The 72,089-nt window shown below is 44.8% G+C and overlaps 2 protein-coding genes and 1 pseudogene across 3 annotated transcripts in view; all 3 read right to left on the bottom strand.

The window, feature by feature from the left end:
* LOC133229713 (vomeronasal type-1 receptor 4-like) overlaps positions 1-2,363 on the bottom strand; it is a 2,387-nt gene extending 24 nt beyond the window's left edge. The window contains exon 1 of the mRNA XM_061386439.1: positions 1-2,363. This exon is cut by the window's left edge and continues 24 nt beyond it. Within this exon, the coding sequence (XP_061242423.1) occupies positions 786-1,739 (954 nt within the window). The 5' untranslated portion in view covers positions 1,740-2,363 and the 3' untranslated portion in view covers positions 1-785.
* An 18,716-nt stretch (positions 2,364-21,079) lies between these two features.
* On the bottom strand, positions 21,080-27,810 carry LOC133229459 (vomeronasal type-1 receptor 4-like; annotated as a pseudogene).
* A 13,511-nt stretch (positions 27,811-41,321) lies between these two features.
* Positions 41,322-64,816, bottom strand: PPP2R1A (protein phosphatase 2 scaffold subunit Aalpha). Of its 2 annotated transcripts, none has more exons than XM_061386351.1 (15): positions 64,633-64,816; positions 55,277-55,367; positions 54,407-54,507; positions 51,338-51,570; positions 50,233-50,380; positions 49,959-50,114; positions 48,178-48,292; positions 47,982-48,052; positions 47,411-47,545; positions 45,736-45,909; positions 45,408-45,468; positions 44,581-44,735; positions 42,648-42,790; positions 41,887-41,978; positions 41,322-41,757 (listed from the first exon to the last, which is right to left on the bottom strand). In XM_061386351.1, the coding sequence occupies exons 1-15, from the start codon at positions 64,708-64,710 to the stop codon at positions 41,741-41,743; spliced, it is 1,770 nt and encodes a 589-aa protein (XP_061242335.1). In that variant the 5' UTR covers positions 64,711-64,816; the 3' UTR covers positions 41,322-41,740. The 2 variants fall into 2 exon arrangements, with proteins under 2 accessions (XP_061242335.1, XP_061242336.1); XM_061386352.1 differs by lacking the exon at positions 64,633-64,816 and adding an exon at positions 64,026-64,219.
* Between the last annotated feature and the right edge of the window lie 7,273 nt (positions 64,817-72,089).

Raw genomic sequence — 72,089 nt, 5'->3', positions numbered from 1 at the left:
ACTGTAAATCAACTATAATTCAAGGAAAAATTTGACGTAAAAGAAAAGTTATGCATTGTGATATGTGGTTGTAATGGCAGTCACATTACAATATTTATGTGTAACAAATTATCACATCTTACACTTAAAATTCACACAATGTTATATGTCAAATATATTTCAGTTTTTTATGTCTGCTGAAATATATTTTTCTTTCGGTGTGTTTTGTATTGTACTTCACTTCAAACTGCTCATTTCTACATGAAAATATTTAAATGCGCTAATCTCCCTGCAAGACTCTTTCTAATAAATACTGCCATCTCTCTTAACAATGTGAACTATAAACTTGTAACTGGCTCCCAAATTCTTACCTGATTTTACCTTCGCGTAGTAACCAGGGTATTCTTTACTCTGTGAGGACATTAATTTCTTCCATTTTATTTCTGACTACTGTACACACTGATCCGTTTTCATGTATACTTTTATCTATAATTCCACACCTACTTCATTTGTGGGAAATTCGTTCTGTTAGACTGAAAGTAACACATTTGAACACTTTATAATATGCATATCATTTCAAGACTTGTTTATTGCATAAATTTCTGAACTCCTTTTCTACAAGGAAACTTCAATGATATGATTTTTTATGAGGTATTCATATTTCATGACAATATATTTCAATTGGTCTTTATATTGAAGAAGACATTTGGCATGTCCTGTATATTATCTTGAAATTCAAATTTTAAATTAGGATTCTGAGGGTGAATAAATGAGCTGGCAGTGGCTCATTATAGAATAAATAAAATTCACACTTTTCTCATAATAGTAGAGGACTTTGCATTTCTTTCCCAGGCAAAGTAGAGCCTTTGTACACTGGAGTCACGGCTTATGAGCAGAAAGGGGCTGACACTTGGGAAGCATGCTGCTATGATTATAGTCATGTTCACAAACAACCAGCTGGGCTGAACAAAAAGAGCCAGAAGAACTTGAAAGATGGAGGAAAGAGTATAAAAGCAGACAAAGGTGCCCCCCAGGAGAAGGATGGTTTTAGTAGCCCTGGACTCAGGGGAGGACCTGGAGGAGGCATCAGTCCTACGAATGTGCTGGACCTGCTGCTTATGTCGGTAGAGAATGAGAACCATGGAGCCACCGGCCCAGAGCGTGAGCCCCAAACATAAAACATCAGGGGATGACAGCAATGCTGCATACAAGGCGTCTCTGGTTTTTATATTCTTCTGGTCAGTATGAGTACTAGAACAGCAGCCATAATCTCTTTCCTCTGTGATGTTATTGTGACTCCATTTGCCAGTTATATAGATGGGAAAAATGACATTTACCGGCATTTGGAGGATCCAACACAGGAAAATAGAGGGAACGGTGTACTTGGGAGCTATTACTTTCAGCGCTGCCCACCTGGAGTTCCAGGGACTGATTGTGATCATCTGAAAGACACTCAAGAGGCAGATGCTGCCAATGGACACTCCCCTCCCCATTCTGTGTAGAAAGAAGAGAAGTTTGCAGCCAAAATCACTGCGGATCTGCTTCCACCCAAAGATTGACATTGTCTCGGGGACCCCTTTACAGAGGAGGACCAAGGAGTTGGCCACAATCAGGTGCTTAAGGATCAAATCTGTGGACCTTAACCTGTAACCCATGATGTGAAGGACGATATAACTGCAAAGGAGTGAGAAATTCCCCAGGATTCCAACCACAGTCTGTGTTAAGATGATCATGCCTATTATGAAAAAGCTGCCAGCCATCCTCTCAGTTCACAGTCACTGGTACTTGTGAGTTAGAATGTCCTGCGTGGGAATATGAGGCATGGGCTACATGCATAGTGTCAACTGTAATCCAATATTCTCCACTTAACAATAGTTCCCACTTGGAAATATTTGCTTCTTGTGTTTTCTGTTCCCAGCAGCCTTTAAAGGGTTCCATGTATAACATTTAAAGAGAACTAATATGTAAAGTTAATCACTGGAGATACTCATGTGATCACTTCTTCTTCACAAATTTATTAGGCAGGAACTGAAGGGACCTTAGTTATACAGAGGAGTGTAACCTATACCCAGACAGGTTAAGTATTTGTCAAATCTGCTTCTTAATGCACAGTGAGGACTGAACCCCATTTGTCTACTCAAAACAGTGGTTCAAGGAACTTCCCAGGTGCTTAAATGATTAAGACTCTGCCTTCCACCACAGAGGGTCCAGGTTCAATCCCTGGTCCAGGATCGAAGATTCCACGAACTTTGATGCACGGACAAAGACAAAAAAAGAGTGCACTGATCACCAGCCATGCAAACAGCTAGTTAGTTGCAAGCATATAATAAACCAGATCTATATTTGATTTTGATTTCACAACTATTGTTTGTAGACCTGTGGTATTTTGTATATATTTGTATTTTCATATAACATGATTCCATTTATTTGTAAAGCTTTATTCTATGATACCATGTATTCTGAATAAAGTCTTAGCATCTTAATACATGAAAAACACTGCTGGCAATAGAATACAGCAGGAACCTGCCTCAGGACAAGGCAATGTCATGAAGACGAGAATGCTTCACTGTGAGGATAGCAACAGAAAGACTCTTGTTCCTATGACAGAAACAGAACTGAAATAACATATATTATAGAACTGTTTGAATAATCATATGTAGGCAATAAACCTTAGGGAATAAACACTAGCATGTGATAAAACAGTTTAAGACAAAAGAAAATTATTATTGTCCAATCATATACTGAACAGTGTGTTATTGTCGAGCCCAGTGAATAAATTAGCAATGAATTAATATTTGCAATTGACATTACATACAAAACACAGAGGCAAAATTTAGCACTTGTAAAGCATGTATTCTTGTGTCTTTCATAAACTGACATACTAGATTTGTTAGAATGTCAACAAATTGGTGTTGGTGTCTGTTTCTGATCTGATCACTTACCCAGAATCTTGATATGCCTTTCTCTCACAGACTCTGCTGCTCAGACGAAAGTACAACGAACATACCTTCCAGCTGGCAGGACAAGGGCTTGGTGGGATGGTCATTATACCCAGTATGTGTGTAGGATGGAGGCAGCCAGATCCTGATAAATGGGTTTGAGACGCTGTCCTCCCCTCCCCTCCTGTCAAAACTGCAATTATCCTTTCACCTGCAGCAGTGATGGGAGTGCAGGCCTGGGAGCTGAGAACATTTCTGGAAACTTTTCTGTCAATTGTTAATTACTGGAAACAATTACAAGTTTCTAGTTAGCACCCTTCAGAGACAACTGGCTCTACGTGAAAGGTATTTTCTTTTCCATGATCCCTGAAGGTGATGGTCTCACGAGGAAGAAATGCTGAAATCACACACATTAGGGACTGACACAAACCATTTGCGTCCTTCTGGATTCCTCACTTCCCTGAGCATCTCTGCCCTAATACTAGTACTTTCCTCACCTTCAACCATTGAATGGAACCATCAATGAAAGTATTGGTAAAGAAATGGGATGAGACAAAATACCTGGGAAGTATATTCAAAGAGACAAAAGGAAAAGGAGGAACATCATCAAGAACTCATGATAGGATAAATGCAAAAGAAACAAGAGACCATAGCAAAAATCAACAAAGCCAAAAGCTGGTTCTTTGAAAGGATAAATAAAATTGACAAACCATTAGCCAGACTTATCAAGAAACAAAGGGAGAAAAATCAAATCAATAAAATTAGAAATGGAAATGGAGAGATCACAACAGACAACACAGAAATACAAAGGATCATAAGAGACTACTATCAACAATTATATGCCAATAAAATTGACAACGTGGAACAAATGGACAAATTCTTAGAAAAGTACAACTTTCCAAAGCTGGACCAGGATAAAATAGAAAATCTTAACAGACCCATCACAAGCACGGAAATTGAAACTGTAATCAAAAATCTTTCAGCAAAAAAAAGCCCATGTCCAGACGGCTTCACAGCTGAATTCTACCAAAAATTTAGAGAAGAGCTAACGCCTATCCTACTCAAACTCTTCTAGAAAATTGCAGAGGAAGGTAAACTTCCAAACTCATTCTATGAGGCCACCATCACCCTAATACCAAAACCTGACAAAGATCCCACAAAAAAAGAAAACTACAGGCCAATATCACTGATGAACAGAGATGCAAAAATCCTTAACAAAATTTTAGCAATCAGAATCCAACAACACATTAAAAAGATCATACACCATGACCAAGTAGGCTTTATCCCAGGGATGCAAGGATTCTTCAATATCCGCAAATCAATCAATGTAATACACCACATTAACAAATTGAAAAATAAAAACCATATGATTATCTCAATAGATGCAGAGAAAGCCTTTGACAAAATTCAACATCCATTTATGATAAAAACTCTCCAGAAAGCAGGAATAGAAGGAACATATCTCAACATAATAAAAGCTATATATGACAACCCCACAGCAAACATTATCCTCAATGGTGAAAAATTGAAAGCATTTCCTCTAAAGTCAGGAACAAGACAAGGGTGCCCACTTTCACCATTACTATTCAACATAGTTTTGGAAGTTTTGGCCACAGCAATCAGAGCAGAAAAAGAAATAAAAAGAATCCAAATTGGAAAAGAAGAAGTAAAACTCTCACTGTTTGCAGATGACATGATCCTCTACATAGAAAACCCTAAAGACTCCACCAGAAAATTGCTAGAACTAATCAATGATTATAGTAAAGTTGCAGTATATAAAATCAACACACACAAATCCCTTGCATTCCTATACACAAATAATGAGAAAACAGAAAGAGAAATTAAGGAAACAATTCCATTCACCATTGCAATGGAAAGAATAAAATACTTAGGAATATATCTACCTAAAGAAACTAAAGACCTATATATAGAAAACTATAACACACTGGTGAAAGAAATCAAAGAGGACACTAATAGATGGAGAAATATACCATGTTCATGGGTTGGAAGAATCAATATAGTGGAAATGAGTATACTACCCAAAGCAATTTATAGATTCAATGCAATCCCTATCAAGCTACCAACGGTATTCTTCACAGAGCTAGAACAAATAATTTCACAATTTGTATGGAAATATAAAAAAACCTCGAATAGCCAAAGCGATCTTGAGAAATAAGAATGGAACTGGAGGAATCAACCTACCTGACTTCAGGCTCTGCTACAAAGCGACAGTCATCAAGACAGTATGGTACTGACACAAAGACAGAAATATCGATCAATGGAACAAAATAGAAAGCCCAGAGATAAATCCACGCACATATGGACACCTTATCTTTGACAAAGGAGGCAAGAATATACAATGGATTAAAGACAATCTCTTTAACAAGTGCTGCTGAGAGAACTGGTCAACCACTTGTAAAAGAATGAAACTAGACCACTTTCTAACACCATACACAAAAATAAACTCAAAATGGATTAAAGATCTAAACGTAAGACCAGAAACTATAAAAACTCCTAGAGGAGAACATAGGCAAAACACTCTCCGACATACATCACAGCAGGATCCTCTATGACCCACCTCCCAGAATACTGGAAATAAAAGCAAAAATAAACAAATGGGACCTAATTAAACTTAAAAGCTTCTGCACAACAAAGGAAACTATAAGCAAGGTGAAAAGACAGCCTTCAGAATGGGAGAAAATAATAGCAAATGAAGCAACTGACAAACAACTAATCTCAAAAATATACAAGCAACTCCTACAGCTCAATTTCAGAAAAATAAATGACCCAATCAAAAAATGGGCCAAAGAACTAAATAGACATTTCTCCAAAGAAGGCATACAGGTGGCTAACAAACACATGCAAAGATGCTCAACATCAATCATTATCAGAAATGCAAATCAAAACCACTATGAGGTACCATTTCACACCAGTCAGAATGGCTGTGATCCAAAAGTCTATAAGCAATAAATGCTGGAGAGGGTGTGTAGAAAAGGGAACCCTCTTACACTGTTGGTGGGAATGCAAACTAGTACAGCCACTATGGGGAACAGTGTGGAGATTCCTTAAAAAACTGGAAATAGAACTGCCTTATGATCCAGCAATCCCACTGCTGGGCATACATACTGAGGAAACCAGAATTGAAAGAGACACATGTACCCCAATGTTCATTGCAGCACTGTTTATAATAGCCAGGACATGGAAGCAACCTAGATGTCCATCGGCAGATGAATGGATAAGAAAGCTGTGGTACATATACACAATGGAGTATTACTCAGCCATTAAAATGAATACATTTGAATCAGTTCTAATGAGGTGGGTGAAACTGGAGCCTATTATACAGAGTGATATAAGCCAGAAAGAAAAACACCAATACAGTATACTAACACATATATATGGAATTTAGAAAGATGGTAACAATTATCCTGTATACGAGACAGCAAAAGAGACACTGATGTATAGAACAGTCTTTTGGACTCTGTGGGAGAGAGAGAAGGTGGGATGATTTGGGAGATTGGCATTGAAATACGTATAATATCATATATGGAACGAGTCATCAGTCCAGGTTCGATGCACGATACTGGATTCTTGGGGATGGCACTGGGACGACCCAGAGGGATGGTATGGGGAGGCAGGAGGGAGGAGGGCTCAGGATGGGGAACACATGTATACCTGTGATGGATTTATTTTGATATTTGGCAAAACCAATACAATATTGTAAAGTTTAAAAATAAATTAAAATTAGAATAAAAAAAAAAAAGAACTCATGATAGGAACCACTGGCACAACTTATATCAACCTAGACTCATTTTCATAATCCAAAGCTAATTATTATGGAAATTTTGTAGGAAAATATACTTTATTATTATTGAACCCTGTGATAAGAATTGGGTGCAGAAAAAATAAATAGAAAAAAGAGAGAGGATTTGAAAATAGTTACAAAATAAAAGCACCTAGATCTGACAGCTTGATGATTTTATCAAGTACTTAATTCAGGAGCATCCTTGGAGATGAAACAGTATGCCACTAAAAACCAGTGCATCCGTGCAAAATTAAAAGAAAATCTGAAATGCAAGTAGGAGGCTTCAAAAAAGCAAACACACTGACAACTTGATCATGTACTTCTAGCCTCCAGAACTGTGAAAAACTATCTATGTGAAAAACTGTGAAAACTATCTATGTTTAAACCTCCCAGGCTGTTGTATTTTATTAAGGCAGGCCTAAAATGTAATACAAACTGTAAGAGTCTGTCTTTTTGATCCTGGGACTTCCAAGGGTGATCCTGGAATTTATGCTGGAGAAAGTTTTGCCTATGTTCTCTTCTAGCAGCTTTATGGTGTCATGTTCTATTTAACTCTTGGAGCCTAGTTGAGTTTTGTGTGTGTGTGTGTATGGTGTGAGAGCGTGATTTGACTTCACTGATTTACATGAGGCTGTCCAGCTACTGGAGAGGAGTGGAGAAATAACTCTAGAAAGAACAAAGAGAAGGAGCCAAAGCAAAAACAAAGCCCAGTTGTGAATGTGACCAGTGATGGAAGTAAAGTCCGATGCTGCAAAGAACAATATTGCATAGGAACCTGGAATGTTGGATCCATGAATCAAGGTACATTGGAAGTGGTCAAATAGGAGATGGGAGAAGTGATCATCGACATTTTAGGAATCAGTGAACTAAAATGGGCTGGAATGGGTGAATTTAATTCAGATGACCATTATATGTACCACTATGTGCAAGAATCCCTTAGAAGAAATGGAGTAACCCTCATAGTTAACAAAAGAGTCCGAAATGCAGTATTTGGCTGTAATCTCACAAATGACAGAATGATCTCTGTTCGTTTCCAAAGCAAAGCATTCAATATCACAGTAATCCAGGTCGATGCCCCAACCAGCAATGCTGAAGAAGCTGAAGTTGAACGGTTCTATGAAGACCTACAAGACCTTCTAGCACTAACACCAAAAAAAGACGTCCTTTTTATCATAGGGGACTGGAATACAAAAGGAGGAAATCAAGAGATACCTGGAGTAACAGGCAACTTTGGCCTTGGAGTACAAAATGAAGCGGGGCAAAGGCTAACAGAATTTTGCCAAGACAACGCACTGGTCATAGCAAACACTCTATTTCAAGCCACAAGGGACAATGCTACACCAGATGGACATCACCAGATGGTCAACACCAAAATCAGATTGATTATATTCTTTGCAGCCAAAGATGGAGAGGCTCTATACAGTCAGCAAAAACAAGACCAGGAGCTGACTGTGGCTCATATCATGAACTCCTTATTGCCAAAGGCAGACTGAAATTGAAGAAAGTAGGGAAAACCACTAGACCATTCACGTATGATCTCAATCAAATCCCTTACAACTATACAGTGAAACTGACAAGCAGATTCAAGTGATTATATCTGATAGAAAGAGTGCCTGAAGAACTGTGGACAGAGGTTGCTGACATTGTACAGGAGGCAGTGTTCAAGACCACCCCCAAGAAAAAGAAATGCGAAAAGACAAAATGGTTGTCTGAGGACGCCTTACAATTAGCTGAGAAAAAAAGAGACGATAAAGGAAAAGGAGAAAAGGAAAGATACACCCATCTGAATACAGACTTCCAGGAATAGCAAGGAGAGATAAGAAAGCCTGCCTCAGTGATCATGCAAAGACATAGAGGAAACCAATGAAATGAGGAAGATGAGGTATCTCTTCAAGAAAATTGGCGATACCAAGGGAACATTTCATGCAGAGATGGGTACAATAAAGGACAGAAATGGTATGGACCGAACAGAAGCAGAAGATATTAAGAAGAGGTGGCAAGAAGACACAGAAGACTATTCAAAACAATCTCATGACCCAGATAACCACGATGGTGTGATCATTCACACTCACCTAGAGCCAGACATCCTGGAGTCTGAAGTCAAATACGCCTTAGGAGGCATCACGACGAACAAAGCTAGTGGAGGTGATGGAATTCCAGATGAGCTATTTCAAGTCCTAAAAGATGATGCTGTGAACGTGCTGCACTTAATAGGCCAGCAAATTTGGAAAACTCAGCAGTGGCCACAGAACTGGAAGAGATCCGTTTTCATTCCAATCCCAAAGAAAGGCAATGCCAAAGAATGCTCAAACTACCACACAATTGCACTCATCTCACACGCTAGCAAAGTAATGATCAAAATTCTCCAAGCCACGCTTCAACAGTATGTGAACCAAGAACTTCCAGATGTACAAGCTGGATTTAGAAAAGGCAGAGGAACCCGAGATCAAATTACCAACATCCGCTGGATCATCAAAAAAGCAAGAGAGTTCCAGAAAAACATCTACTTCTGCTTTATTGGATACAACAAAGCCTTTGACTGTGTGGATCACAATCAACTGTGGAAAATTCTTCAAGAGATGACAGTACCAGACCACTGGACCGGCCTCCTGTGAAATCTGCATGCAAGTTTAGAAGCAACTGTTAGAATGGACATGGAACCATGGACTGGCTCCAAATTGGGGAAGGAGTACGTCAAGGCTGTATATTCTCACCCTGCTTACTTAACTTATATGCAGAGTACATCATGCGAAATGCCAGGCTGGATGAAACAATTGCCAGGAGAAATGTCAATAACTTCAGATATGCAGATGACACCATCCTTATGGCAGAAAGTGAAGAACTCTAGAACTATACAACCTCTGGATGAATGTGAAAGAGGAGAGTGAAAAAACTGGCTTAAAACTCAAGATTCAAAACACAAAGATCATGGCATCTGGTCCCACTACTTCATGTCAATAGATGAGGAAACAATGGAAACAGTGACAGAATTTATTTCCTTGGGCTCCAAAATCACTGCAGATGGTCATGCAGCCATGAAATTAAAAGATGCTTGATCCTTTGAAGAAAAGTTATGATCAACAAGATAGCATATTAAAAAGCAGAGACATTACTTTGCTGACAAAGGTCCATCTAGTCAAAGCTATGGTTTTTCCTGTAGTGAGGTATGGATGTGAGAGTTGGACCATAAAGAAAGCAGAACACAGAAGAATTGATGCTTTTGAACTGTGGTGTTGGAGAAGACTCTTGAGAATTCCTTGAACTGCACAGAGATCAGAGCAGTCAGCCCTAATGGAAATCAGTCCTGAATATTCACTGGAAGGACTGATGCTGAAGCTGAAGCACCAATACTTTGGCCACCTGATGCGAAGACTGAACTCATTGGAAAAGACCCTGATGCTGTGAAGGATTGAAGGCAGGAGAAGGAGAGGACAAGATGAGATGCTTGGATGGCATCACCGACCTGATGGGCATGAGTTTGAGCAAGCTCTGGCAGTTGGTGCTGGACAGGGAAGCCCGGCATGCTGCAGTCGTGGGGTCACAAAGAGTTGGACGTGACTGAGCAACTGAACTGATCTAATTACATTGGGCCCACAGATAATTGGGGGAAATTCCCTATCTTGAATCAACTCTTTAGTAAACTTAATGGACCTGAAAAATCCACTTGCCATGTAATATAACATGACTACCCAGATGATGTCACATCCATGAGAGGAGAACTGTTTATTATTTATAAAATTACCAATATGTTCTCAACACTATGAGCAATCTTTACCTCTTGTGATGGTTTCTTACGAGGAAGAAGCTAGTATAAGGGGATATGCCCTCACAATTTTTAGTGGTCTTATCTTTTGTCTGACTCTTTGTGACCCCATGGATTGCACCATGGCAAGCTTCCCTGTCCATCACCAACTCTTGGAGCTTACTCAAACTCATGTCCATAGAGTCGGTGATGTCATCCAACCATCTCATCCTCTGTTGTCCCCTTCTCCTCCTGCTTTCAATCCTTCCCAGCATAATGGTCTTTTCAAGTGAGTCAGTTCTTCTCATCATGGGCCAAAATATTGGGGTTTCAGCCAGCATCAGTCCTTCCAATGAATATTCAGGACTTATTTCCTATAGGATGGACTGGTTGGATCTCCGTGAAATCTAAGGGAGTCTCAAGAGTCTTCTCCAACACCACAGCTCAAAAGCATCAATTCTGCAGTGCTCAGCTTTTTTTACAGTCCAACTCTCACATCCATACATGACTACTGGAAAAAACGTAGCCTTGACTAGACGGACCTTTGTTGGCAAATAATGTCTCTGCTTTTTAATATGCTGTCTAGGTTGGTCATAACTTTACTTCCAAGGAGCAAGCATCATTTAATTTCATGGCTGCAGTCACCATCTGCAGTGATTTTGGAGCCCCCCAAAATAAAGTCAGCCACTGTTTCCATTGTTTCCCCATCTATTTGCCCTGAAGTGATGAGACCAGAGGCCATGATCTTCGTTTTCTAAATGTTGAGCTTTAAGCCAACTTTTTCACTCTCCTCTTTCACTTTCATCAAGAGGCTCTTTAGTTCTCTTGCGCTTTCTGCCATAAGGGTGGTGTCATCTGCATATCTGAGGTTATTGATATTTCTCCCTGCAACCTTGATTCCAGCTTGTGCTTCATCCAGTCTGTAATTCTGCATGATGTACACTGCATTTAAGTTGAACAAGCAGGGTGACAATAAACAACCTTGACATACACCTTTCTCGATTTTGAACCAGTCTGTGGTTCCATGTCCAGTTCTCACTGTTTCTTCTTGACCTGCATACAGATTTCTCAGGAGGCAAGTCAGGTGGCCTGGTATTCCCATTCTATGGATTTCTCAGGAGGCAGATCAGGTGGTCTGGTATTCCCATTCTTTAAGAATTTCCACAGTTTGTTGTGATCCACACAGTCAAAGGTTTTGGCATAGTCAATAAACCAGAAGTAGATGTTTTTCTGGAACTCTCTTGCTTTCTCGATGATCCAATGGATGTTGGCAATTTGATCTCCGGTTCCTCGGCCTTTTCTAAATCCAGCTTGAATGTCTGGAAGTTCATGGTTCACATACTGTTGAATTGGTTACAGTAAAGCTTAAAGGGTTTAAAGACTCATATATCTGCATTTTAAATGGTATGTTTCAGAAATACCAGAACACATAAATGTGTTTTCATCATATCAGTAGAGAGCCATAGAATTTCTTTGAGGTATAGCAAATATTGAAAAACACAGTGGACTTTGAACATGATGAGCTGACATCACTCCCCCACCCCTGCATCACTGGACACCAGTAAACAGCCTCTCCTTCCTGAACCTGTGAGTTCACATCCTATGACTGATATTGTGAAGGAAGAGGTAGAATGCTGTTGAGTGTTGTTTCCTTAAAATTTTAGCTTTCCTCTTTTACTGTATCTGCATTTAAAACAGTTTTGAGGGTATTTTAAATAAGCAAGATATTTTCCCCCTGAGCTGAAATTAGAAAGTAACCCTGACTGATTAAATACTATGTGGTGTATGTATGCAATGAAATACAACTCAGCCATAAAAAGAATGAAATAATGCCATTTGCAGCAACATGGATAGAGTTAGAGATGATCATACTCAGGGGAGTAAGCCAGAAAGAGAGCAACAAATACCACGTGATATCATTTATGTATGGAAACTAAAATACTGGGGCCTCCCAGGTGGTGCTGGGGGTAAAGAACCCTCCTGCCAATGAAGGAGACATAAGAGATGTGGGTTCCATCCAAGTCTGATCCACTACTTGGGTCAGGAAGATTCCCTGAGTAGTGCATGGCAACCCACTCCAGTATTCTTCCCTGGAGAATCCTCATGGACAGAGAAATCTGCTAGGCTGCAGTCTGAAGGGTTGAACATGACTGAAGCAACTGAGCGAGAGAAAACATGACACAAATGAGCTTATCTATGAAGAACAACAGACTCACAGACATAGAAACAGAATTGTGGTTCCCAAGGGGGAAGGTGGGGGAAGGATGGATTGGGAGTTTGAGATTAGTAGATGAAAACTATTAAAGACAGAATGTATCAAGAACAATGTCCTACTGCACAGCACATGGAACTATAGTTAATATCTTGTGATAAGCCATGGTGGGAGAGAATATGAAAAAAAATATCACTAAATCACATTGCAGTACAGCAGACATTAACACCATACTGTAAATCAACATCATATATCAGAAAAATAAAATTTTAAAACCTGAATATGTCAGATATGAAGTGAAGTGAAAGTCACCCAGTCGTAGCCAACTCTTTGCAGCAGACATTAACACCATACTGTAAATCAACATCATATATCAGAAAAATAAATTTTTAAAAACTGAATATGTCAGATATGAAGTGAAGTGAATGTCACCCAGTCGTAGCCAACTCTTTGAGACCCCCATGGACCGTAGACTGCCGGGCTCCTCTCTCCATGGAATTCTCCAGGCAAGAATACTGGATTGGGTAGGCGTTCCCTTCTCCAGGGCATCTCCCCAACCCAGGGATCGAATCCAGGTCTCCTGCATTGCAGGCAGATTCTTTATCATCTGAGTCACCAGGGAAGCCCAAGAATACTGGAGTGGGTAGCCTCTCCCTTCTCCAGCTGATCTTCCTGACCCAGGAATTATACTGGGGTTTCCTGCATTGCAGGTGGATTCTTTACCAGCTGAGCTACCAGGGAAGGTATGATAACATGACAAACTGTGGAATTAATGAATGGATCCTCTGCCACGTCCTTCATTTCCAGCTCACCCTTCTTACAAGTAGATGTTACCAAGCTGAATGTGGGTCCATAGGAGTCTTTCAACGTATTGTTGCATGCAATTTTCTAATATTTTGTGGATGGTTTTTGCATCTATGTTTATGAGAGATTCTGGCCCGTAATTTTCTTTATATATATTGCCATTTTGTGCTTTTGGTATCAGAGTGATGTTGGTCTCATTAAATGAGGTAAAAAGCGTTCTCTTCAGTTTTTTTGGAAGTGCTTGGGAAGCATCGGTATTAACTCTTTGAATGTTTGGTAAAATTCACTTGGGAAGCCATTTGGTCCTGAATTTTTGTTTGGGGAAGTTTTCTATTACTATTTCAAGCACTGGACGAGTGATCAGTCTAGTCAGGTTTTTTATTTCATGATTCAGTCTTGGAAGGTTGTATGATTCTAAAAATGGACCTTATTCTTCTGGTCTGTCCAAGTTTGTTGGCATAGATAGATGTTCACAATATTGTCACAATTATTTGTATTCTTGTGTAATTATTGCTCTTTTTCTTCTTGTTTCATAATGTATTGATCAGAACCTTCTCTCTCTCTTTTTTAAAAGTGAGTCTAATTAAAGGTTTCTCAATTTTGTTTCCCTTTCCAAAGAACCAGTACTTAGTTTGATTGACCTTTTAAAAAATATTTATTTCTGTATCTGGGTGCACTCTGCCTTAGTTGTGGACTCGGTATCTTTAGTTGCGGCATGCAAAGTCTTAGTTGTCGCATGTACTATCGAGATCCTGGACCATGGATCAAACCCAGGCCTCCTGATTGGGAGCATGGAGTCCCAGTGGACTTAGCTACTGGATCACCAGGGAACTCCCTGATTGATCTTTTCTACTGTCTTTTTAGTCTCTGTTTTATTTATTTCCACACTAATTTTATCATTTCCTTCATTCTCCTGACTTTGGGCTTTGTTTGTTTCTCTTTTCTAGTTTCTTTAGGTGTATGGCTAGAATGTTATTTGAAATTTTCCTTCTTTCTTTAGGTGGGCCCATATTGCTGTAAACTCCTCTCTCACTTTTCTAGTTCTCTTCTCAAAGATGGCTTCTTCATTTCATACCATTGTGAGTGGAATATAGGATATATGTGATTTCTACTTAAATGTGTTGAAATTTGTTTTGGGTTCCAATATATGGTCTATCCTTGAGCAATCGAGCCAGGAGCAGTACCCATGGCTGACAACTCAGAGAAATGGATGCGTTGGTGAGTGAGTAGTCTGAGCCACAGATTGGGTACCCCAGTCCTAGGGTCCTGCGTGTTTGATACAAGCCACACTGTCTGGTGGGAGAAGCGCTGGGACGAGAAGAAGAGCTATAGGAAGATAGGACTATGCTCATGAGGAGCACACATTGACTAGTCCATGAGGCAGGGAAGACAGAGGTCTACTCAAGTAGCTGCTGTTTTACCACAACCAACTCACCACACACTCCAGCCCCAGTGGAATGAACACACCAGTCCTCCTCCCTACATGGCACTGGATCTGGAGCAGTCACTGTGAGGGAAGAGTTGACGGAGGGACACAGAGATAACCCACAGCCAGGGCAGAGCCTGGGTGGAGCAGTGGCAGCCACTGTTGGTGTTGATTCAAGCAACCCCTCAGAAGCAGCCCAGAGATCATATGACAGCTATTTCACTACAGCTCATTACACAGGGATAATTTGCAGGTAAATATGCAAAGAACTGCCTACCCTGAGGAGCAGTTTCACAACAGTGCAGGAGTGACAGAGGATGGGGAAACTTTAGAGACACAAGGGACTTTCCACCCAGACAAGACAGAGGGGTCTGCTCTAGTGGCTGCAGAGTTTCCCACGACCATCTACCACCTACTCATGTGCCCAGCCTGAACACAGCAAATGCTTCTGCCCAACTCAATCCATGTCATATCGCTGCATTGGATCTAGGGAGCCTACAACCAGAGAGAAGACTTCACCAAGGGACACAGAACAACCTGGTTCTGGGACAGAGCTGTTCCACAACAGCTCACTTACCAACCAATGCTTAGGGTCCCCGTGAGCTCCTGCAAGCTGTAAAGAGCAGCTCCATAACAGGGTGGGGGTTGCAAAGACAGGGAGCAGTCTTCAACTGTGAAGGACAATGGGAACTTGCACTTGAGGCTGCGACAGCACAGCCATTGGCACCTACATAGGCAGAGCATCAGACCCCTGTCTGCCCATGGTTCCCAATTGATTCAGAGGTCTTCTTACTCTGGGGAAATGGACCCACTGTGTGGAGAGGAACAACACACACTTAGAAGAACGAGATTCACCTTGGGCCTGACCCACAGGGTTTCTGTTCCAGCACCTAACTGGATTTTTAAAAAAATGAGTTCTTTCACTATGTTTCCTGCAAGAGACTTACCTCAGATATAAATCTGCAAAGAGACAAACACACAGAGACTAAACAACACACTACTAAAACATGATAGTGAAAGGTTGTTGTTGAACAATACAAAGACGCCAGGATTTTTGGCCTTCGGAGGATAAGATTTCAACATGGGGCCAGAGACGAGCCTTGATCACTCAGAGCTTTTGTGTAATAAAGTTTTATTAAAGTATAAAGGAGATACAGAAAGCTTCTGACATAGGCATCAGAAAGGGGCAGAAAGAGTACCCCCCTGCTAGTCTTCAGCTGGATGTTATATAGTCACTAACCGTCTGTTAATGAAAGAAAGGAATGTCTTAAAACTCAGAATGGCACAAGGCCCCTCATCCATAAGATGCATTTTGGGATAATCTTGACACTAGACGACTCATCCCAGGCCATAAAATGATTAACTTGAATCTTGTAGAAGGGCAGATTACCATACAAATAATTTTGTTTACATAGGTTAGGGGAACAATATCTGAGTATAATATTCTGCTTTGTCAAGTAGCTTCTGAGCCATTAGGAGGAACCGACTTGAAGACAGAGTCTGGGGTAAATGCACAGTATATTAAATAGCTTAAGACAAACATTTCCATAAGAAAAATGCATTGGTTATGTCAAGGTTTGAGAATAGTTAACTTCAGGTGAAACCAGGTGTCATTATGGCAACACAGTATGTTAAGAGAAACCTCCTTTTAAATTTGTATAGAGAAGAAAAAAATATTGCTAGTTTGTTTCCTCCTGCCACTTAAGAGAGACAAAAATGTCTGACACTTGCAGGCTATTTCCTCCACTTGGAGACTCCTGGCCTTCCTGCCTGTCACCCTCTCAATAGGTTCAAAAAACATATCAAGAGTAAATCAGAAATTACCAGAAGACAAATGAGAATAACAACACAACTTTCCAAAATTGATGGAACACAGTAAACACACTTCTAAGAGAAAACCTTATACCAATACAGGCCTATTTCAAATGTCTGAAAAAATCTAAAGAAAAAGCCCAAATCCACTTAACTGACCAAATTTCTAGAAACAGTCTTTGATGCTCGGGGCTGGTGCACTGGGATGACCCAGAGGGATGGTATGGGGAGGGACATGGGAGGGGGATTCAGGATGGGGAACACGTGTACACCCATGGTGGATTCATGTGGATGTATGGCAAAAGCAATACAATATTGTAATTAGCCTGCAATTAAAATAAATACATTTATATTAAAAAATAAGACTGAATTAGGAAGAAATAGACAATCTAGAAAGCAAAAAAGCAAAATGGCTGTCTGAGGAGGCCTTACAAATAGCTGTGAAAGGAAGAGACGTGAAAAGCAAGGGAGAAAAGGAAAGATATACTCATTTGAATGCAGAGTTCCAAAGAATAGCAAGGAGAGATAAGAAAGCCTTCTTCAGCGATCAATGCCAAGAAATAGAGGAAAACAACAGAATGGGAAAGACTAGATATCTCTTCAAGAAAATTAGAGACACCAAGGGAACATTTCATGCAAAGTTGGGCGCAATAAAGGACAAAAATGGTATGGACCTAACAGAAGCAGAAGATATTAAGAAAAGGTGGCAAGAATACACAGAAGAACTGTACAAAAAAGACCTTCACAAGCCAGATAATCATGATGGTGTGATCATTCACACTCACCTAGAGCCAGACATCCTGCAATGTGAAGCCAAGTGGGTCTTAGGAAGTATCACTACGAACAAAGCTAGTGGAGGTGATGGAATTCCAGTTGAGCTATTTCAAGTCCTAAAAGATGATGCTGTGAAAGCGATGCACTCAATATGCCAGCAAATTTGGAAAATTCAGCAGGGGCCACAGGAATGGAAAAGGTCCATTTTCATTCCAATCCCAAAGAAAGGCAATGCCAAAGAATGCTCAAACTACTACACAATTGCACACATCTCACACGCTAGTAAAGTAATGCTCAAAATTCTCCAAGTCAAGCTTCATCAATACATGAACTGTGAACTTCCAGATGTTCAACTGGTTTTAGAAAAGGCAGAGGAACCAACCAGAGATCAAATTGCCAACATCTGCAAAAAAGCAAGAGAGTTCCAGAAAAACATCTATTTCTGCTTTCTTGACTATGCCAAAGCCTTTGATGTGTGGATCACAATAAACTGTGAAAAATTCTGAAAGAGGTGGGAATACCAGACCACCTGACCTGCCTCTTGAGAAACCTATATGCAGGTCAGGAAGCAACAGTTGGAACTGTACATGGAACAACAGACTGGTTCCAAATAGGAAAAGGAGTATGTCAAGGCTGTATATTGTCACTCTGCTTATTTAACTTATATGCAGAGTACATCATGAGAAATGTGGGGCTGGAGGAAGCACAAGCTGGAATCAAGATTTCTGGGAGAAATATCAATAACCTCAGATATGCAGATGAAAAGACCCTTATGGCAGAAAGTGAAGAGGAACTAAAAAGCCTCTTGATGAAAGTGAAAGAGGAGAGTGAAAAAGTTAGCTTACAGCTCAACATTCAGAAAACTAAGATCATGGCATCCAGTCCCACCACTTCATGGCAAATAGATGGGGAAACAGTAGAAACAGTGGCTGACTTTATTTTGGTGTGTGTGGGGGGGGGCTCCAAAATCACTGCAGATGGTGATTACAGCCATGAAATTAAAAGACGCTTACTCCTTAGAAGGAAAGTTATGACCAACCTAGATAGCATATTGAAAAGCAGAGACATGACTTTGTCCACAAAGGTCTGTCTAGTCAAGGCTATGGTTTTTCCAGTAGGCACATATGGATGTGAGCGTTGGACTATAAAGAAAGCTGAGCGCTGAAGAATTGATGCTTTTGAACTGTGGTGTTGGAGAAGACTCTTGAGAGTCCCTTGGACTGCAAGGAGATCCAACCAGTCCTTCCTAAAGGAAATCGGTCCTTAATATTATTTGGAAGGACTGATGTTGAAGCTGAAACTCCAATATTGGCCACCTTCTGTGAAGAGCTGACTCATTTGAAAAGACCCTGATGCTGGAAAAGATTGAAGGCGAGAGGAGAAGGGGACGACAGAGGATGAGATGGTTGGATGGCATCATCGACTCAATGGACATGAGTTTGGGTAAACTCCAGGAGTTGGTGATGGACAGGGAGGCCTGGTGTACTGCGGTTCATGGGGTCGCAAAAAGTCGGACACGACTGAGAGAGTGAACTGAACTGAACTGAATCAAAAACCTCCCAGAAAACACTGACCAGGGCCTGAGGGTGTCACATGTGATCCTATGAAGCATTTTTAAAAATAAAATCTACCCTTCTTAAACTATTACAAAAATTAAAGAGGAGGAGAACACTCTTAAATTTATTATATCAGGCTAACTTTACATTGATATCAGTACTATAAAGAGACACTACAGAAAATTACAGATCATTTTCTTGATGAATATGGTTGAAAAAAATTTTCAACAAAATATTAGCAGACAGAATTCAACAATCTATTAAAGATATCATAAATGATTACCACGTAGCATTGTTCCAGAGATGCAAGGATGGTTAAAAATCCATAAGTCAATCCACGTGATACACAACATTAAAAAAAGGAAGATAAACACAAGATTGTGTCAATAGACTTAGAAAAAGCATTGACAAAATCTAACATCCATTCATGGTAAATACTCTCAGAAAAATGAGCATAGAGAAAATACATCTCCACGTAACAAATCAAACCCACAGAGGTGGATATCTGAAAGCTTTTTCCTCTAAAATCAGGACCAAGACAAGGATGCTCACTCTTGCCACTCTGGTTTAACAGTATTTGGACAAAAAAGTAATAAGAGACATCCAATACCTAAGAGAAGTAAAACTGTCACTACTATAGAGAAATGATACTTTCTATAGAAAACCCTAATGTCTCCACCAGAAAACTAATGAATTCAGTACACACACACAATGGAATATTCCTCACCCTTTAAGAATAAAATTTTGCTGCTTCTACCATAGATGGACCTGGAAATCATTCTGTTTAGTGAATTAAGTCAGACAAAGTTAAATACTGTATATTATCCCTTGACATATGGAATCTAAAGCTAGTACAAATGGATGAAAATAATGATATAGAAAAAGACTCTTGCATATAGAGAATAAACTAGTGCTTACCAGTGGAGAGAGAAAGTGGGAAGGGGCAAGACAGAGTAAAGGCTTAGAAGTACACATTACTATGTAGAAAATAAATAAACTACAAGGACATACTTTACAGCACAGGGAATATAGCCAATAGTTCATAATAACTTTAAACAAAGTATAACCTATATACTGAACCACAATGTTGTACCTCTGCCACTACTATAATACTGTAAATCAACTATAATTCAAGGAAAAATTTGACGTAAAAGAAAAGTTATGCATTGTGATATGTGGTTGTAATGGCAGTCACATTACAATATTTATGTGTAACAAATTATCACATCTTACACTTAAAATTCACACAATGTTATATGTCAAATATATTTCAGTTTTTTTAATATGCTGAAATATATTTTTCTTTCAGTGTGTTTTGTATTGTACTTCACTTCAAACTGCTCATTTCTACATGAAAATATTTAAATGCGCTAATCTCCCTGCAAGACTCTTTCTAATAAATACTGCCATCTCTCTTAACAATGTGAACTATAAACTTGTAACTGGCTCCCAAATTCTTACCTGATTTTACCTTCGCGTAGTAACCAGGGTATTCTTTACTCTGTGAGGACATTAATTTCTTCCATTTTATTTCTGACTACTGTACACACTGATCCATTTTCATGTATACTTTTATCTATAATTCCACACCTACTTCATTTGTGGGAAATTCGTTCTGTTAGACTGAAAGTAACACATTTGAACACTTTATAATATGCATATCATTTCAAGACTTGTTTATTGCATAAATTTCTGAACTCCTTTTCTACAAGGAAACTTCAATGATATGATTTTTTATGAGGTATTCATATTTCATGACAATATATTTCAATTGGTCTTTATATTGAAGAAGACATTTGGCATGTCCTGTATATTATCTTGAAATTCAAAATTTAAATTAGGATTCTGAGGGTGAATAAATGAGCTGGCAGTGGCTCATTATAGAATAAATAAAATTCACACTTTTCTCATAATAGTAGAGGACTTTGCATTTCTTTTCCAGGCAAAGTAGAGCCTTTGTACACTGGAGTCACGGCTTATGAGCAGAAAAGGGCTGACACTTGGGAAGCATGCTGCTATGATTATAGTCATGTTCACAAACAACCAGCTGGGCTGAACAAAAAGAGCCAGAAGAACTTGAAAGATGGAGGAAAGAGTATAAAAGCAGACAAAGGTGCCCCCCAGGAGAAGGATGGTTTTAGTAGCCCTGGACTCAGGGGAGGACCTGGAGGAGGCATCGGTCCTACGAATGTGCTGGACCTGCTGCTTATGTCGGTAGAGAATGAGAACCATGGAGCCACCGGCCCAGAGCGTGAGCCCCAAACATAAAACATCAGGGGATGACAGCAATGCTGCATACAAGGCATCTCTGGTTTTTATATTCTGGTCAGTTTGAATACTAGAACAGCAGCCATAATCTCTTTCTTCTGTGATGTTATTGTGACTCCATTTGCCAGTTATAAAGATAGGAAAAATGACATTTACCGGCATTTGGAGGATCCAACACAGGAAAATAGAGGGAACGGTGTACTTGGGAGCTATTACTTTCAGCACTGCCCACCTGGAGTTCCAGGGACTGATTGTGATCATCTGAAAGACACTCAAGAGGCAGATGCTGCCAATGGACATTCCCCTCCCCATTCTGTGCAGAAAGAAGAGAAGTTTGCAGCCAAAATCACTGCGGATCTGCTTCCACCCAAAGATTGACATTGTCTCGGGGACCCCTTTACAGAGGAGGACCAAGGAGTTGGCCACAATCAGGTGCTTAAGGATCAAATCTGTGGACCTTAACCTGTAACCCATGACGTGAAGGACGATATAACTGCAAAGGAGTGAGAAATTCCCCAGGATTCCAACCACGGTCTGTGTTAAGATGATCATGCCTATTATGAGAAAGCTGCCAGCCATCCTCTCAGTTCACAGTCACTGGTACTTGTCTTGTGAGTTATTGTCTCTATGGGAACATCAGGTGTGTGCTGTATGCATCATGTCCACTGAAATCCAATATTCTCCACTTATCCTCAGGTCCCACTTGGAAAATTTTGCTTTATGCTTTTCTGCTACTAGTAGCCTTAAAAGGGCTCAATGTATAACATTGAAAGAGCACTTAAAATGCAAAATTACTTGTTGAAGGCACTCCATGCTATCACTTCATTCTTCACAAATCCACGAGCCTGGGATTTCTGTGACTTCAATTTTTTCAAGGAAAGGTAACACAGAGAGGTTATGTATTTGTTGAGATCTGCTGCACAGGGCAGAGTGAAGACTTTAGAAACTCATTAGGCTGGTCAAGAGAGTGCACTGACCCACCAGCTCTGCCAAAAACCAGTTAGTTGTATTCAAATAATAACCCATACCCATATTTAGTTTTGATTTCACAACTTCTTAACTTGATTTTAGACCAATGGTCTTTTATATTTTTATTATAAGAAGATTCCATTTTTGTAAAGCTTTATTCTTTAGGGCACTATGTACTATGTATTAGGTTTTAGATATCTTAATACATATATATGGATTGCTGGCAGCAGAATATGGCATATGGCAGGAACCTGCCCAAGATAACTTAATGTCATGAAGATGAGAATGGCTCAGTACTGGAATGGTATTAGGATGCTTTTATGTCTGTAATGTAGGTATAATGTACCTATCAAAGGAATTATTGAATAAGCACAAGTAACATTGTAAACTTTGAGCCATAAAACACTAATACATGATAAAAGAGTGCAAAAACTGAATTATTGTTGTTTTCAATTCATATACTTATCTATTTGTTAATTCCAGAGCTAAGCAAAAATAGCAACAAAGAAATAATATTTGTGCATGCCACTGACATACCAGACATATGTGTAAAATAGCATCTGCAAGGCATGTATTCTTATGTATTTTATAAATTCAGAGACTGGATTTTTGGATTGATAGTAGCCTATTTAAAAAAAAAAAAGAATCAACATGCTAGGAGACTGGCAGCTGCTGCCTCTAACTTACAATTACCATGTCAACCGTTCTTTAAATCTAAGAATGACAGTAACCTCACCAGAATGAACACACTACAGAGGTTTTCAGTTCAGGCAAAGCTACTGTCTACACTAATTGCATCAGACATCCAGGACTGGAACAACCCTTTCTATTCAAGTCGTTTTCATTTAGACACACTTTCTGCATGGGATTAGATGATTTCTTCAGATCCATCATACATTTTAGTGCAAACCTGTATGGATTGGTGGTGAACTTCTAGTCATCCTGAACATGGAGTCTATAATTCCTGTAAGGCAGACTCAACAGCAGATTGATTTTACAAATGTATTTTACCAGTTAAAATACAATTTTTTTTAAGTTGAGAAAAATATCTTTATTGGAATTATGCTATGTATGCAGTTTCATTCTTTGCCTAGAAATGGCTTTGATGGACATGAATGAGTTAAACCCAAGAGCTTTAACTCAGTGAGAAGCAAAGCTTTTTTCAGTATAGTTAACAAATAGCTTAAATATTACCAAATGATAGACCATATACTTATTTACAAATGACATTTCCCCAATGTGGACTAGGATCCTTTCATCACAAATATTTTTAAGCACCTTAAAAATCAGGTTTTGCTGTAACGTGGATTGAGTCACAACAGAAACTGTCAGAGGATTACATTTGATTGCATGAAGGGTCTTTAGAGATTGCCATGGGTTCTAGAAACCCATCTCTCAATATTAGCTCAGCTCATGCCTCAGACTTACACCATCCTGCCCGCTGTTGGCACTGAATCCAGTTACTACACAGAAGATTGCCTTTGTCTGATATGATCTCTTCTCCAGACTCTTGATCTGACTTTCTCTTATAGACTCTGCTGCTTAGAATGAGATGGAAAACACTTACCTGACACCTTCCTGCTATCAGGAGAGTGGGCTTTCTGGTGGTCATTATACCTAGTGTCTGTGTGGGAGGGAGGCAACTGGATCCTGATATATGGGTTTGAGATGCTGTGTCCTCCCCTCCCCTCCCATCAGAGCTGCAATTATCATTTCACCTGCAGCAGCAATGGGAGTGCAGGCCTGGGATCTGAGAACATTTCTGGAAACTTTTCTCTCGGTTGTTAATTACTGGAAACAATTACAAGTTTCTAGTTAGCACCCTTAGGAGACTAAAGGAGTGTTTCCAAGAGCCTTCTTACTTTCCATGATCCCTGGAGGCAGACAGGGTCTCACATCGAGGAAAGCTGGACTTTCTGAAGTCACACACATAAGGGACTGGCATGAACTGTGTGTCCCTCTGCATTCTTTACTTCCCTGAGATGTTTCTCTACCCTGAAACTAGAGCTCTCCTAATCTTCAGACCGTTAAACTGAATGATCAATTAAAGTATTGTTAGAGAAATGGAATGGGACAAAATACCTGGGAAAAACATTCAAAGAGAGACAAGTAAAAGGAAGAACAGGACACATTACTCATTATAGAAAATGTCAGCACAAATCAGAGCCAATTAATTGGATGCTTTGCATAAATCGATGCCAATCAACATGGAGATGTTGTAGAAAAATTTACTTTATGATTATTCACCTCCATTAGCAATTAGAATCAGACACAGAACAATATGGGGCTTCCCTAGTAGCTCAGACGGTAAAGCATCTGCCTGCAATACAGGTTCGATCCCTGGGTTGGGAAGACCCCCTGGAGATGGAAATGGCAACCCACTCCAGTATTCTTGCCTTGAGAATTCCACTGACAGAGGAGCCTGGTGGGCTACAGTCCATGGGGTCTCAAAGAGTCAGACATGACTGAGCAACTGACACACAACAGAACAATATACATGGAAAAAATGAGAAGGTTCAAAATGAGTGTCTCACAAATGAGCACTTAGTTCTGACGGCTCAACAGACAGATTCTACCATTCTTGTAAATATCAGATGAACCAATACTCAATTACTTCATTCAAAGAGATAAAATAGTTACCACAGTGCTCTACATTAATTAATTAATTGTGCTATTTTTCAAGAATAAGCACTTGGTACTCTGATATTAAGAAATATAAATTAGGACTTGCAAGAAATCTGGTTTTTTCGTATAAATACATCTACATTTGATGCAGCGTCATGATGCAATCACTGCCGATTTTCAAGTTAGGGATTTGGAGCCATACTTGGTGGTCAACTAAGTCTGCACACAAACTCATTTGAACACCTACAGGCAGATGCAAACACCCATGTGCATTAATACTCACATACTTATGTATATAGTACTTGCACAATTATAGTTTAAAACTCACAAACATTTGTGCACATGCTCACCACACCCAAACTCACATCATATTCCTAAACACATGACACACATTCATATGAACTCACATTGTCACATTCACCTTCATAAAATCAACTTACATGGTCCCTGTGTATCTCTGGATGATGATTTCATATACAGAAGAACAGGTATATCTCTAGACTTCTGGACGCAGGAAAAAGGCATCCTTTCCTCTGCTTGTAATCCTTTCACCCTGCAACAATCCACAGACAATATTTGCTATAGGCTGCCTTAAAATTGGGCTTCCCTGGTGGCTCAGCTGGTAAAGAATCTGCCTGCAATGTGGGAGACCTGAGTTTGATCCCTGGGTTGGGAAGATCCCCTGGAGAAGGGAACGGCTACCCACTCTAGTATTCTAGCCTGGAGAATTCCATGGACTCTATAGTCTATGTGAGCATTACCTCCTCATGGGTCAGGGGGTAAGAAAGATAGCATGTTTCAGGGTATAACAGTGAATGGGTACGTATTCATACCCAAATAAAACCATGGTGGGGAAAGCCTGGAGTGAAGACATAAAGTCTGTATGGAAACACAAAAGACCCTGAATAGCCAAAACAATCTTGAGAAGGAAAAACAAAGTTGGAGCTATCTTGCTCCCAATTTCAAACTACACTGTAAAACTACAGGCATCAAAACAGTGTGGTACTGACACAAGATCAAGGGACACATAGATCAATGGAACAGAATAAATAGAACAGAAATGAATCTACACTTAATGGTCAATTTCTCTATGACACAGGAGGCAAGCAGATACAATAGGGCAAAGACAGTCTCTTCAACAGATGGTGTTGGGAAACTGAACAGCTACATGCAAAACAATCAAACTGGAATAGTTTCTCATATCATATGCAAAAACAAACTGGTATCTACATACAATGGAATATTATTTAGGCTTAAAAGGAGGAAATAATGATATATACCACAACATGGACAAACTTTGCAGATACTATATAAAGTGAAATAAACCAGTCACAAAAAGACAAACACTGTATGATTCCACTTTTATGAGATATTTATCATAGTAAAAATCACAGCAATAAAAGCAGGAAGGCAGTTGTTAGGGTACTGAGGAAGAAGAGATGGGGAGTTACTGTTTCAGTTTTGCAAGATGAAACGAATTCTCCATCTTGTTTTCTATCTTCTCTTTTGATGAGTAGAAGCACTTAACTTCAATACAAGCTCATTTGTCATGTCCTCCTTTATAGTCGATATTTTTGCTCTGTTTAAAAACAGTCTTTTCCTATTAGAGCTCAGAAATGTTCTCTGTTTTCTTCTAAAAACATCATTTTATATCTTTAAAATTTACATCAGCAATCTATTCAGAATAATTTGTTTTATATGTCAGTAGCAACTTGTCTCTTTACATTTCAAGATAACACATTTCCACTTCTTCTGAAAATGTTGTGCTTGCCTTGCTTTTTATTTGCTGTCATCTATCATTGCCTCATCCAGTTTGACATCATCTCACCCTTGGAACTGGTTTTCTGTCAGATTTCCTGGTGATCCCATCTCTTCTTGTAACTCTTCCAATATTTACAACCCCAGTGTGCACACAGTCAAGTTTAGTCTTGGGACCAGAAAGCTTCAGTGGGCCTTTTTGTTTAGAAGGTTGATTAGGCTCATGTTTTAAAGGGAAAGTTGCACCGTGCTGAGAGACAAGTTTTGCTGTAAGTTTCTTCACAGTTTGTGTAAGCTTCTGTCCTAAATTATCTTTTCAAGAACTTTTCATATAACAACCAGCTTCAGACAATGTCTACAGTATATTCCCCAGGGAAAAGGACAGGTTAATTACTTGATCAGCATAAAAAAAACAATGCTTTCCTCTGAGGCAAAATTTGGGCAGGTTTGTTCGTGACCAACATTAAAATATTTGGATTTCTTCTTCACATCTTCACTTGTGATGTAAACCTATTATGTGTTTTGGGGGCCTCTTTTTATCACCTCTGAGAAGCCTGATACAGACAAGAACAAATGAAAACGCAAAGCTCTTGCTGTTCTTGTGTCATGAATGATAAAATCTTTCTTCTCAGACCCAGGAGTCTCATGCCTTCTGACAGATCCATGAAGTTGACAGGATAATTTGTTTTCTTGTGTGTAGGGTAAAATCTAAGACGTTTCTTCACATTCTTTAATAGTCATAATGATAAGGATGTAATGCTGAGAGAGACATGACTTTCTCAAAGAGAAAATTATAAAGATCTTACACAATCCTGATTAGGGGATACAAGAATGCTTCCTGGAACAAGTGGAAATCTTCTTACCCAAGTTCTGGGCAATGTGGGAAAATGACAGTTCTTTCAACAAATGAGGCTGGGAAAGTTGGATATCCACATGCAAAAGAAGGAAGTTGGACCCTTACTTAACACTACATACAAAAATTAACTCAAAACTCCTAGAGGAGAACATAGGCAAAACACTCTCCAACATACATCACAGCAGGATCCTCTATGACCCACCTCCCAGAATATTGGAAATAAAAGCAAAAATAAACAAATGGGACCTAATTAAACTTAAAAGCTTCTGCACAACAAAGGAAACTATAAGCAAGATGAAAAGACAGCCTTCAGAATGGGAGAAAATAATTGCAAATGAAGCAACTGACAAACAACTAATCTCAAAAATATACAAGCAACTCCTACAGCTCAATTCCAGAAAAAGAAATGACCCAATCAAAAAATGGGCCAAAGAACTAAATAGACATTTCTCCAAAGAAGACATACAGATGGCTAACAAACACATGAAAAGATGCTCAACATCACTCATTATCAGAGAAATGCAAATCAAAACCACAATGAGGTACCATTTCACGCCAGTCAGAATGGCTTCAATCCAAAAGTCTACAAGCAATAAATGCTGGAGAGGGTGTGGAGAAAAGGGAACCCTCTTACACTGTTGGTGGGAATGCAAACTAGTACAGCCACTATGGAGAACAGTGTGGAGATTCCTTAAAAAACTGGAAATAGAACTGCCTTATGATCCAGCAATTCCACTGCTGGGCATACACACCAAGAAAACCAGAAGGGAAAGAGACACGTGTACCTCAATATTCATCGCAGCACTGTTTATAATAGCCAGGACATGGAAGCAACCTAGATGTCCATCAGCAGATGAATGGATAAGAAAGCTGTGGTACATATACACAATGGAGTATTACTCAGCCATTAAAAAGAATACATTTGAATCAGTTCTAATGAGGTGGATGAAACTGGAGCCTATTATACAGAGTGAAGTAAGCCAGAAAGAAAAACACCAATACAGTATACTAACGCATATATATGGAATTTAGAAAGATGGTAACAATAACCCTGTATACGAGACAGCAAAAGAGACACTGATGTATAGAACAGTCTTTTGGACTCTGTGGGAGAGGGAGAGGGTGGGATGATTTGGGAGAATGGCGTTGAAATATGTATAATATCATATATGAAACGAGTCGCCAGTCCAGGTTCGATGCATGATACTGGATGCTTGGGGCTGGTGCACTGGGACGACCCAGAGGGATGGTATGGGGAGGGAGGAAGGAGGAGGGTTCAGGATGGGGAACACATGTATACCTGTGGCAGATTCATTTTGATATATGGCAAAACCAATACAATATTGTAAAGTTAAATAAAATAAAATTTCAAAGAAATTAACTCAAAATGGATCAAAGACCTAAATGTAAGACCTAAAACAATAAAATTCTTAGGAGAAAATATAGGGCAAAAGTTTGCAACATTAGACTTGGCAATTATTTTTTGGATTTGACACTAAAAGCACAGGTAACACAAACTGAACCTCCTGAAATTTAAGAAGCTTTTGTGTATCAAAGACAGAATCATCAGAGTAAAAAGAGAATTCATTGAATAAGAGAAAATATTTGCAAATCATATACCTGATAAGACATTAATATCCAAAATATGGAGAAAACTCTTAAACAAAAAACAAACAAAAAAAAACAACCCAGAAATAACCCAATTCAGAACTTGGGAAAGGACGTTTCTCCATAGAAGATATATACAAATGACAAATAAGCACAAGAAAAGATGATCAACATCACTTTCCATCAGGGAATGCAGATCAAAACTACAATGAAATGCCATCTTGCAGCCATTAAGATAGCTCCTATCAAAACAATAGAAAACAAGTGAAGACAAGAATGTGGAGAAATTGGAAGGAATTCTATGTACTGTTGGGCAGAAATGTAAGATGGCACAGCCATTGGAAAACAGGATGGCAGCTCCTCAGAAAATTAAACATAGAATTACTATATGATCGAGCAATTCTACTTCTGGGTATCTATACAAAAGAATCAGAAGCAGGGTCCCAAATAGATGTTTGATAGCTAAAACATGGAAACAACCCAACAGTTCATCAATAGATGAACAGATAAGTAAAAGACAGTATAGACATAAAATGTAAAAGAAAGGAAATTCAGCAATATAATGCAACAAAAATGAAACTTGAGAAATGTGAACGAATAAAGGAAAATCTCACTAAAATGCTGTCGGGTGACCAGCAGGGGGAGCACTCACACATGTACCTCTGGATCGCAATACAGATCCCAGCAAGAAGAGATGTTACCTTGCATTTCTGGCAGGAAGTGACACTACTTTACGACTACCACTAGCAACAGGAAGCCAGACAACAGCTCAGCCAATGAGAGACTGTTACAACTCAACGAAAAGCCACTGCACTTTGAACTCCCGGTTTCCTCCAATGGACTTTTTGTTTATTACAGCCCCTGCCAACTGTCTCTTCTCTTCTGTAAAAGTTTCCTCTTACTTGCTTTACTGGACTTCTGTATGTTTCGCCGGAGTTTGCTTGTCCCAAATTGCAATTCTCTGTTGCTCCTGCATAAACCCACTTGTCTGGTAAAATGCTGTTTTGTTGTTTTCAGTTAACAAGGGCATTATGCTAGGAGAAATAGACCAGTCACAAAAGGACAAATACTGTATGATTCCATGGATGTGATATACTTAACCGTAGTCAAAATCATGAGACAGAAAGTAGAGCAGTAGTTTCCGGGGACTGGGGGAAGGGGAAAATGAGAAGCTAATGAATTGTTGTTTAATGGGCATAGAGTTTCAGTTTTACAAGATGAAATGAATTATGGAGCTGGATATGGTGATGTTTGCATAACATTCTGGATATATTTAATACCACTGATCTGTACAATTTTAAATGGTTAAGACAGTAAATTTTATGAGTATTTTTACTATGATTTTTCAAATCTCAAAAAAAATATACAGGGTCTTGTCAAAAAAAAAAAAAAAAATCTAGTAAAGACATGAATTGGAGCAAACTCCGGGAGATAGTGAAGGATAGGGAAGCCTGGCGTGCTGAAGTCCATGGGGTCGCAAAGAGAATGACTGAGAAACTGAACAACAGTAAAGACCCACCCCAGGACCTGGCTCCAGAAGCCCTTCCCTCTTCTCCTTCAAGATTTTAAACATTACGTATTTGTGGGTGAGTGGGGTTACAGGCTTTGTAGAGCTGGGTTTCCCCCCGCCCCACCCCAGCCTCCAGAAGAGTAAAAGAAAAGTAGCTCCATGTGTTGCAAAATTAGAACTAGAAGTTTGAGTTGCCTAGACTATGACTTTAGAAGGGTGGAGGGAAACCTGTGGCCCTGATATTCTTCACGGCAAGTAGCTGCCCCCTGCCCCAGTGGAGGCTGAAGACTGGAATCTGCTCCCCACCCTAGAGCTTAGCCTTAATGGAAATTAAGAGCAGTTCCCATTCTGCTGTTCCCTTACCCTGTGTGCATATAACCTAGAGTATTAGGGAAAATAGACCTTCCAGCTCCAAGTGTGGGGAAGCCGGAGAGCTATTAAGAACCCCACCGTGGGCCTTGTTCAGCTCCTTGTCCCAGATGAAAAGTGTTGAGAGGTTACTGCCCTTCCTTCCTGTCTCAACCTAGAGTCTGGGCAAACAATTCTGTGAGAAGGGTAATGATGCATGAACAAGTCTGTAGTACCCCGGCTATTTGACTACTGGACCCCGGCCAGAAGGAGCACAGGGCAGGCCTTTAAAAACTGGAGGGGAAAGAAGACGTGCTATTTGCAGGCTTGGACAAGAAATCTTTTCCTATGTCTGAGTAGCATCCAGGTCTCTCTCCAGCCACTGGATAGAAGTGGCTTCCAAGCTAGGGACATCGAAGTTGAACCCTGGCATGGGCAAGTTCTCCCCATGCCCTCTCTCTACAAGGCAGCACAACTCCTAAGAGGTTCAGGTTCAGGGGTGTTTTCCCCAGAATCAGAGGCACTATTTTTGCTGCAGTTTAGAAAATGTCATCAGTGTCAAGGAGAAGTAATTCTGGAAGGGTACTAGATGGAGGTATGATCTGGAGATACATATATGTGTGTATGTATGTGTATGTATATGTATGTGTTTGTGTATATATATATATATATATATATATATATATATATAATTTTTTTTTAATGTGGATCCCAGGAAGAGCAAGTAAAGCCTAAATATATGTCAGGATCTGTCTTCTGATGTTACCCCATCTGGAAACAATATGAACTTGACCCTGACATCTCCCCCTTGGTGGCACCATGGGCAAGAGGAGACCCTCCCTATGCAGACTACATGCCTGTCATGATGATTTCATTGTGGGGTGAAGAAATCCTCCAGTAGTGGTGGGAGTGTTCATGAGGGAAGCACATGCTGCCTTAGGGGGAAATGAGGCAGACAGTGAGAAAGAGGCTGAGGTAGAATGCCTAGGAAATGAATAAAGGGGGACAAAGAACAGCCAGCCTGGTGGTAATGAATGAAAACATCCCCATCATCTTCACCTTCACCATCTACTCACACACACTAAAGGATCCAGGTGCCATGTCCCTGTGGCTCCATGATAAACTCCAGACCACACTGATGCATCCCTGCCGAAGTGTGTGTGGAACTTGTCTTTGAGCACAAAGATGTGAAAGATGTCTTCAGGCCTGTCACCACTCATTTGGAAAGATGAACCTGGTGCCTTCCATCCATACTTGATGATAGTAAGCAAGATCTTGTCCTTCACCTGGACAGTTTGCACATCAGGAACAAAGTGCCCTCGTGTGGCCCTTATCTGCTTGGGCAGCCATGGTAATTCTCCAGCGCTGGTGGGCTCAGTGGCTTCAGTCATGTCCGACTGAGATACCATGGACTGTAGCCCGTCAGGCTCCTCTGTCCATGGGGTTCTCCAGGCAAGAATACTGGAGTGGCTTGCCATGCCCTTCTCCATGGGATCCGAGCCACCCAAGACACCCGCATCTCATGTACCACAGGCAGACCTCCTGAGAGCGCAGTGATTCTAGGGCTCTGCTAGAACCTCTACCCTGACCATTTAAGTTAAAGCAGCCAAAGGTACCAAATGGCTCCCCAAACTCATCCACTTTGAGGTCATCTAGGTTGAAGCAGTTGGAGGGCTGAATGGAGAAGCTGGCGGTTAAAAAAAAAAAATTCCAGCCAAAGTGGAGTCATAAATAGGGAGACAACGTTAGTGTGGCGGTTCTCATGAACAGTGTCATGGAAGAGATGAGTGACGCACCACTGCTGGTTTGGGCCTGCAGGGGACGAGGAATTAGGGCCACGCAGTTCATCCCGGCTCCACCCTGGTCTCTTCACTCTAACGGGATCAAGGACCTGGAGCGGCAAACTGCAGCTTTTAAAGAAAGGCTCAGGCTTGCACAGCAAGCAGAGCCTGTGGGCTGGGGTGCTGCTCATAGCAATACATTCATCACCACACATTCATCATTTTATTCTCCCAATGTGAAGTTCACAGAAGCCAAGTCACTCTCCAGGTGGAGAAGATAGGACTGGAGAACTGGGAGGATGGGCCCCCACGGCCAGTGACCTTTTCCATGCACCCCATGGCTGAAGCACTTCTCAAGTGTGAGTGGGTGGATGAGAAGGGCCATGTGACCAACCTCAGGTCACATTAAGTGGGAAATTTCTTCCAAAAAATGAGCCATAAAGAAAATGTTGAGCTATATTCAGTAGACTATCTGTAAATTTGTTAGTCATCCTGGAATTATTATAGGTGTTGTATATGCCTTCCTGATATATGGAATGTATAACTAACATAAAATCTACTTGTGATACTTTTATATCTTATATATTTCAATAAAAACTAAGATTTCCAGCATACAAGACAAAAGAAGTATTCTAAATATAAAATCAAACAGGTCTGGGTTGGGGTCAGACATTCTGCACTTCTAACAAGCCTCTGGGGGCAGCTGAGGCTGTTGGTCCATTCTGGATTCTGAGTATCAAGATTCTAAGGTTCTCACATTAACCATGAGGATGAAGGTCTTGATGTTAGCCTTTAATGTGTTGGCTATGCGTATGGTAATTTCTAGGGCAGAGGTTCTCAGCCAGGAGGGATTTTGCCTTCCACTGTGTATGCCATGCTGGAGACATTTCTGTTCACGAAGGAGGGGTGGTGCTGTGACTGCTGGCTAGTGAGTGGACAGTAGGGATGCTGACAAACTTCCTAAAGCACAGCCTCCACAAGAAACTATCCAGCTGAAAACCTCCGTGAGTACTTAGGTGGGGAAATACTGCCCTAGATCAGATCAGATCAGTCGCTCAGTCATGTCTGACTCTTTGCGACCCCATGAATCGCAGTACGCCAGGCCTCCCTGTCCATCACCAACTCCCAGAGTTCACGCAGACTCACGTCCATCAAGTCAGTGATGCCATCCAGCCATCTCATCCTCTGTCGTCCCCTTCTCCTCTTGCCCCCAATCCCTCCCAGCATCAGAGTCTTTTCCAATGAGTCAACTCTTCGCATGAGGTGGCCAAAGTACTGGAGTTTCAGCTTTAGCATCATTCCTTCCAAAGAAATCCCAGGGCGGATCTCCTTCAGAATGGACTGGTTGGATCTCCTTGCAGTCCAAGGGACTCTCAAGAGTCTTCTCCAACACCACAGTTCAAAAGCATCAATTCTTTGGCACTCAGCCTTCTTCACGGTCCAACTCTCACATCCATACATGACCACAGGAAAAACCATAGCCTTGACTAGACGAATCTTTGTTGGCAAAGAAATGTCTCTGCTTTTGAATATGCTATCTAGGTTGGTCATAACGTTCCTTCCAAGGAGTAAGCGTCTTTTAATTTCATGGCTGCGGTCACCATCTGCAGTGATTTTGGAGCCCAGAAAAATAAAGTCTGACACTGTTTCCCCATCTATTTCCCGTGAAGTGATGGGACCGGATGCCATGATCTTTGTTTTCTGAATGTTGAGCTTTAAGCCAACTTTTTCACTCTCCACTTTCACTTTCATCAAGAGGCTTTTTAGTTCCTCTTCACTTCCTGCCATAAGGGTGGTGTCATCTGCATATCTGAGGTTATTGGTATTTCTCCTGGCAATCTTGATTCCAGCTTGTGTTTCTTCCAGTCCAGCGTTTCTCATGATGTACTCTGCATATAAGTTAAATAAACAGGGTGAAAATATACAGCCTTGACGTACTGCTTTCCCTACTTGGCACCAGTCTGTTGTTCCATGTCCAGTTCTAACTGTTGCTTCCTGACCTGCATACAAATTTCTCAAGAGGCAGATCAGGTGGTCTGGTATTCCCATCTCTTTCAGAATTGTCCACAGTTTACTGTGATCCACACAGTCAAAGGCTTTGGCATAGTCAATAAAGCACAAATAGATGTTTTTCTGGAACTCTCTTGCTTTTTCCATGATCCAGCAGATGTGGGCAATTTGATCTCTGGTTCCTCTGCCTTTTCTAAAACCAGCTTGAACATCAGGAAGTTCACGGTTCACATATTGCTGAAGCCTGGCTTGGAGAATTTTGAGCATTACTTTACTAGCGTGAGATGAGTGCAATTGTGCGGTAGTTTGAGCATTCTTTGGCATCGCCTTTCTTTGGGATTGGAATGAAAACTGACCTTTTCCAGTCCTGTGGCCACTGCCCTAGGGGAACATCTAAAAGCAAGCAGAGTCGGTGTATTTCAAACCAGAAGAGGGGAGAAATGAATTGGTAAAATAAATCCTAAGTCAATCAGCAAAGAGGTGATTAGAAAAAGAAACATAGAAGAATAGAAGCAATAGAAAGCATAAAGGGAGGCAGCAGATTTAGGTGTAAATATATTCGTTAAGTATATTAAGTATAACTGGAATTAAGTATCAGTTAACAAAGATGGTCAGAGTAGATTTTCCAAAATATGCCATTTATAATTGCTATATATAAAACCTAAGGATGCAGAAAGTTTTAAAGTAAAAGGATGGAAAAAGCATGGCAAGAAAGTACTAATCAAAAGAAGCTGATGCATCTATATTAATTCCAGAGAAACAAGACTTGACATGAAAAAGTTTTGTTCGGTATAAAGAAGCAGTTTCATAATGATAAAAGACTGAATTCACCAAAAATACAAAAAGTCTTCATTTTATGCCTCTATAAACATGGCTTCAAAATACATAAAGCAAAAATAAAACAGGAAGAGCAGGCAATTCTATAATTAAAAGTGGGAGTTAAGCAATTTCCTTAGTATTAATTTGTTAAAAGCTGAATTAATTGAGAAATGAATAGCAGGTCTGCCTACCACAAACAATAAACCTGGCCTTTTGGACTTTGCAGAATGTTGCTTCCATTGCTGACTACACCTCTTAAAGACACAAAAGGATTTATAAAACTCGACCACATATTGGGCCCAAAGTAAGTCTTGGCTGTAATCAAAGGATTTTTTAAAATACCAAACATATCCTCTAATTCTAGTGAAATGAAGATAGAAATTGATAGCAAATGTGTTAGAAAGTCTTCTTGAAAACAGCACGTGAAACAGTCATCCCTCAGTATACGTGGGTTAACCCCAGAATCCCCCATGAATGCCAAAATCCACGTATGCTCGAGCCCCTTACGTTTAACAATGCACACAAGCTACACACATCCTCTTGTATACTTTAAACCATCTCTAGATTACTTATAATACCTACTGCAATGTAAATGACTCAGTGGACATGAGTTTGAGCAAACCTTGGAGACAGTGAAGTACAGGGAAGCCTGGTGTGCTGCAGGCCATGGGGTTGCAGAGAGCTGGACACAGCTGAGCGACTGAACAACAAACGCAGCAAGTACAAGTTCTGATGTTTGAAACTTTCTGGAATGTTTTTCCAAATATTTTTGACCCAAGGGTATGGAGGGCCAACTGGAGTATAAATAACTTTGTGGAGAGGGGAGAAAACAATTCTATTTTATTCTTATAAATCCACTTACCTAAACCGGGGTAGCCAGATAGGGCTTGGTGGTGACTGCTTTTCATAGAGACGTAATTCATATACCATAAAACTCATCCTTTTATAGGGCACAACTGCAGAGGTGTTAGTATATTTATCAAGGGAGGAAACCATCTCCACCAAGTCCAGGATGTTTCACCACCTCCAGAAGAAACCTGATGCCCACTAAGGGGTCACTTTCCATTGCCTATCCCCTACCCGCTGACCTCAGCTACTTTGTCTCTACAGATTTACCTATCTGGACATGTCCTGTAAATGAAAGCACACCACATACAGCCTTTTGTGTCTGGCTCCTTTCGCTCAGCACCATGTTTTTTGTATTTTTTTTCAGGTTCCAACATGTTGTAGCACGTCAGTCCTTATTTTTATAGCTAAGAAATATCCATTATATGGCTACATTTACCCATTCATCAGTTGATAAACATTCGAATGGGTTCCACATTTTGACTTGTGAACAATCTTACCAACATTTGTGTGCGAGCTCTCGTGTGGCCACGTTTTCAGTTCCCTCAGGAATATGCCTCACAGTGGAATTGGCTTGGTAATGTTTTCCAAAGTGGGGTCCAGCATTTTGCATCCTCATCAGCAGTATGAGGATCCCAGTACCTCCACATCCTCACCAAACACCTGTTATCATCTGTGATAATGCAAGTGATTTTCATGTTGATCCTGTATCCTGCCATCTTGCTGAACATGTTTGCCGCTGTGCTGTGCTCTGTTGTGTCTCTCTGTGGTCCCATGGACTGTAGCCCGCCAGGCTCCTCTGCCTGTGGAATTTTCCAGGCAAGAATACTGGAGTGAGTTGCCACTTCCTTCTCCAGGGGATCTGGCTGACCCAGGTCAAACCTGCATGTCTTAAATCTTCTGCATTGGTAGGGGGATTCTTTACCACTAGCACCACCTGGGAAGCGCAAACAGTGGTGGTGGTTTTTTTAGTGATTTGTTAGGATTTCTTATATATAAGATCCTGTCACCTGCAAAGTTTTACTTCTTCCTTTCCAATCTGCAAACCTTTGCTTTTCCTTGAGTAAATATTCTGCCTAGAACTTCCAGTATGGTCTGCAGAAGTGGCAAGAATGTTTTATTCCTGATCTTATGTGGAAAACACCCAAGTCTTTCATGTCTAAGTATTGTTAACTGTGGGGTTTTGGAGATGCCTTTTATTAGTTTAAGGAGGTTCCCTTCTATTCCTAGTTTGAGTGTTTTTAATCACAAAAAGGGGTTAGATTTTGCCAAATGCTTTTTCTGCATCAGTTAAGATGACCATGTGGTTCTCTCTGCATTTTATTCTACTGATATGGTATATTACGTTGACTTTCTTGACATTAAACTAACCTTTAATGTTTGAGATAAATTACATTTGGTCATGGTATACAATTCTTTTTATATGCTGCTGAATTCAGGCTGTCAGCATTTTTGTATCTATGTTTCTAAGATTTCTATAGATTTCATTTTGGTGTTTTGGTCTGGCTTTAGGTATCAGGGCAATACTGGCCTCAAAGTAAGCTGGGAAGTGCTTCCTCCCCTTCTGCTTTTGGAAGAGTTTGAGAAGAACTGGTTAATTTTGCAAATGTTTTGGTAGAACCCAGTGAAGCCACTGGGGCCTGTGCTTCTCTTTGTGGATGCTTTTTATTGTTGATTCAGTATATTCCATGTATTCCAAACACAAGGACATTTCTGCTGTACTTTCTATTCCACAAGAAAAGGGATAATACTCTACACAGCAGTCCAAGTCAGCTTTTGTCAATAGAGTAGTGCAGGTCAGATCAGGTTCTGCCCCCAGTGATTCATATAAAAGAATTTCTACAATGTGCATCACAGCTCCCACAGCACTAAGCCAACCACAGCCCGCTCGGCCTCATCTAACTTGTAGGGCCAGCTTCCGTCTTTGGCTGGGCTGAAGAGGATCTTAAATTATCAGAGGACATTGAGGCATTTTCTTTCCTCTGGGAGGTTTGTGGAGTTCTGGTGTGGTCGCTCTGTAAGAGCCCACATCACACACCCCACACACTCGGGCTGTTCTCCCATCTGGAAGACACAGCTGGACAGGGGCAGACTGAAGACAGGCATGTGCCGAGACTGGATATTCGGATGAGAACCAAGGACGGGAGAGACAGGCCTTCCTTCCAGCTACTCTTTGTGTAATTTCTTGTGGTTTGGAAGAGGAAGTGGCATCAAGTCCACTTCCTCGATCCCTCTGCCCTCTGCCCTTGACCACTGCCCAGCTGAGGTCTTCATCTTCCAGGACCATCATCCCAGCCTCTTCCCTGGCTCCAGGCTTTGTTGACCCTGGAAAGATCTCCCCAAGTCTTACTGGACCTCGTCCCTCGGGGCCAAGTTCAAGGCCAAGTTCCCCCCACCCTGCTACTGAAGAGGCTCCTCAGGATCTGACCCCTACATACTTACTCCTCCATGCTCGCTGTGCCACTCAGTCTCACTTTCCCACTCTGCACACCAAATTACTTGTTCCCCTGACAAGTGAGGAGGAAAGAAGGCTTTCCAGGTAGAGGTTCACGTTACAGGCAAAAGACTGAGATGTTGAAGCACGTGTGGGTTTGCAGGAACCGAGAACGTTTCCCAGGGAGTAGTGGGTGCTGAGACTGGGAAGATCCGAATTCTGGGTGCCAAGGTGACTGCATCCTTCCCTTTACTCCCCTAATCCAGGCGTCACCAAGTCCCAATCTGCCTCCTTGGGAATCTTCCTTGTCACCCTCATTACCTGCCACCCCCCTCACTCCACCTGCTCCAGCTCACCTAGACCAGAATTCTCTCAGGTTTCTCAGCCTCAACCTGCCCTTCAATTCGGATGCTGTCACTACTTTGCCAAAACGCCCTGCAGTTTCTTCTGCCTCCCAGGGTAAAGCTTCCATCTTCAGCTCTCTCCAAAATACACGCCCTGGAGTCAGAGTCAGCCTCATCTCCTTACGCTCTCGATGCCTCCGCTCACCAGCAGTGGAGCTCAGCCATCTCTGGACCACACATGTGAGGACCGTTACATCCGCAGTCTGCAATGAACCACACTCAGCGCTCACATCTTGAGCGGCCCCTCCCACACTGACTTGGGCTTGGCCACGTGACTTGACTTGGCCTGTGATGCTAGCAGAGGCTTAAAAGGCACTTGGAAACTGGGACCTGTTCTCTTGGAAACTGCTCCGGAGCCATCAGCCATCAGATAAAGACATCCAGCCACCCTGGAGCAGCCAAATGCTGGGAGAAGATACAGCAGGCCTTGGCTGAGGGCCAGACGTGGGAGTGAAGAAGTCACCTTGAAGGCTGCAGCCCCAGCAGACACCACATGGAGCAGAACCTTCCCAACGAGCCAAGCCCAGACTGCAGAATGATGAGGTATGATACGTTTCACTGTTTTAAGTCACTAAGTTTTGGGGGATGGGTTGAAAGGCAGGAAAATATAAGTGGGACACCATGGGTCATTCATTATTGGTAGGCTGCTGGCTAAGCCAGAATATTCAACATCACGCTGCAAGTGATTACACTACCCTCGTCCCCACCCCACAAACTCTTCCCTCAGTCCTTCAAGTGTTTCTATTTAGGAAGGCACATGTGTGTGTGAGGCAGGGGGTGCAGAGAGCGATGGGCTGAGTTTAAACCACAGGCCCTGTCCTTAGGAAATGAATGTCGGCTAGCACGACGAGGAAGAGGGTCTCCTTCGCCCTCATCCCCCAGAGTCTGATCTGCTCTAACAAAGAGCAGGGACTCAGTAACACGAGAGCTGGCTGGTGAAAGCAACCTGCCACCAAACGCCAAGGTCCCTGCCACCCTGCAAGGCCAGATTTCACTCGGGTGTCACATTCTCTGTGAAACTTTACACACACCATCTGCATCATCTGTTGCTCCTCTCTGCAAGGCTCTTTGGCCCCTGCATCAGTTAGGATCTGGATGACTTGCCAAGTGATGAAACCCCTAAGTCACTTATACGTTTAACTCCACCAGGTGACAGGTAACCCGTGTGGGCCTCGACAGCATCAGGAACCCTGGGCCCCGCCTGTCCTGCGCTGCTGCCTCGCTGGGCCTGCACTTCTGGGCTCACGTCCTGGCCTGGGACGGCTGCACCCACTCCTGCCATCTGGTCCACATGATGGGTCCTGGTCCCTGGTCCCGCCATCCAGGACTCAGCAGGGAGGCGGAAGCATTATTTCCCCGCTTAGGAATGCCTTCTAGAAGCTGCCCGTGCCATTTCTGTTCACATACTACTGGCCTGAATTTAGCTGCAATGCCACACCGAATTTCAAGAGACCCTGAGAAAATGCCTTGAATCCAGGCAGCCATGTGCCCAACTAAAAATACAGGTGTCTAATCAGTATTAAAGAAACAGAAGAACAGACACTGAGAGAGAACAAGTGGTTCTGTCTAGCCACAGTCCCCAGCCTGCTCTGTCGCAGCCCTGATGATCCTGAGAGTTCCTGGCCCACTTCTCTCATGCGTCAAACATCACTGCCCACTCTGTGTGGATCACCTCATTTAGTCTTCATTCCTGTCCCGCTCAATCTAGATTCTGTTACCCCCATTTTACAGTCTTGCAATCTGAGCCTGGGCACCTACTCAAGGCCACACAGCTATTAACGGAAGGACAAGGATCTGGACGCAGGCAGTCTGGCGCCAAGGCACCTGCTATAACCACCACACACTCAGCCAGTCTCTGTGAAACCTAAGTGCACCTCAGGACTCCGCTGGCCCCTGGGGCCAGGGGCACTCCCATCGGCTTCCCAGGGAATCCTCCTCACTCGCAGACAGGGGTGTGGCAAGTCCAGTCAGTCCTCACCAGAAAGAAGCGCAAGGCTGGGCCCCCTTCTCCATCTAGTGACTTAGACCAGAGGACCAGCTATTTCTAGGCCTTTATTTCTCTGTGAAAAGGGGGGAAAGGCAATAAAATAAAAACGGCACAATTGACACAAAAAAACCACCAAGAGGAAGGGAGGGAGGTGGAGGAGATGGGGGAGGGGTCCCCATACAGCAGCAGGAGCCGGCGACCTGGGATGCTCGCGTCTCTCCCCCAGAGGGCGGGAGTGGCCCCTTCCTCCCAGGGTCTCTGCTCTGTCCCACCTTGTGCGCCCCCAGCCCCGTGGGGGGTGGACATGAGGAGTCAGAGTCCCGGGCTGAGGGAGGAACTGTGCCGGGGGAGGGACCTGGGGTCAGACCATGCACAGGGAGTGACAGCCAAAGGCCCCCCACTGTCCCCCCAGGGAGGAGCCTGGCGGGGGAGGGCGGACACCAGAGGCTGGCGGTGGCTCTTCTTCCAGCATCAGGCGAGAGACAGAACTGGGGGAACAGGAAGAGGCAGGAATCAGAAGGCAGCCAACCCGCTGCCCACGGCTGCTCCCAGGCCAAGCATTGCCCTCGCAGACCCCCACCCCCTCCCGCCGGTGTCTCAGATTCCTGACGCCTCACCAGTCAGAGCCTCCTGGGCGAAGTACTTGACGTCCACGTCCTGGTCCTGGGTCAGCTTCTCGAGGACGGGCTTGACCTCACTCTGCAGCGTGCTGGGGAGAGAGGGGGGAAGGCGAGGGGTCAGCTGGGCGGGGCTGCTCGGTGTCTGCACAGATGCAAACACACGGGTGCATGAAAGCTCTCAGGGGCCAGAGCAACCAGTACTTGGAAGGCTGGAAGTCTCACAAACCAGGACAGAGGCCTTGGGGGCCCAGAATAGGTACAGGCAGGTGAGGTGGTGTGGAAAGGTGGGGCAGTAAACCCAGAACCTCAAGCCTCTGAGCCTCGGCCACATGACGCCGTGGATTTGTGTAACATTATCTACTGAGGCCTACTGCCCATCAGGTGTGGACACAGTGGAAAACCCAACCCTCCTGATTCTCACCCACACGGAGCCCAGACTGGGAGAAGGCAGATCAAACTGCCGACAAGTAACAGGAGAAGCGAGCGCCCGAGGGAGGGACTCAGCCCTACAGGGTCCCAGGGAGGTAAGGGCCAAGGGAAAGGCTTCTGCAGTGGCAGTCAGCTGTTTGGGGGACAAAGGTAGCCTTCAGAGAGAAACTAAGGGGTGAAGCTGTGTCCTGGACAGACAGAGGTGCAGGCATCACAAGGCCCTTCCCCCAAAATAACCACCATTCTCACTTCCATCGCCTGCGTCCCCCTTGATCCATTTTTGAAGTTGATACAAATGCAATCGTGTGTGGAGGAGGGGCAGGCCTCACCTGTTGTCCAGGATGGGCCCGATCTTCTGCAGGGACTTGGCCACGTTGAAGCGGACGTTGGCGACAGGGTCCCCGGCCATGCGCAGCACGGTGGGCAGCATGTGCTTGGTGGTGATGTCCTGCCCGCAGACCTCAGACAGCACCTGCAGGCCAGGGAGCAGCAGAGGGTGACTCCCCAGAGTCCTCGCTCCCTCTGACCGGGACACTTAGTGGCCGTCAGGCTTGGGGGTGAAACTAGCTGAGCATCAGGGGGACTCTGAGCTCAGACTCGCCCAGCCTGAGGGCCTTGATTCTCTGCAAGTTCCCAGGTCCCCTAACACCCTCCTAACTCCACCGTCTCCCTGCCCTGAAAACCCCCAGCCCACACTGTCCCATCCCAGCTCCTCTTCTCAGAGTCTCCCTCATCCTCTGGGGATGGGACTGGATCCTTGACCCTGGGATCCCTTCCTTAGTGCCGTGGTCTCCAGAGTGATGCAAGGGAAGGGATTACCGGAACAATTTTATGCTAACTTTTAAATCTCATTCTTTAATATGTAGTTATGTGGTTTATTTAAGTGGTTTTATTTAAGTTTATTTAAGTGGTTTATTTAAGTTTATGGTTTATTTAAGTGACTACATACAAGCACTTTCTACTGTTATTTATCTATCATTTACATATCACACATACACAGCATACATATCACACACACAGCATACATTACAATCACACACACAGCATACATTACGTATCACACACACACCATACATTACGTATCACACACACAGCATACATTACGTATCACACACACACCATACATTACGTATCACACACACAGCATACATTACGTATCACACACACACCATACATTACGTATCACACACACACCATACATTACAATCACACACACAGCATACATTACGTATCACACACACACCATACATTACGTATCACACACACACCATACATTACAATCACACACACAGCATACATTACGTATCACACACACACCATACATTACGTATCACACACACACCATACATTACAATCACACACACAGCATACATTACGTATCACACACACACCATACATTACGTATCACACACACACCATACATTACAATCACACACACAGCATACATTACGTATCACACACACACCATACATTACGTATCACACACACACCATACATTACAATCACACACACAGCATACATTACGTATCACACACACACCATACATTACGTATCACACACACACCATACATTACGTATCACACACACAGCATACATTACATATTACATACACACCATACGTTACGTATCACACACACAGCATGCATTACATATTACATATCACACACACAGCATACATTACGTATCACACACACCATACATTACATATTACATACACACTATACGTATACATATTACATACACACCATACGTTACATATGAACCACTGTTCTAAGCTGTATAACCAGATCAATCTCACGGCCTCAGGAGTCTGGGGCTGTGATTGTTGGTATGAACCCTCTACAGGTGAGAAAACTGAGGCACTAAGCGGTAAGGTAATTTTCTCAAGGTGCACAGTCAATATATGGCAGAGCTAGAATTAAACAGTAGGTCTGATTCTAGAAAACTGTGCTTTAACCATTGTATCATAAATATCGCACATTTTGTGGGGAAGGAGGGGGTGCTCAGACAGACCTAGCCATCACTGTTCTGTCGGCCAAATTTCCCGTCTCCCCCATGCAGGTCCCCTCCTGCAAAGGCCCTGTAACTCTGACCAGGGAGCCCAAGCTCCGGTCTGCAGTTCCCCAAGGACTCACCCCTATGGCCCCAGATCCCACCACTTCCCTACTCCCAAGCCAGCTTTCCCCCGAGGACCTTCTCCATTCCTCCTCTCCCGTCTACTTCCCCTCCCCCAGGGAGAGGTGGGGGCCAGTGGGCGCTCACATTGATACAGAAGAGTGTGGTCATGCGGTGCAGGTAGTTGGGGTCCCCAGACATGGCCAAGACCTTGGGGATGATAGTAGCATGGGCCCACTCCTTTCCGAATTTCTCCACCAGCTTCTTCAGGTTGCTGGTGGCCGCCTCGCGGATGGCATAGACTGTGGGAGGAGGAGAAGGGAGGGAGACTCAGGAGGTGAGGGACTGACGCAGGTGGGGACTCATAGTCACACTCACTCCCGCCTGCAGAGCAGCCCCAGGTACCAGGCCACATGAGAACCCGTAAACTCGCAGAGAAAGAGAGGGCTGTGCGCTAGAGGTAGGGTTTTGTTTTCACGTAGCACGTTCTCAACAGCTCCAAGGCACGGACGGGCAGACTGAGGCTCTGAATTTGCCCAAGTGAATGACTTAGTACGTGGAATGGAGCCTGTTACAGACAAATGCTAACTTTTATTTTTGCCACTCCTAGTGAAAACAATAAGCAATTCTCACAATGGCCTTCAAAGACTGGGATGAGGCACCCTATGTTTCATAGAGTGTGGGCTCAAAGGTGGCAAGTGACATGTTTAAAGTTCGACAGCCAGGAAGTAGGATTCAAACTCGGGCTGTCTGCCAGGTGGTCCTCAGACTCTCCACTGGACCTGGCAGCCCCGGGTGACCTGATTCATCCACCTCCCACCCTGACCTCCTGTGGGAATCCATAAAGCAAGGGAGCTGGTCCATGTACCTGGCAGCAATGGGGTGATGCCCACCCCCCACCTGCCCCAAACAATCCACCCCTACACCCTTCTGGAGCCCCAGACTCCTCCCAGAGATCCTGGGGAGGTGCTCACCATGATCCACAAGCCAGGCCATGCACAAGGAGTTGAGTTTCTCATCAAAGAACTCCACCCCCTGCAGGAGACGAGATAACAAATCAGGGTTGAGACTGCGCAGATCTGGGCAAAGCCCAGGGAAACCAGCCCCCACCCCCGCAAACAGCCAGGCACTGTTCCACTTCACCTGAGGGGCTCTCTTCCCTTCCCTCCCCTTGACTCCCACGACAGCCCTCACACCTTCCACTGGGCCCTCACGGGCCCCAGGGCCCTGGCACAGCCCCCAGATCTGACTGAACCACCCACCTCCCCGGGCAGAGGGCCTGGCCAAGGCCTGCGCTCTCACCAGCTGTCCCGCCAGCAGAGGCATATACTCGATGATGGCCAGCCGCACCCGCCACTTGGCATCCTCCGCCAGCTCCACGATGGCAGGGAGCAGGGACTGCGACAGTTGCCGGATGCCGATCACCTCGTTCACGCAGTCCAGGTTGGAGATGATGTTCAGCCGCACCTCCGGGCACTGAGAAGACAGGAGCGTTCTGAGAAGGTGCACCGCACACAGAGCCCAAGGCAAGGCTCTGACTTACACTACACGCATGTATGGGCCTCCTTGGTGGCTCCAACGGTAAAGAATCTGCCTGCAGTGCAGGAGACCCAGGTTTGATCCCTGGGTTGGGAAGATCCCCTGGACAAGGGAATGGTACCCACTCCGGTATTCCTGCCTGGAGAATTCCATGGACAAAGGAGACTGGTGGGCTACCCATGGGGTTGCAAAGTCGAACATGACTGGGTGACTAACATACACACAAACACACATGCACATGTACACAGGTAGCCCCCATTAAAGTTAACCTCACACCACTATGAGAGACTTACATGGGTTCCTGCTTTCACTAAAAGAAACCCAAAGAGGATTTGTGCTTTTACCAAAGAAAAAAACAGCTGCTTCACTCTATGCCATTTCAACCTATGGCAGGCTTATAGGAATGCTCTATCTTAGCACAGAGTGGGAACCTATATTCCCATCTGCTTCCAAAAATCTCTGAAGCAACCTCTAAGAAAAGGAACACAAATATACTTAATTCCTTGTCCAACATCATATATTCCTGGAGGGCAGACACCACAGTCAGTTTTTCCTGCATCTCCCTCTGGGAGCTGTGGGGTGAAGAGGCATGGGCTGAAATCAATCAGTGAACCAAATAATCAAGTGTGCAGTAAAGGGTTATTAACTGGACAGGGCTAGGTTGTTCAAACTTGGCACATTCCAAACAGAGGACTGGCCCCCCACCAGCTTCTGGGAGATGATCTAAGGACCCTGGGCCATGTCAAAAAGATCATACTAACAATGTGACTTATGGTGAGGCCCTTGGGCCATGTGGCATCAACTTGACCTCCACACAGGCTGGAGACCTGTAACCTAAGGTCAGCCATCGGCAGACAGGATGGGCACCCTCTCTGGGGTCTGAGAGGACTGGCCTGCTGCTGGTCGGTGCCCTCTCCCTTCATGCCGGCTGAGACGGAACACATCAGGGCAGCCACCTCAGACCCACAGGGCGCTGGGGTCAGCAGGGACAACGCCCTCAGTGTGGGTCCCCCCACCCCTGGATTCCTGTGAGAAACCATTCTCCACCTTATTTAATCCATGGCACTTTGAGGTCTCTAGTAGGCACCTTAGCCTGAATTTGGATAGACATGAACCTGTCACAGTGCCTGTATGATCAGGGAGTCAAGGGACCGCCCATCTGTCCCTCTCCACTGCCAGTCTCTGAAGGTCCTGGAGGATCAAAAGGGTCTTGTTCCTTTTTTTTCTCAGTATCCCTAATGCCCAGGAAAAAGACTAGTACAGAATAAAGGCACATGAAACAAATGCCAAATAAGCGAATGAGCTACCGGGCAGCCCCCCAGGCCCACAGACACTCAACTCCCTGGCGACCCGGGCATTTGCCGCAGGTGCCAGCGACCCCAGGGAGCAGCTGCCCCGCCCACCACCGCCAGTGTGCAGAGCCCCACGGCGCCCACACCTCGTCCTTCAGCTGGGCCAGGAAGAGGGGCAGGAGGTGCTCGATGGTGCTGTCTTTGCCCAGGATCGGGGAGAGGCCCATGATGACGGAGGCCAGCGCCGACTTGACGTGCTGGTTGGCGTCAGACACCAGCTCCTGGGAGGGAGGAGGACGGGAGCCATGGGGTCAGTGGTTGCAGAGACTCAAGTCCTACGAACCCTGAGACACTGCCTGCTTTTGTCCTCTCGATCCAGCCTGAGTGCACGAGGGGAACTGGAGTGTCTTCCTTACACATTTGGCGTGCCTGGAGTTCAACAACCCCTGCCCCCCGGGGGCCCTCTGCCCCAAACTCAAAGCTCTGTGGATGAGGAGATGCTGTGAGCTCTGAGGAGGAAGCACTCCCCGATCACGCTCAGCCCCAAGCCTCAGATTACGCCTGCCCTCAGGCTTCCTGACTGCTCTAAACCCAACACCGCCTGGTCCGAGGAGGCTGGGAACTCAGTCTGCACCAGGCTGCCCCTCACGCCCTATCTCCACCTTCGTTCCAGAAGGTTCAGGCATGCTCTACTCCTCCCACCAAACTCCCTGTTACCTTGATGCAGGGCAAGATCTGGGTCATGATCACATTCTCCCGACAGTCAGCAGAGAGATTTTCACAGAATTCTGTGGGCAGCGAGAGGGAGGTGACGGGAGATGAGACCCGAGGTGCCCGTTCTGCCTGCAGCCCCTCGGACACCAAGCCCACCACCCACACGCCCGCTTGCTGTCTTCTGGTCACCAGCACCAACCTTTGACCTTGTGGGAGGCGGCGGCCCTCACCTCGGCCTCACAGTCTTTCATCAGGTTTTGGAAGGCAGGGACCAGGTCCGTCTTGGTGATCTCAGGCCCCACCGCTTTCTGGAGCTGCAGGAAGGGAAGGAAGGGCGGGGGAGGTGAGAGGGCTTGCCGAGCACCTTCAGTGAATGAGAACAAAATCAAGTTACAGGCACCAAGACTGAGGCAAAAGCAGCCCTCAGTGTCACTGCTGAGATGTAACGCAGGTGCCGTACGGGTGACCTCAGCCAGGTCTCAGAGCCTCTCTGAGCCTCAGTTTCCCTGTTGTGCAGTGATGAACTGTGTATGGTGCCGAGGAGCTGGGCAGGGCTGTGCTCACAAGCGTGGCCCTGGAGTCCAACTGCCTGGGTCAAGTTCTTACTCTTGCTTATCATCTGTGTGACCTTGGATGAGTGCCTGCACCTCTCTGAGCCTCTGCTTCCTCAAACCCCGAGGGTACCTACTGCAGAGCACTGCTGTCTGCATTAAAAGTAACAGCAGACTGCCTTACTGTTCAGGTTACTCGGGTTGGGTTTTCTGTCCCTGATTCCAAAAGACTAATGATGTATGATCACTGTCACTTTCTCATTTGTATTATTTCCGTGTTAAGACTGTTTATCAGAACTGATATTACTCTTGCAATTAAAATAACACAATACAGGTTAGGGTCCCCCCTACCCCTCAGGAAACCAGGCAAGGAAAAATGCACAGGTTCTGCTGTGAAGCTGCTTCGTGAGGGCCTGGGGGAGCAGGGTGGTTCCCGACTGCAAGGAGAGGGGCCTGCTGCCCGCTTCTCCAGCTTCCTCTCCCCCGAGAGCCATGCCCAACGTTCTTGCCTGTGCTCTTCTCACCACCCAGGCCCTCTGCACACACGGGACACAGTTCCTGCCCCGGCTCTCTCTCGTCCTCCAGAACCTGCTGCAGCACCTCCTCGTCTCGGCGCTTCCATGCCCACCAGCCGGCCCTGTGCCTGTCATGCTGTCTCACTGCATTCCCTGTCTCAGCTGACCTTCCCCCTTCAGGCTGCCTGTTCCTTGAAGGCCAGGAACGCGCCGAATTCACTGGACCCCCAACACCCAGCCACGAGCTGGAGCCTGACAAACATGTCTGTGCAACGAGCCACTGAGACTCCATGGAAAGAGCACTGTCTTCAGAGACATGGCATCTGTTCTGCCTGCTTGACAGCATCACTCTGACCATTCTAACATTTGGGCCGTGTTTTGGGGCTCGACTGTATCCCCTGAAATTCATACACTGACACCCTAACTCCCTACCCCAGTACCTCAGAATGTGACTATACTTGGCCACAGGGTCTTTAAAGAGGTAACAGGGTAAAATAAGGTCATTAAGGTGAGCTCTAAGCCAAAACTTCTAAAGCGCTTATAAGAAGAGATGAGAACACAACCCACAGGTAACATACAGGGAGGAGGCCGCCTACGGCCAAGGAAAGACGTCTCCATCAAAGGAGATAAGGTTCGTAGGTTGGGAACACACACATGCTACTCTTCTCTGCTCCTGTGGTTCTCCCCCACAGAACCTTAAGTTGGCCTCAGAAACCTCAAGGAAGTACTTCAAGCTGCCACTATCAACCAACCAGGGTTGACAGGTGAGCTAATCAAATGACAGGAGAGCTTCCTGCTTCGATGCCCGGATGACCCACTGGGCTTCACTAAACCCCAGCTCCATGTGGCCCCACTCCTTCCTGAGGCCTCCGTCTCCCCGTCCGTGAGACGCTGTCTACAGCCCCTGCACGTACCTCCGTGAACTTGTCGGCCACCATGTAACGGACGCGCCAGGACTTGTCCTCAGCAGCCTGGCGCAGGGTGGGCATCACCAGGGCCTCCAGGTCCTCCTGGGGCAGGAGCTGGGCGATGTTCACGCATGCCTCCACCGCTAGCAGCCGCACCGAGTCCTGGGGAGAGGGTGGGAACAAGGAGGGGGAGCAGAAGCCCCATCAGCCCTGGGCCTCCTCCCCAGACTCGGGGTCCACCGCAGGGAGAAGCAGCAGAGGGGCGGGCAGGCGGCCCCACCTGCTCATCAGAGGCCAGGTTGGAGAACATGGGGATGATCTCGCTCTTGACGTTGTCCAGCTCCAGCACCTTGGCAAACTCCCCCAGCTTGGAGGCTGCGGCCCGCCGCACCATGGGGGTATCATCTGAGCACAGGTTCCGGAAGTACCTGGGCGGGTAGAGGGGGCTCAGGAGGAGGAAACCCTGAAATCCCAGGCAGCCCTGCAGCTCCTGGCTTTGCCCGAGTAATCCTGACCCAAGTGACAGCCTCTGAGTCTCCCCAGCCCTACACGAAGGAACTGATAACAGAACCCACCCCACTGGGCCACTGAGGTTTAAACCAGACGCCGTGTGTGAGACACCCAGCCGTCTCTCAGCGCACAGGTCTACAGCAAGCCACAGCTGCTGATTCTATCTGTTATTGTGACCACATAAATAAGCCTCTGCTCAGCTAAGACGCTGCACTGAAGCTGCTCAGAGCGTTTCCTTTCCAGCACCAACTGCTTCCAATTAAAGAGACACAAGGGGCCCAGAACAGCCCTCTAAGCGCCTGCGAGCAGCTGCATGCCGCTGTCCTGGCCGGAGTGATGGCTCAGGGGCTGGGCGTGCTGCCCGCAGTTCAGGACAATGGTGGAAAGACAGGAGTCCAGAGGGAAGAGAGGAAACACATGTTAATGGGAGATTTTAATCCAATTAAAAATATTGGTTCTTCCACAGGCCAAATTTCAAGTGCAAGCAACTTCCTGGGGTTCAGCCAAGAGGGAGGGAGGTGGTGGAGGCGGCGGCCTCCCATCTGCCACACCAAGACAGGCCAACGACTGCACCACACATCACTGGCTGGGTGCCTGCCATGTACCAGAGTCTGTCCTAAGCGTTTTATACACAGTAATTCTTTTAAATAACCAACAGGAGGAAGAACCATCATTGTCTTCATTTCCTAAATGAGCAGGAGGCAGTGCCTGGACTGACACCCGGCCATGTCCAGACACCTGCTCTCTGAGGGCTGGCAGAGCTCAGGGGCTTCCTGGTGCTGGATGGGCCTAACAGAGCCTGAGGCTTGAGAGAAGGGGACCAAGCAGAAGCGGGAGGAGGGGTCTCGCCAGGGCCCAGAGGCCGGGGGACTCACTGTCGAAGCTCCGCCTTGACGGCACTGGACACGCGGGGGTAGCAGACGGAGAAGAGGCCGCAGGCTGAGGTGCGGGAGGTGAACCAGTCGCCGCCCGCCAGCCGCTTCACCAGGGGCACAAAGTGGGCCTCGAGGTCGGAGGGGGAATGCTCATGCGAGATGGCCCGCAGGGACTCCACTGCCTTATCCCGCACCACCGTCTCCTCCACCGTGGCCAGCGACTCCAGGGGCGGCTGTGGGGCAGAACAGATCAGCACACAGCTCCTCCCCAGCCCCCCCGAGCTCCCGGCTGCCCCCCTGCAGGGACTCAGCTCCTCTGACAGGCTTTCCCTGATCACCAGAGGCCCACGCACACCCAGTGTCTCCTCCCTGAAGAACCACAACAGAGAACCTCACGCACAGGTCCTTGAAGGCGCTTCAGTGGGGTGTACAAACCCCCAAGCTGTACATGTCACCTTCTGAGAGGGCCACAGCTGTCCCTGGCATCTCCAAGTGCAGTAATAATCACTGATGTTGACAGCAGGGTCTATTTACTGCATGTTCTTAGCAGGGCCACAGCTCCAGCGGTGCTGGTTCTAACTCACGAGTCCTGTGAAGCACGTCCTGTTACTGTCTCCATTCTAAACTAACAAGAAACTGAGGCACAGCCAGGCTAAGCAACTTGCCCGAGATGGAACAGTGACAAGCCAGGATCTAAACCAGGCCAGCTGGCTCCAGAACCTCCAAAGGGCTGAAAGGCAGAGTTGTGGTTTCTGACAGGCAACCACACAAGGATCTCACAATACTGGAGAACCTGGGGCTCGAGACTCTTGTTACTGCGAGGCCTGGAGTGATCGTGTTCCTTTAGGGACGTGTGACCGGCTGACCATGGGGTCACCTGGAGCCCAGCAGACCTCCTAGCACAGAGCAGGAATGCAGGAATTACTGACTTAAAGAAGGGAGACTCAATTTTTATCCTAATCTGTTCAAATAAACATGTGGGTGGAGGCTTGTGGTCTGAAGTCCAACCTGGCCTGACAGGGACAGAAAGCAGAAAGAAATCATAAATGGAGATGTTTCCAGGACCCAGGCAGGTGACTGACTGCAGCAACGGGCAAAGGTGACAGGAGGGGACAGCAGGGGCAGAGACTGGCTGAAGAGTGTCCAATCCAGGGAGCAGAGCTGCTTCCAGCTTCCAGCTCCACCAACTGTCACGGGAGGACATGGCCGGGGAAAGCAAATCTCGGGGTTTCCAAAAGCAGCCAAAAGGGCCAGGCCCTCACATGTGAAAAAGAAATCTCATTTGACACAAGCTTCAACGTGGATGAACTCCTTGAAGACGTTATACTAAATGCAATAAGCCTTTCGCAGAAGACTGCATAATGTATGCTTCCTTACGTGAGGTGCCGCGTTTTACAAACTGAAGGTGTGTGGCAACCTTGCACCCACCAAGTCCATCAACATCAACTTTTCCAATAGCATTTGCTCACTTTGAGTCTGTGTCACATTTCAACAATTCTCAAAATATTTCAAACATTTTCATTATTAATGTATTTATTATGATGATCTGCGATCAGTGACCTTTGATGTTACTACTACAAAAAGACTACAACTTGCTGAAGGCTTAGATGATGGTTAGTGTTTTTTGGTGAGAAAGTATTTTTTAACTAAGATAGGTATCTTTTTTTTTGACAGAATGTTCCTGCACATTTAATAGACAACAGTAAAGTGTAATCATAACTTTTATATGTACTAGGGAACAAAAAAATTCATGTGACTCATTTTATTGTGACATTCACTTTCTTTATTATGGTAGTTTGGAACTAAACCCACAATTTCTGAGGTATGTCTGCAGGCAGACTCAGAGACAGAAAGTGGAATGGTGGTTGCTGGGGGCTGGGGTGAGGAGCTTGGGGAGTTACTGCTTGATGAACACAGTTTCTTTGGGGAAGATGAGAAAGTTCTGGAGATGAACAGTAGCAATGGCTGCACCACAGTGTGCATGTACTTAATGTCATGGAAAAAGAGTGGTGAAAACGGTAACTACTTCTTAATAATGGTAACTATTTACCACCATTATTACTAATAAAGGTGCGATTAATAATGGTAACTATTACTAACTCACCGTGATAAAAAATAAAAAAATCAAGAACAAATTTTTTACAGTCTCATTAAAAATGTGGCAATGATACATATACCACTAAAAGAAAGCCTGCAGACTAACTACAAAACACCATCAAGTGCAGATACCAAAATATGAAGACATATCTTTAGGGATCACGAAAGACAGAATCACAGGTGGAAATGGCGGTTCTGAGAAACAGTGAAAACTGAGCAACCTCCAAGGTTCTTTCAACCCAGGCCACAGGACTGGAGCGCCTCCTCCCTTCCCTTCTCCCAAACAGCAGTTACTCTCAGCATCTGACCATCTCTGACCTTCGCCATCACCCAACACAGGGTCACATGGACAGGAACTCAGGAAAAGTCACGGGGACAAGCCTGGAATCCCAGCCTGCCACTCACTAGCAGTGTGACTGTCTTCCCATCCAAGTACTAACCAGGACCAACTCTTGCTTAGCTTCCAAGATCAGATGAGATCGGGCGAGTCCAGAGTGGTACGGCCATAGATGGTGTGACTGTCTCTACCTCAAAGCGTGGACAGGATGACAATGGAGCTGACATCTCTGAGTGCTTACTACATGCCAAGTACTGCACTAAGGCTTCTTGAGGTGGTCCTCAATGTAAGTTCTAAGGACTCCCTTTCTACAGATGAGGAAAGGACAGCACAGAGAAGTCAGGTGACTTACAAGTCACCCAGCAAGTAAGTGGAGCCTGACTCCCAACTGAAAACCTCACACGCAGAGGGCCAGGTGAGGCCTGGCGCTGCTCAGACACGCCCAGTCAACAGTGAGGAAGACAGGTGCGTTTTCGTTCAAATATAGTAAAAGCCTGCTGACCTGCTGGGTTAAAGTGAATCATCAAGGTTCAGAGAAGATGACCCCAGCCTGGCCTACACTCTCCCCTCCCTGCGAGGATCCTGGTTCTGACGCCCCAGGGGCCGGCAGGGGCCCTCCCGGCTTCCAAACTCACCAGCAGGCAGTGCACGTACTCGGGGCCTCCGACCAGAGTGGTGAAGGTGCCCAGCTGCTCCGCCAGGGCCAGGAGGACCTCGTCCTCATCGTAGATGGTGTCTGCGGGACAAGACAGACTGGGTTACAGTCCCGCCCCACAGCTGACTCACCCTGGGGAACAAGCATGCTCCAGTCCGCTTCCTCAACCTGGCAGCCACCCTCTACCTGGGCGGGCGGCGGGAATGAGTGATTAGGTGTGCGATGCTAGGGAAGAGAGACCACCAATACTGTCAAGTTCAGAGCCAGCGTGACTTGATAGATATCCTGAGTCACTTCCTAACTACACGACCAATTAAGTCACTTCATCTCTCCATACTTCAGTTTCCTCATCTATAAAATGAGGGCGGTAGTCTTACCTGCCTTAAGTTACTGTGAGATAATCTTGACAACGATGGTGGCATAGAGCACGAGCTCTATGTGAACAAACTTAATTCTCACAAGAAAGGGTTTAGAACACTATCTGGCATATTGTCAGTTTACAGTAAGTATTAGCTATTATTACTATTATTATTGTTTAATGCTCACATCAACGCTATAGCGCATGATGACCATGCCTGTTTCATACATAAAAACTCTATGGAACAGAGAAGTTAAGTAATTTGCCTAAAGTCACCAGCTTCTAACTGGGGCTGTAATTCAAACCAGCCTCCATCTGCCTTCAGACCCCCTTCCATTAGTCCCTGCACCAGCCCCCAGCGCCCAGCACACCGCACTTACGAACAATCTGTTAAACTCACGGAGAGGTTTCTCTCCTATCTGGCAGGAACCACCCCCAGAAGCCCCCACTCCACTCCCCACTCCCCAGGTGGGCCCCAGGACTCCACTGTACCTGTAAGGAAGGGCAGAAGCTCACTGCGGGTCCTTTCGACCCCGAGGGCCAAGGCAATGGTGGAGAGCTTCTTGATGCTGTTGAGGCGAAGCTAATGAGGGGAAGAAGAAAAGGAAGGGAGAACATTAGCAAGCCCACACTTAAGGTGATAGTGTTGGACCCAGTCGGCCGCTGGAAGCCTCGCTAAGCACGTGTGGGTGCTGAGTAACGCAAGCCTCCCAAGTGACTGTGTGACCTTGAGCTGTTAAATTACAGCGGCAGCCTCAGCAACAGTACCTGATGGGTCTCACTGAGCCAACACCCCCTTTAGCACTTTCCAGGATCACTCTGTCTGACACTGTGCCTGCATGCCCAAGTTCCCCACCCTCCCACTTGTGCCCACTCTTTGGCTCAATACCACTAACACACTCCACCTTGTGCTCTTAACAGCAGCAGCAGCTACGTTCCCAGCCTACTGTGCTGGGCCCAGTCCCAGGCAGAGTACTCACTTGCATGTCTCATTTAGCTCTCACGACAAGCTGAGGGCAGAGGGTTACAGGCCCTACCCCAGGACAGCAAACAGGCTCAGGGAGTCAAAGTCCCTTCTAAGGGTCACAGAGCTCTGCGGCATGAAGCGGGGATTGTAACCCAGTGATGGGTTAGATGGTAGATGGTGGTTTACAGTGGTGATAACAGAACAAACAATATTATAATGACACTGCTGTAAAAACATGACTAGCAGTAGCAGTAGTAATTCCACTAGTACGCTGGGTTGAACAGTGATTGCAAAAAGATACGTCCCAGTCCTAACCCTCAGTAGTGGTAAATGTGAAATACGCAAATGTAACTAAGTAAGCACCTCGAGATCGTCCTGAATTTGGGGCAGGGGGTGGTGGTGGTGCCATGAAACATTAGAAAAGTATGTGTCTACCCCTAATTCCTGGCTCCTAAACCCCTGAAGCTTTCTAAGAGACAGGAACACAAGGAGTATCTCTTGTTCTGATGTTTGATTTTCAATTCTGGTTCCTGATACTGAGCCCCCAAATTCCTTGGAATTTCCTGGGTGATGGGAATGTCTCTTGTTCTAATGAGGTGACTCTGGCTGGGCTCCTGGATGGGGCTGGTCACCAGAGAGAGCAAGCCATGCTCAGAAGCTGGGAACTTCCAGCCCCAAGCCCCATTCCCCCAAGAGGGGCACTGACCGGATCATCAGTCACGTCCATGTGATAAAGCCTCTGTAAGAAACCTCAGAGTATGGGGCTTGGGGTGCACCCCTACATACCGTGAGGGTGATGCACCCCAACTTCAGGGGACAAAAGTTCCCTTGACCTCGCCCTCTGCATCTCTTCACATGGCTGTTCATCTAGACTCTTTATTGCATCCTTTATTATATAACAAACTGGTAAATGCAAGTGTTTCCTCACGTCCTGTGAGCTGTTCCAGCAAATAATCAAATCCATGGAGGGGGCCTGCTTTAATGCCAATTGTAGGACATCCAGCAGGTGTTGCCAAGAACTGCTTGATCAGGAAGGGGGAAAGCCATCTGGTGTCAGAAGTGCTAAGTGTGGGAGGGCTGTGAGAGGAAAGGAAAGACAGGAGCCCGAAATCCAACGGCAGTGACTTACAAGAGACAGGAGAGAAGACGAAGAGACACAGAGGGAAGGCCGTGTGAAGACAACAGAGGGAGCTGGGGCTGTGTCCACAAGCCAAGGAATTTGTCAAGAATGGCTGGCAGCCCCTTGAAGCTGGGGAGAGGCACGGAGCCTCCTGAAAGAACCAATACAGTTAACACAATGATCTCAGACTTCTTCAACCTCCCGGAAGAACCAATACAGCTAACACCGTGATCTCGGACTTCTTCAACCTCCCGAAAGAACCAATACAGCTAACACCGTGATCTCGGACTTCTTGAACCTCCCGAAAGAACCGATACAGCTAACACCGTGATCTCGGACTTCTTGAGCCTCCCAAAAGAACCAATACAGCTAACACCGTGATCTCTGACTTCTTGAACCTCCCGAAAGAACCAATACAGCTAACACCGTGATCTCAAACTTGAACCTCCTGAAAGCACCAATACAGCTAACACCATGATCTCGGACTTCTTGAACCTCCCGAACCAATGCAGCTAACACCTGACCTCGGACCTCTGGCCTCCAGAGCGCTGAGAGAGAACCCTTTCTGTTGTTTGCAGCCACCTAAGTTGCGGCGCTTTGTCGTGGCCACCCCTGAAATCGCACCCTCTGCTAACACAAGGCAGGCCTCAGGCTCAGAATGTTAGTGTCAGGACCTCATCTGATGCCCTCATCCCAGGGAACACAACCAATGCCACCTTTCCACCAGCATGGAGGTAGGCTCGGGGGCGCAGACAGCTGTCTGAATGAGCTCTGAGTGGGCCAGGACCCAACCCCAGCTGCTCGGGTGGCCTGGCCTTCTGTGTCTTCAGCCTGACAGCGGGGCTGCAGCCGTGAGCTCCTGTGCGGAGAGGGCAAGGCGACACCCCAGTGCTGGGTAGGCCCGTCAGCCTCGCCAGCCCAAGCACAAGCGGACTCCTCCCCAGAGGAGGAGCAGAAAGAAGGGAGTATGGTGAAGAGGGAGCAGCAAGGGTTCCCTCGGCCTGCTCTTCCCCGGGCCGTGCGGCTCTAAAGAGGGCGGAACGTGCCTGGGACCCTGCACCCCCTCCGGCTGAAGGCGCTAAGACTCTCTCTGGCAACCACAATGATGACAGCCTGAAGAAATGCCATGGTGGCCTCTCCTCAGAAAAACACCCCACTTTTCATACAGTGTCACTGGGTCTTTGGACCACCTGGGCTTGAACTGGTCCACTCACCGGCCTGGCAGCAAGAGGGTCTCCAGATTAAACATCACAGGCCCTGCATCTTCTTTTTAGCCAAAGATTAAATGTATATAGAGACAGACCTACAGAAACATATAAACAACTAAATACGGTGAACGTGAACTGCCAGTGAAATCTGAGTGGGAAGCACACAGGCGCTCCCTGATGTTATCTTCCTCACCCAAAGTCATGGACATGCCCTGAATGCCAGACGGACCCCAGGTTAAGAGCTCCTGCACTGGGCTATACTGCCGCCTAGGACCTCTGGTTTCCATCTATGCATGTGAGTCCCTGCAAAGATATTTTTAAATCACTTTTGCATTTGGATGTGACCATGAGACTAATGTCTGGCCAGTGAAATCCAAGTGGGAACGGTGTGTGTGACTTCTAGAAGTGCTCTTATGGGGAGATGGGGGTCACATTCTTCATCCTTCCTTCCCTGTCTGGAATGGGCCTATGATAGCTGGGGCTTCAGCAACCATCTTGGGGTCTTGAGGTAACCTGGGACTGGGGAGGGCGGGATGGAAGACAACAGAACAACGTGTAAGAGCCTGGGACTCCACAACACCTACAGTGTCACACCTGCTTGAACTACCACCAGACTTATTGATGTGAGTCATTTAAGTATCATTTATTCAGAGTCTTCCTATTATTTACAGCCAACCTTGGCTTCCCTGGTGGCTCAAATGGTAAAGAATCTGCCTACGATGTGGGAGACCCAGGTTCAATCCCTGGGTCAGGAAGATTCCCTAGAGAAGGGAATGGCTACCCACTCCACTATGCTTGCCTGGAGAATCCTATGGACAGAGAAGCCTGGCGGGCTACGGTCCATGGGGTCGCAAAGAGTCAGACACGACTGAGTGACACTACTACAGCCAACCTTAATCCTAACTACCCCAGTCAGTGACTGAGTTCTTTTTGGACAGAAAGACATAAGGACAAGCCGGCCAAGGAACGTCCAGGAAGATTTTCCTCTTTGATGAGCGGTGGGAGGATGAGCAGAACCTCTCTGCTCACACCCATGGTTCCACGACCACACGTATCACCGTGAGCCAGGGCTGCTTGTGTCCCCAGCAGCCCTCAGCCTACTACACGAGACATCATAAATAAAAACTCCCTTCTCACCACTACATCCACACAGAAACGCTACCACTTTTTAAAATCCATGTCACGTTCAATCCACAGAGCTTCCCCAATATGACCACATGGAGTACGGTCCCACATGTAGAATGTCTTCGCTTCACGCTGAGTGACACCCGAAGGCTCTCCTGTGGACTACGAGGCCCAACAGGACTGGCTCCTGTGTACAGGTTCGTCCTCACTTCCCATTCCCTCTCTTTGCTCCCTGGGTTCCTGTCACAGTAGCTCCCTCAACAGCTACTAAAACACAAACATTACGGTCAGATCTTCTTCCTTGCTGACATGCTGTTTCCTCAGCTTCCCACAAGACACACCAGGGCTCCTCACCAGTGCCTGCCCCGGGTACACCGGCACGGCCGCATCACTACACATCTTAACTCTCATCATTTCCAACACAGGCAGCGGATCCTTGAGCAACACGGGGTTGGGGCGCCCGCAATCCGCTCACCTGAAAACCTGAGTCTAACTTACAGTGGGCCCTCCGCATCTCAGTTTCACATCTGTGGGTTCAACCAGCAGCAGACCACGTAGTACCACGGTATTCACTACTGAAATAATCTGCACGTAAGTGGACCCACACAGTTCAAACCTGTGCTGTTCAAGGGTCAACTGTACTTCTCTGTTCACTGTTTCTCCTTCCCCCCAGAAGGTGGGCTTCACAAGGGCAGGGATTCTGTCTTCTGCACTCTGTGCCTCCAAATCCCAGGGCACAGCCTGGCAAACAAGAAGAGCCCAATAAATGCTGGATTAATTTTTTTAAATCTAGGCTACACATCTATTTCTACAGGCAGAGAAGGAAAGAACCTGGGGGAATATGCTCCAAACTGTTACAGTCTGGTAGAGCCGGTGGCTGGGAATGAGCGGGGTGGCAGGCGCTGCAAGGTGGCTGCTTTAACAAGCCTCAGCCCTGGAAACGCCCAGGGAGTGACGCAAGTGCCTCTTCAACGTCTATAAAATCCTAACATCCTTCCACCTCATTCCAAGAAGAATCATGTTTTTAAATGAACATAATGTGTGTGGGTGTGTGCAGGCAGATGGGGGTGAAAAGTTCTGCATCACCAGAGTGAAATGAGGACCACAATCTCTATTTCTGGAGCATCTGATTTTCTTTTTTAAAGTAAAGAATGAACAAGTATGCACTCTGGCTTTACCAATTGGCTAAGGTCCCCAGGTAAATCCCTGCTACCTCAGAACTTCAGTTTCCTCACTGTAAGATGGTTATCACAACAATGCCTGTCTCACAGGATTGCTGGGATAATCAAATAAAGAAGACACAGAGCCTGGCATGAAGCCAAGTGTTAACCATTATTCTTATCATTATTTCTCATGTATTTTTATTTCTTGAGCAGGGAACAAATAGTTCACCTGAAATAGAAAGGAAAAAAGTAATCTCCCCACCTCCTTGGAAACCGCAGCACAAACGAGTCCTTTCCTAGCAGTTTACCTGGCCTTATAATTACGGTGGTGCCTGCTCCCCCATTTGGAAGGTGATTTGTCTCTGGGATGAGGAAGGGGCATGACTGTTACCAGCTGGTGATTCCCGAACCGAGTACAGGGCTGGGTCAAAAACAGCAAGCATAAATATTTTTCAAGTCTTTAAAAACGCAGGTCATCCAGAGACGGCACGGCAGAGCCTGGATCTTGAACCCACATCCTTCACCACCACCCTACACCAACTAAACTCTCAGAGCAACCTGATTCCTGAGTTCTGCTTCAAACACCCATGTTCTCTATGTGCTCCAGAAAAGAAACCAGAGTCTGGGACGTCATATTTCTAAGGTGTGGGCACCCAAAATGTCTTAGACCATGCAAGAACCTGCTGTCTTTACACAGTTTATCTCATTTAATCCTCACAGCACACCCTGCCGGGTGTGTCTCCCACCCTTTTTCTCACTTAACAAGAAAATCAAGGCCCAGAAGGGTTGAGTAACTCATCAAGTTGCCAGACCAGGACTTGAAACCCTGGTCTGCCTCCACCCATGGCACTGCCACCTCTGTGTCACCTCCGGGCCTACTCTGTCTCCACAGGGCCCAGCTTGGTGGTGCAAAGTGCTGCCCTGAAACCCAATGCTGTTGGCAAAGTCCTATTTCAGTATTTATTGGGTTGTGTGACAATGACCAAACATTCAGAATGAAGATTCAGAATCTGATTTAAAGGAGCCAATTGTAAAAGGACACTTCTGGAACAATCAGGAAAATCTGATTTATGTGTATGAATTTATTGTTAGATGACATCAAAGATCACTGTAAAAACTTTGTCATGTATGATGCTTTTCAACTGTGGTGTTGGAAGAAGACTCTTGAGAGTCCTTTGGACTGCAAGGAGATCAAACCAGTCAATCCTAAAGGAGATCAATCCTGAGTATTCATTGGAAGGACTGATGCTGAAGCTGAAACTCCAATACTTTGGCCACCTGATGTGAAGAACTGACTCATTTGAAAAGCCCCTGATGCTGGGAAAGACTGAAGGCAGAAGGGGATGACAGAAGATGAGATGGTTGAATGTCATCACTGACTCAATGTCGAGCTTGACTAAACTCCAGGAGTTGGTGATGGACAGGGAGGCCTGCTGCAATCCATGGGGTCGCAGAGTCGGACACGACTGAGTGACTGAACTGAACTGATGTATGATAATGTCACTGTGGTTATTAAAATGCCCATTGTTTTAGGACTTCCCTGGTTGTCCAGGGGTTAAGACTCCATGCTTCCAATGCAGGGGGCACTAGTCTGATCCCTTGTTGGGGAACAAAGATCCCACATGCTGTGCCACACAGCCAAATTTAAAAAAGTCCATGGTTTTAGAGGTGCATAATGAAGTGTGTAGGAGACAGTATCTGGGGCATGGGATTTATTTTTAAAATACTTCAGCAAAAAAAAAAAAAAAAAAGTGTGTGTGGGAGAGGATGAGAAACAGGTGAAAAAATATGATAAAATTTTTTTTAAAAACTGCTGAATCTGGATTTGGTACTATTTTCTCTGTGGATTCAGATTTGACAATCAAAAATCATTTACTGGAAAAAAACCCAGCACCTATCTCAGATTTCTTTTGTGAGGACTCAACAAACACACACAAAGCACTTAGCAGGCTAGCATACAGCAGGGTTTCTTAGCCTCGGCACCACTGACCTCTGGGGCTGGACCATCCCTTGTGAAGGGAGGGCCTGGGCAGTGCAGGATGTTGGGTAGCATACCTAGCTACTGCTTGCGGCACTCCTCCCACCAGTCGTGACAACCTGTTAAGACCCACTGCTCTATAGTAACCATTAAGAGAATAGTTTTTAAATTCCTGAAGCATCTCACCTTTGAGAGATGAAGCCCTCATCTTACCACAAGCGGCAGACTAAATTTAATGAAAACCTAAAACATGTCACGCACTGTTCTAAGCATTTTCCTTGTACTAACCTATTTAATCCTTGAAACATCCCTATGAAATGCTAAGTATTACTTTTGGGGCGGAGGAGGGGGGGGCTCCACTGCACAGCTTGCGGGACCCTAGTTCCCCAACCACAGACTGAACTCTGAGCCCAATACAGTGAAAGTGCCAAGTTCCAGACACTGGACCGCCAGGGAATTCCCTATTCCCACTTCATAGATGAGAAAACTGAAGCAGACAGTATAAGTAACACAGAAACCTGGTCTCTCCACCAGTGGACCACATTTTAAGAAACGTGGGGCCCCAAACAACCCGAGACAATGCAACCCAGTCACTGCTTCTCACTGGCTAAGGAAGCAATTTCTTTGAACCTCACTTTTCAAATATAAAACCATAAACTGCTATGACAACTGAATGAGGTCATCACTGAATGCCTTCTTAAGGGGCCAATTCCACTGCAACCTCCCAACCAGGCAGATGCTGCTTCCTCACTCATCATTATTCCTTACAGATGAGGAATCTGGACCCAGAACACGCAAGGCACTGACTGGTCCAGGGCACACAGGGAGCACACCGGTAGTGCTGGCATTCAAACCTCAGTCATCTTGACTCCTCCATCACTCACCACACCGCATCCAAACCACCAGCAAACCCCAACAACTCTCCTTTTCAAGATACCCCCAATCCTGCCAATGCTGGTGCTGCTCTGCAGTGGCATCCAGAAAGGTCTCTCTGCTCCTGCCTGGGCCCTATTCGACAGCAAAAACTCAGAGCATGTCATCCTCTATGCAAAGCCTGGCACTGGCTCCTCCACCTCACCAAAGTCTTTGCCTTGCTGGTCCACAGGCCTCACTTGATCTAGCTCTGGATTAATCCTCATCTGCCACCGCTTCGACATTCACTGGGCAGCTGGCCTTGCTGTTCTGACTCCCGAACTACGGTCATAAGAGCCCAAACTACAGAGGCTGGGCCAGTGTAACCCGCACAATTTTATCAATGGGGAAACTGAGGCCCAAAGAGAGGATCGAAACGCTTCAATCACCACTCCCCACAATTACAGCTAACATTTACTGGGCCCTTACAACAGACCGGGCGCCGTTCTATATGACTCGTATTATTAACTCGTTCAGCCCCTTTACAAACTCCCATTGAGACCAGGACTATTATTAGACCACAGTTTATGGAAAACAAAGGCCCAGATTGGTGAAGTAATCGGCCCAAGGTCACTCGGGTGAGAGGCAGGGCTGGGACAGGCAAACCCTAGAACCCTACCTCTTCTCAACACTTCGCCTGCTGTGCTCAGATACCTGAACCTCCCGCTCCCACACATTAGAAATGTTAGTCTGTTTAGTACACTGCCCACCCTCCACTCAACGGGAGGATCCTGGAAGGGGGGCGAGTTTCCACCTCGTAATTCGTACCTGAATTTGGCCAGTTCCCACTTTGGGAGTGAGCTTTTCGCCCCTCTCCCCTTCGGGGGTCTACACCAAAACTGGAGAGAGTGGAGGGCAGGAATTGTATAGTCAGTCTTCACGTCTCAGTCTCCATTTGGGAAGTTTACCCCACAGCGCAGAGCCTTAGCCGCTGAAACCGTGAAGGGTGAAAACTACCCGGACCCCCCACCAATCAGGCGGCCCCTCCCCCACTCGGAGCAAGTCACGCGCCCACCGCATCCCCGAGGCGCCATTCAAGGGCTGCTGCCGCCAATCACCGAGCCGTTCCTTCGCCTCTCCCCCACCCAATCGGTCGACTCTCTCCAGAGCCGCGGCCTCGTAGGCCCGGGGCCCGCGCGCACTTCGCAGGCCCAGGACCCTCCAAGCTCGCTTTCGCTCCCGCCCTCCGCTGGACCGACAACCAATCCCGGGCACCGTCTCATCGAGTCCGGGGACCCTAACATATGAAAACGGAATGCTGATTGGCCGCCGCCCCTTCCGCCACTCCCAGCGAACACTGAACCTTGTCCGCGAGGGACGCCCGTGCCCCCAGGTCCCCTTTCCCTTCTTCCTCAAGTCCCCGTTGCTTCCGGACCTGAACATCCTCGTTGCGGAGCTCGTCTATGAGCACCGCGATGGGGTAGAGCGAGTCGTCGCCATCGGCCGCCGCCATCTTGGGCCCGTCCCGTTCCTGTCAAGACTGCGGCCAGCGCCGTGCTAAAACCGGGATGGGGAGGGGTTGGGCTGGGAGGAGGAAAGAAAGGCGTGGGGACGCCCGAGCCACTTTACAGGGGCTACCCCACATTCATTGGCTGCGATACTCCGGGCTTAGCCTGCGTTTCTTTGGTCCGAACAAATAAGGTCCCGCCTACCGCCCATTTGCCATTGGCCGAAGGGACGAGATTAAGTTTGCCGGAGCCTAGGAGAGGGGGAGGAGGAAACGGAAGTACGTGGTATCTTAGCGACCAAGATTGGGCCCGCCTACGTCGCCGCTAACATCGGCCTAGACAAGCAGTTGCTTCTAGCCAATGAGGAGCAAGATTGGGAGGTGGCTAAGCCAGCTCGCCTCCGAGTTCTTCTGCGCCTGCGTCGCTAGGAATGCATGACGTCATTGACGGGGCAACGAGAACTATCTGCAGGTTTTGGTTTGGGAGGCAGTCGTTCCTCTTGCTGGCAAGCGGACTTCTGAACCTTTGTGGGAGAGGAGGAGAGAGTGTGTCTTTGATTTATGCCTTATTTTGCTGAGGCCCCGAGAAAGGTGGCGACTTGCCTTACTCTGAATAAAACCCAACGCTCCTCATGCGTGGATCTGATTCCTGAACGCCTGTCTCCCACCTCCCCTTTATACCCTTCAGCAGTTCTGGAAAATTAACTGCTTGAGCACATCATGCTTTTTCATGCCAACAAGCCTTTGCCCAAACTATACGTTCTGTTTGGAAAGCAGTTCCTATTAAATCGTCAGATGTCTACGTATCTCCCCTTCCCTTCCTCTCTTCAGTCCTGGTCAAGCTCCCAGAGCCACGTTATCAGTCAATCTCAATCTCTCTCCCTCCCTCCCTCTCTCAAAATTCGTGTCCCTTAGCTGAGTCTGTGCTAAAGACCCACTCCAGTTAGGAAACTGCTCCTTAAAAAAGGGAGCGGGGATTGAGCGGAGGAGACGTTGCATATTTCAGTCTTTTCCTCCTTATCCCCAGGATCTTCCCGCAACCCCAACTTTGCCAACTCACGGAGGCTATAAATCTCTTTAGCTAAGGATGCGCTCTAAATATCTTATAATTTTGTCAGTTACACCTCAACAAAGCTCCCCCTCACCAAAGAGCCCCAAGTGTGCCATGCAGAGACAGCCTCTGCAGCTCATAGATGCAGTCAGCAGCTTGATTCTGGTCAGACTCTTCACAGAAAAGACCCTGACCAAGAGTATTTCAGTCAGCGACCCAAACAGTTCTCTCAGCACAACAGTTTGTTTCCACAGTTCACATCCTAAAAGAGGGATGTCCAAGGCACACTAAAGGCTTGTGCGCCACTTGGACACGCTGGCAATCGTCCAGGTGTCTGACCACATCTGTTTTCTATTCCTGCACAGCTGGCACTAAGACTGCACAGCCACAGTGGCCCAGGGAGCAACATTAGGTTTCAGCTTGCCTAAACCTTCTGTGTAGGTCAGACCATGCATTTAGGGAGGTCTCAGAGGACTGAGAGTTGGTAGTGCCAGTGGCTTTGGCTATAGTGTAGAGCTGAAAATTTCCCCAAAGGGATAGATACCACTTATTCCTATAAAGCCAGGATGCTGCTGGAGCCAGTCTGGGTTCATTCTTGAATAAGTGATTCCCGTAAGATGTAGGACTTTGGGGGCCCTTCATACCTTGGTGGCAGTGGAGTCCAAGTTAATTCATCCCCAAATTTGGAACATCAAGCCAGAGAATTGCAAGGCTTCTACGGATCAGGCTTCAGTTTTGAGGTCCATTTGCTGCTGCTGCTGCTAAGTCGCTTCAGTCGTATCCGACCCCATAGATGGCAGCCCACTTGAGGTGCATTTATTGGCAAGCTAATTACTGCTGTTCATAAGCAGTGCACCTGTTGGTAGTGTCAGAGTGGCCCTGAGTTCATAAAGCAGTGGGGACTTTTAAATGGAGGCTGCATCCCTTTGCCCGGAGAAGGCAATGGCACCCTACTCCAGTACTCCTGCCTGGAAAATCCCATGGATGGAGGAGCCTGGTAGGCTGCAGTCCATGGGGTCGCTGAGGGTCGGACACGACTGAGCGACTTGACTTTCACTTTTCACTTTGATGCTTTGGAGAAGGAAATGGCAACCCACTCCAGTGTTCTTGACTGGAGAATCCCAGGGATGGGGGAGCCTGGTGGGCTGCGGTCCTTGGGGTCGCACAGAGTTGGAAGCGACTGAAGTGACTTAGCAGCAGCAGCAGCATCCCTTTGCCAGAGGTATTAACTGACAAAATCATTAGGACATTGTCTCCCATGTCCCAGAAGTGTAGTGAGTGTTGGGCCTCCTTTGGCTAATGGGGAGTCCAAGAGACAATAGTTTTTCTTTCACTGATGGAAAGATTGAGCATGATAATCTGCCCAAAGACCCATTAAACTTGCACTGGAAAATAGGACTTGAATTTGGTCAGGTTATATCAGCTACCCCAACTGGCAGAGATGTGATGACAAGTTAGACAAGGCTATGGAGGCTGGGGCCACTAACTTGTGAACAAAGAGAATATAATTTATATAATGAAAACTTTGTACATCAGACATTAGTGGCGCATGACCAAAATCCTTACCACTTGCCGGAGGCAAGTAAAAAGGTAATATGTCCCACTAACACTTGTCTACCTGCATCTCCCCTTACTGGAACAGTCACCTCTGTGGGATGTGAAAACACAAGCATATCACACAACAATTTCTGATATGTTCTGATGCAGGATGCTGAATTTTTCCAAAGGATCCTGCTATGGTCTGTTTGTGTGCACTCAAAATTCATATATTGAAACTCAACTCCCAAGGTTATCGTATTAAGAGATGGAGCTTTGGAAAGAGATTAGGTCATGAATGGGATTATAATGACCTTTCAAAAGAGGCCTGAAAGAGCTGTCTTGCCTTCTTCTGTCTTGTAAAGATACAACCAGAAGTCTGAAACCCAGAAGAGGGCCCTCACCTGACCATGCTGCCACCCAGATCTCAGACTTTCAGCCTTGTGAACTGAGAGAAATAAATTGATGTTTGTGAACTGCCCGCTCTCTGGAATTTCATTACAGCAACCAAAACAGACTGAGATAGGCCCCCAACTACCTCATCTATTTAGCTTCCCTCTGCTTTTGTGATAACACATGAAGGCTGTTTGTTATGTTGGTTCAGTCACTACCCCATCCTCATTTCCAAGATTGTCAAGAAAGGTAAAGGGTGTAAGATTTTACCCCATTTGCAAAGCAAGTTACCTTGCCAGTTTCATGGATGCTGGCATAAGACGTGAGATGCCTAGGACTGAGACAGAAGCCATTATTATGTGTGGCACAACAGGCAGCAAGAGCTTCAAGTTCACACCTGGTTCATTTTGTTCCCACAAGCCCCAGAGGGGTTGTGCAAAGAAGTCCAGGGGGATGCCACACCCACAGCGGGGTCTGTGTCACAGATGAAGAACATTATGCTTAAGAAATCCTAATATTCCAGTGTGGATTGTAAGTACATCTATCAACCTTTGCTTCTGAGGAAGACATTTTATTTATTATGTTAGTTAGATAATGAATCTGCACTTGTCCCCAAGACAGACACTACTGCCATATTTCAAGGAGGTTATATAAAAATCCTTTCAAAGTAGTCCAGAACAGAAGCTGATATAAGACATGAAAAATAAAATGAGAGGGTCATGGAGAACTGTCTCCCAGTAAGGTACACCTTTCCCTTCAACTTTTGGGAGTAACTGAGCAAAAACATGGAGAAGGCAATGGCACCCCACTCCAGTACTCTTGCCTGGAAATCCCATGGACGGAGGGCCTGGTGGGCTGCAGTCCATGGGGTCTCGAAGAGTCGGACACAACTGAGTGACTTCCCTTTCACTTTTCACTTTCATGCACTGGAGAAGGAAATGGCAACCCACTCCAGTGTTCTTGCCTGGAGAATCCCAGGGACGGGGGAGCCTGGTGGGCTGCCGTCTACGGGGTCGAACAGAGTCGGACAAGACTGAAGCGACTTAGCAGCAGCAGCAGAGCAAAAACATTCACTGAAGATTTCCAATACCAAAACTGACCTTGGTTGTGTGGTGCTGCTGGGCTAAGTTGCTTCAGTCATGTCTGACTCTCTGACCCCATGGACTTGGCCCATCAGGCTCCTCTGTCCATGGGATTCTCCAGGCAAGAATACTGGAGTGGGTTGTGATTCCCTCCTCCAGGGGATCGAACCTGCATCTCTTTGTCTCCTGCATTAGCAGGTGGATTCTTTACCACTAGCACCACCTGTGTGGTGCTGCGTGACTGTTAAAAGGCTAGAGGAGACAGAAAGAGACAGATTTAACAGGAGACTTCATGGGTGAGGTGGTATTAACCTGGATGAGCAGTGAGAGGTGAGAACAGATGAAAAGAAAGAATAATGTCACATATCTGAATAAATTGAAATTTTTTAACTTATCAGAAAAATATATAATTCAGTATCCACACATGCAACAAGTCAATTCTGGTGGATTGCTAATCTAAATATTAAAGCTAAATAAAAATTTAAAAATAAAACAAAGGCAAACATTTCTAGTCTTAGAATGGGGAAATTTTATTAAGCAGACTAATAAATGTTATTGAGAAGTAAATATTTTTACATTAAAATTAACACTTCCTCCTCATTGACACACACACACACACACACAGAGGAAGACAGAGATAGAGAGCATGAGATAAAGGAAACCAAGAATGACATCGTGTCCAGTAGGTATATAGAACTACTATAAATCAATAAGAAAAAAGCAATACAATAGAAAAAATGGATAAAATAAATTAATACATACTTCAGAAAGAGGTTTCCCAATAAAGATAAATGTGTGAAAACATGCTTCACTTTCATAATAAAATAAAATCACTACTTGAAACCATCATACACCAATTAGAAGTCCAAAATGAAAAAAAAATAAATAAATAAACAGAAAGTGTTGACAAGGATGTTGGTAAGCCAAGAGTATCTCCTACACTGCTGTGACTGTGGAAATTGGTCCAAACATTTTCCAGACCTCACTGGCACTGCCCCTAAAAGGTAAAGATGAAAGGGCTTCCCTGGTGGTCCGGTGGTTAAAAGGTAAAGGTGCAGGGGCTTCCCTGGTGGTCCGGTGGTTAGGACTTAGCCTTACAATGCGGGGAGTACATGTTCGGTCTCTAGTCGGGGAGCTAAGATCCCACATGCCTCACAGCCAAAAAACCAAAACATAAAACAGGAGCGATATTATAATGAATTCAGTAAAGACTTTAAAAATGGTCCACATCAAAAACAACCTTTAAAAATGATAAAAATGTAAATCTGTCACCCAACAATTCTGTTATTAAATATACAATCAACAGAAACTAGTATGTGCCTCATCAAAACAGGTTCTCGATTTACATACCAAGCACTACTCCTAATAGTCCCAAACTGAAAACAATCCATATGCCAACTAACAGTGGAATGATTAAAGTAATTGTTTTCTATTCACGTGATAGAACCCTGCACAGCAATGCAAACGAATGATCAATGACAACACCCAGCAATAAACTCACAAACATGAGAAATGACAAAAGCCAAATACAAGAATAGTTTACTTACTTTATATAAAATTCAAACTGACTAAAGTGACTTATGTTGCTGGATGTCAAGGCAGTGGTTACCCTGAGGAGCAATGAAGGAGAAGGAACAGTTCGGGGATTCTGGGGACCTGGCAGTATTCCATTTACTGATCTAGGTACAGACTACAGAAATGTGTTCATTCTGTGAATTTCTGTTGAGCTCTGACTGTATAAACTGCATGTATCTTTAATATTTTAAGATACATATCACCAATCAAAAAGTTGGGATATGCTGTGAGAATGACCATCATCAAAGACCACTCCTGGGTACATATCAGAAGAAAATGAAAACACTAATCCAAAACAATATGTGCACCTCAATGTTCATAGCAGCATTATTTACAATAAACAAGATATGAAAGCAAATTGTGTTACCAACAGATGAATGGATAAAGAATATGTGATACATGTAGATGGAATATATCTATACCAAACAAAATGGAATACTAGTTAGCAATAAAAAAAATAATGAAATTCTGCCACTTGCAACAACACAGATGGATTTAGAGGGTATTATGCTTTAGTAAATATGTCAGAGAAAGACAAACACTATATGATACATTTATTTATGGAATCTAAGGTATTGAACAAACTACTGAATATAACAAAAAGAACAGACTTGAAGATATAGAAAACAAACTAGAGGCTACCAAAGGGAGGCAGAGGGTAGGGGGCTAAGAGCTGCAAATGACTATGTATGAAATAAATAAAGTACAGGGAAATATTGTACAGCACAGGATATACAGCTAATCTTTTATAGTACGTGGAGTATAAATTTTAAATATTGTGAATCACTTCTGTAGATCTGAAACTTACATAATATTGTAAACAAAATATACCTTAATCTTCAAAAATTAAATTTTTAAAAATAAAAAGTGGAAACAAAGGTAAATGATTAAATAAGCTAGTAAATAAATAAAGGTTTCTTTGGAGCATTCTGGAAAAAAAAAGATGGGATACAGAAAACAGATTACTGTTGTGACGTCCTCATATTATAAAGGTGGTGTTTAACAGTATTAGATACAATGACACTGTGATTACCTTTGGAAAATATGCTGTAATTTCTGGGTAAAAGCTAATAAATACATAGTATACAACTTTTCAAAGAAAATATATAAATTATACTATAGAATTATAGTTAGAAATTAATAGAAAAGAAGCTAACATAGATAAAATAAGAAAATACTCTAACAGCAAATGTATCAATTATTACATTACATTTATATAGACTAATTTCTTAATTGAAAAATTTTTACCTTATTCATGAATGAGTTTACAGGAGATATGGCCACATAATAGAATTAAAGTAGGAAAATGAAAACAACATTTCATGGAGTTTTAAGAAGCAGCTAACATGGCAACGTACTTCTTAGATAACACACACTTTGACTTTTGTTATTGTAATTAGTGGTATTTTCAATTTTTCTTACTGTACAACTTTCCAATGTACTGACTGATGGGTAACAAACATGACAGACTTTATGCGTATACACACACAGATCACACACAGACACATATACACACACGGATCACACACAGACACATATACACACACGGATCACACACAGACACATATACACACACGGATCACACACAGACACATATACACACACGGATCACACACATACATATATACACATAGGTAGGTTTTTCTTTCTTTTTTTTCTTCGTCCGTTGTAATCCAGTTTCTGGTAAATATTTAAGTGTCTCATGTGAGAAAGAAATAGTGGTTTCTATTTGGGATACAAGGAAATAT

This window comes from Bos javanicus, chromosome 18 (assembly GCF_032452875.1).
Source record: "Bos javanicus breed banteng chromosome 18, ARS-OSU_banteng_1.0, whole genome shotgun sequence".
NCBI lineage: Eukaryota > Metazoa > Chordata > Mammalia > Artiodactyla > Bovidae > Bos > Bos javanicus.
This window is presented reverse-complemented; position numbering and strand designations above follow the sequence as displayed.

Coding starts and splice junctions, on each gene's coding strand:
- PPP2R1A (XM_061386351.1), bottom strand. CDS start 64,710: ATGGCGGCGGCCGATGGCGACGACTCGCTCTACCCCATCGCGGTGCTC. Junction 45,469..45,735: donor CTCTGCTGGCGGGACAGCTG/GTGAGAGCGCAG, acceptor CGTCTCCTGCAG/GGGGTGGAGTTCTTTGATGA. Junction 41,979..42,647: donor GGGCCCATCCTGGACAACAG/GTGAGGCCTGCC, acceptor CTCTCTCCCCAG/CACGCTGCAGAGTGAGGTCA.